The sequence below is a fragment of the Aspergillus thermomutatus genome, assembly GCF_002237265.1.
Source record: "Aspergillus thermomutatus strain HMR AF 39 chromosome Unknown NODE_181, whole genome shotgun sequence".
Lineage (NCBI taxonomy): Eukaryota > Fungi > Ascomycota > Eurotiomycetes > Eurotiales > Aspergillaceae > Aspergillus > Aspergillus thermomutatus.
The window spans coordinates 1-62,442 of NW_020798230.1; the positions used below are offsets into that span (position 1 = coordinate 1).

Below are 62,442 nucleotides of genomic sequence, written 5' to 3' on the forward strand. Positions count from 1 at the left end.
ACCCCCTACTTCACCCCCGCCAACAACGGAGGGGCCGCCCTCCACCCGGACGACCCCAAGACACCCACGCTCTTCCGCCCATTGAAAATCCGCAATGTCACGCTCAAGAACCGCATCATGGTCTCGCCCATGTGCATGTACTCCTGCGAGTCCGACCCCTCCTCGCCCCTCGTCGGCGCCCTGACAAACTACCACCTCGCGCACCTGGGCCACCTCGCCCTGAAAGGCGCGGGACTCGTCATCATCGAAGCCACCGCCGTGCAGCCCAACGGGCGCATCTCCCCCAACGACTCCGGACTCTGGCAGGACGGCACCGACTCGGAACAATTCCTCGGTCTGAAGCGCGTGGTCGGGTTCATGCACGCGCAGGGCGCCAAGGTCGGGATCCAGTTGGCGCATGCCGGCCGGAAGGCGAGCGTCGTTGCCCCCTGGCTAGCCGCGCAGGCTGGGAAGCCGAGCCTCAAGGCAGACGAGAGCGTCGGCGGGTGGCCGGCGGATGTGGTTGGCCCGTCCGGGGGGGAGGAGCATATCTTCAGCCCCGTGGAGGATGCGTACTGGGCGCCGCGGGCGCTGAGCACGGGGGAAGTCCGCGAGGTGGTGGCGGCTTTTGCGAAGAGCGCGCGGCTGGCGGTGCAGGCGGGGGTGGACGTGATCGAGATCCACGGGGCGCACGGCTACCTCATCAATCAGTTCCTGAGTCCGGTGACCAACCAGCGGACGGACGAGTACGGCGGGAGCTTTGAGAACCGGACGCGGATCGTGCGCGAGGTTGCGGCGGCCATCCGCCAAGTCATCCCCGAGGGGATGCCGCTGTTCCTGCGCATCAGTGCCACGGAGTGGTTGGAGGGTCAGCCTGTCGCGGCGGAGTCGGGCAGCTGGGACCTGCAGAGCTCGCTGGAGCTGGTCAAGAAGCTGCCCGAATGGGGCATTGACTTTGTGGATGTCAGCTCGGCGGCGAATCACAAGGACCAGAAGATCAACCTGCACACGGCCTACCAGACCGACTTGGCCGGGCAGATCCGCCAGGCCATCCGAGCGGCGGGAGCGTCGACTCTTGTGGGTTCCGTGGGTCTGATCACCGAAGCGGAACAGGCGAGAGGACTGGTCCAGGGAGCGGACGAGGCGAGTACAGCCGAGGCAATGCTGTCGGGACCTGAGCCCAAGGCGGATGCCATTCTGATGGCTCGTCAGTTCATGCGCGAGCCGGAATGGGTGTTTTCGACGGCGAGAAAGTTGGGCGTGCCGGTCACTGTCCCGATGCAGTTCGGCAGGGCCATTTGATCTTCGATCTATAGAGATAGACATAGTGCATATCACACACAGTATTCCACCATTATAAGCAGAGAACAAATATCCCTCTTGTATATGATGTATAAGCAATCGGCCATCGGAGCCCTCCGGCTGCACAGATGACTCAGCCAGCTTATGCACTGCACCACCAGTGACGCCTTAAAGCCCGATCACCCCGCAATAACCAGCACTGTGGGATCATCCCTCTAGAATCAACTTTGAGCAAGAAATACATTGTTAGCGACAGTAGAAATGGCCCTCAAACCCGGCGACAGCTTCCCTGACAACGTTGTCTTCCAGTACGTCTCCCCTCCACATCCCCAACAAGTCTGACCAGGCGGTTAGGTACATTCCCTACACCGAGGAAAGCAGCGAGATCACCGCCTGCGGCATCCCAATCAACTACAACGCCTCCAAAGAATGGGCCGGCAAGAAAGTCGTCCTCTTCTCCGTTCCTGGTTCGTTCGTTCGTCCCGGGATCGTTAGTTGCGCATCTATCTGACGAGCACAGGCGCTTTCACCCCCACCTGCTCCGTCAACCACGTGCCGGGGTACATCAAGAACCTCCCCCAGCTGAGGGAAAAGGGTGTGCAGGTTGTTGCCGTCGTGGCGTCGAATGATCCGTTTGTCATGAGTGCCTGGGGCAAGGCGAATCAGGTCAAGGGGGATGACATCGTATGTGGTGCAACTACTTGGAGGTGAGGAGGCTAACGGATGTAGCTGTTTCTTTCCGATCCCGAGGCGAGGTTCTCGAACAGCATTGGGTGGGCGAATGCGGGTCGGACGGGCCGGTATGCGATTATCATTGACCATGGGAGGGTAACGTATGCGCAGATTGAGACGGAGAAGGGGGTTGTCAAGGTATGTTGTCCTTCTGGTAGAGGATGGAGGGTTCTAACCGGGGCAGGTTTCCGGTGCGGACGCCGTTCTGGCGCATTTGTAATTGACTTGCCACCCGAGTAACGGGGTAATGATATGGACGTTATATAGATATTGAACATGTCACTGCCACTACGCATATACATCGTTGGAACGACACCCACGCTGTCGGCCAGTCTATTGGTCAAGCACAAGTTTAGCGACGACAGCCACCGCCGGGATCCAGACAGCGGGATTCCCCAGAGACAGCTGCCTCGACGCAGCCGCTCCATTCTTCGTAGACCCAGTCGTAGCAGCGCTGGCCGCCCCAGCGCCGGTCGCCCCGGCAGTCCCCGCACTACCGGTCCCAGTCGCCTTGACCTGGTTATTCTTCCACGGCGACGCCGTCACGGTGTACGTGACGCTGGACTGCGACCAGGTGAACACCGTCCCGCTCGGCGGGGCCGTCAACGCATTCGCCGCGCCGGTATTATACAGCGTCTGCGTGCCGTTCGGGGGAAGGCTATCCGGCTTGTAGAACGTGCTCGAGTTGGACGACGGCGGCGCAAAGCCCAGACTCCCGCAGTCGTACGCATCCAGCACGCTCCCGCACGAATCCCAGTGGACAACGGCGCCGTAGACGGTCGAGGCTTGAAGCCAGAGGTCTGCGCCCATGTCGGCGGGGACGGTGTCCGGGCAGGTCTCGTACATCCTGTTCCGTTCGTTAGTATCGATGAGGACGGGGCGAGTGCCACACGTACGCGGACAACCCGGCGCTGACCTCGCAGCATCCACACGCGGTATCCTTATTGCTCAGTTCAATGACGTTCGTGGTGCTCGTGTTCGTCAGGCACGCGCTGAACTCCTTCTGTGCGTTGACGGTCGCCTGCAGCACCTTGCCGAGGTTACACGAGCAGCCGCCGGGGGCGTGATCGGGCGCGGGCCAGAAGGGGATCGGTTCGGAGGCCGTGGGACATTGCGCAAAGTACATTGCTACCAACTTGTCGTATTCGCACGAGTACGCCTGCATCCAGGGATCAGGGGTGAGATATATGCATGAGGGACGGGGAGGCAAGGTACCTGATTCCAGCACGATTCGGCGACGCAGTTCATGTAGCCCTGGTACATGGCGCATCCGCAGCCCAGGACGCAGATCTTGCTTCCACTGCACATATCAATGCATGCCTTGCTGTCCGCGAGGGTCTTCGTTGTGCAGCTGGTGAAGGCGGCGGGGTCTGCGCAGACATCGGCGGTGATGTTGGTTTGCGCGAGTGCCAGAGTAGCAGCCCCTGCTGCCGTAAAGGCTGCGAGCGTCATTCTGGCGAACATTATGGATTGCGAGTTTGAGGTCTGAGTAGCTAGAAAGAGGCATTGAGAATCTCCGGCGGGGATCGATCTAGTATAAATGCCTTCCTGCAGCCTAGACAACAGCCTCAGCCTTCCATCGGTCGTGGCCTTGATTCCGGGACAAGTGCAAGGCGCACTCTTGAGCAGTGAGCTCGATAGCTTGTTCCGATTAAGCCAGTGGGCAAAGAGAGCTGGTTGGGCATTGCTGCAGTAAGCTTCTGCTGTGGATGCCTTTGGTCCCTGTCCCTGAACCCAGATTGGGACAAGCAAGTGACTCCGTATCCAATGGCTTCTATTGTCGGATGCTGTCGGGGCGGCTGAGTGTTTGTGGCGTTGAATACGAGCTACTTCGCTTAAGCTGCATCTATTTGGGAAAGGTTGTCTTACAGGGCAGATAAAGGATAACCAAGATCATATTTATAAACGGCTCAGAACAACAATGATAAATTGGCATGCCATGGCCATGTGGCGAAGTAATTAATGTACCTCAATAGCCTAGAGTAACAAAAGAGCAATGGCACTGGTACTTTATCCTGTACGAGAAACTTGTTTATCTGTTACATAGTCCAGGCCCATGGGAAAGACCAGTGATGGGGTCTACTCTTCGCGAAACAGTTGAGGATAACATGATCCTAGTAAGACTTAGCTGTCAGATCAGGCTATACTAACTATATAAAGTTGCTGCGCTCTACCACCAATGCAGTGCCATATCTTAATCATAGGTCATTCATAAGTATAGTGTCAACTCTAAGAATAATTGAAGGTGTTCTATTTAGCGAATGAATCAGTAAATCAGAAAGGGTCTCAGAACAGGCACAAGTTATCTGACGAGGCCACTTACAGTATATAATAAAGTAGGTCTCCCAGATGCTATAGCAGTTCATTGCACACCCTCTTAGCGGATATTAAAGAAAGTTTGAAAAATGTAAAGCCTTCTTCTGGTGTGTGATGTGTTACCACAGTTTAAGTTGATAAGCCAAGCTGCATCAAGCTATGCATACATAGCTAGGCAAGGAGACATGCAATTCAGGAGCAGTCATCAGGTGTTGGATAGACTGAGAAGCTGGCGAGTTGTTTATGTCAAAGCATGATCGTGTATGATTGTAAGTCAGAAGTCTACTATGCTATCGAGGATGATGTTTAATAGCAATGAGACTCACGTAGGCATTGTTACTCCCTAGATGTCTGGTTAATGATTTTTATCATCAAGTGCCAGTGCGATGAAAGTCATGTTTCATCCGAGGATATGTATGCTCATGAGAGACAATATATACCCTTCATTGCATGTGTTCTTTGCTTAGAACCACGAACTATATCTCAAGCCAGTGAATATGAAGCCGTGTAATAAGACTCTCTAGAAGTCCTGTCCTAATTCTAGTATAATCTTTAATACTACTCAATGGATGTGGTTGCAGTATAAAGACTTGGAGTAAACATCAGGTCGATCCCTGAAAAACAGGGCGAAAATCCCGACATCCCAAGGCATCGAAGGTCACCATTATGGACAGAATTCGAAAGTCTCCCCGAGGTCTACTTCTACAGGGTGTTCTCTGAAGATACTCAGATGGACCAATTTGGACCAGTATATCTGATTAAGACCATTCCAGTAACTATATCTGATTAAGACCATTCCACGTGTTTCCAGAGAATAACCAAGCATCACGGAGACTTTTGTCGGTCTCGGGGCAACCTTGTTGAATCTTGTCCACACGGTGGAGCAGCCGATGCTCAAAACTAATCCGAACGAATGGCCGTTCTCAATCAGACCGCGAGACTACTGTCCATGATTATTGTAGGCATGTAGGATCCAGAGCATTCCAAACCCCGAAGACGCCCCGCAGCAGCTGTCCACCAGTGATGTCATCGATGATCATCACAGACAGACCTGAGCATAAGGTATATAACGTATACAACCCCTCTCCACGCCACTTGTTGAATCACTGAAATCGACGTCCCTCAGAATCAGAAGCAAAGCAAAATGGTTCCGAAAGTCCTCGTTGTCTTGTCATCTCAGGATAAGATCCCTGCCAACGGTCATCCCACCGGCTGGTACCTGGTATGTCTGTCTACACGCCATGAGACAGAGCATGACTCCTAACCTGAATAGCCCGAATTCGCTCACCCATGGGAAGTCCTCCACGAGAAGACCGAGCTGGTCATTGCCTCGCCCAAGGGTGGTGAAGCACCCCTGGATCCCGCCTCCGTCAAAGCCTTCGAGAACGACCCCGTCTCGACAAAGTTCCTCAACGAGCAAAAGGCCCTCTGGATGAACACAGTCAAGCTGTCCGATGTGCTTCCCAAGGTGTCTGAATTCGACGCAATTTTCTATATCGGCGGTCACGGCCGTATGTTCCCTTCTTTTCACACTCACGGAAATGGTGGAAAAGTGCCTGGCTAACGAGTGTAGCAATGTTCGACCTCCACTACGATGAGACCTCCATCGCTCTGATCGAAGCCTTCGCCGCCGCCAAGAAGACCATCGCGGCCGTCTGCCATGGTCCGACCGTCCTGCTCAAGGCCAAGGCGCCGTCCGGGGTGCCGCTGCTCTCTGCTTGCACCGTGACGGGCTTCTCCAATACCGAGGAAGACCAGGCGCAGATGTCGTCTGTTATGCCGTATATGCTGGAGGATGAGCTGCAAAAGGTCACGGGGAACCGGTACGTCAAGGCCGAGGAGCCGTGGGGGGAGAAGGTGGTGGTCTCCAAGGCTGCCAGCACGGGGGCCACGATCATTACGGGACAGAACCCGGCGAGTGCGACGGGAGTTGGTAAGGAGATTCTCAGGGCGGTGGGTGTGGCTTGAGTCTGCGAAGGGTGTACATAATCTGAAGAATTCTCTATTATGAATTAATGCTCATGTTACATCTACTCGAACAAGGTCTGCCGCCGGTCTCCGGAGCGCGTTACCCCTCCCCTCTCTAGATTAAACCTGCAGCTGTCGATCACAGAGCATCCGGCGAATCAGCAGCGGTGCTTACCGGGCGTGGCCGAGATATCGATGCCAAGATCTTGCCGACAAGTCGATGATACGCCGCCCTTGCGTGAAGATGCTTTATCACTGATTCTACGACTGGACGACGAGGAGATGTATCCTGAAGCAGACTGGTAGTATTGTACGAACAGCCAATCATTCTTGGTGATGCGCTCTGAGGGACATTGCCAAGAGGCCGGTATACTGCAGGGGAACCTCGTGAAGAGTTGACTGGAGTCAGGCTGCGAGGGGTTCGAGGACATGAAAGCCTGTCGTAGAGATATAAATCCTTGGATCCCGGGGATAGGCCGGGTCTTGCATTTCTTCACTTCTTGTGTGAGTATCTCGGCCAAATACCATCAACATGACTCGTCTTCTCCTCCCACTCCTGCTGGGCATCCCCCTCGTCGCAGCCATCCCGGCACCAGTTGCTCTCCCAACCCCTCCCGGAATCCCCTCGGCCGCTACCGCGGAGTCCGAGCTGGCCGCCCTGACTGTCGCGGCGCAAGGCTCCAGCGCCGGATACTCGCGCGACCTCTTCCCCCACTGGATTAGCCAAGGGGGGTACGTGCAGCCCTTCTGCCTTGCAAGCCTAGCTAACCGCTCAGCTCCTGCAACACCCGCGAGGTAGTCCTCGCCCGTGACGGCACCAGCATCGTCAAGGATTCCAGCTGCTACCCCACCAGCGGCTCATGGTACTCTCCCTACGACGGTGCCACCTGGACCCAGGCCAGCGACGTCGACATCGACCATGTCGTTCCGCTCGCCAATGCCTGGAGAGTAAGTCGGCCACCCCGACTTCTGGAATCTGCTAAATACTGTCGACAGTCCGGCGCATCTTCATGGACAACCGCGCAGCGCCAGGCGTTTGCGAACGACCTGACGAACCCCCAGCTGATGGCTGTGACGGATAACGTCAACCAGGCCAAGGGCGACGACGGACCGGAGGACTGGAAGCCTCCTCTGAGTAAGTTTCCTTTTCTGGGGTGGATGCGGATGCTAATGGGTTAGCTTCGTATTATTGCACGTATGCGAAGATGTGGGTGAGGGTCAAGTATGCGTACGATTTGACCATCACCTCGGCTGAGAAGAGTGCTCTTGTGAGCATGTTGGATACTTGCTAGACTCTGAATCTGAGAGGACAAGGTTTTCAGCTAGCTCAATAGGAAGACCAGAATATTTGTACAGAGTAGATAGATCCTAAATGCTCAAGATTCTGCGCCCTCGGGATCTCGGCACCAGATAATTTATCCTGATGAGCAGTTGAGCAATATAACCAATGGGAATATGTCCCCACCATGTCACTCCAGCGAGCAAGACTAGAACGAGCTAAGCACCCGTAGGCTGAGGCCAACAGCCGCTAGAGTCCTGAATTCATCCGACTGTTCCACTCTCGACCTTCCAAGTGGTTGTCGATGCAACGCTGCCCGGGATAATGTGAGCTAGTTTCTCATTTATATGGGCTCACTATTTCCGGCCATGCGACTGGTTCTTTTAAGCTTCCTTGTCCACGCTACAAGCACTAGATCCAACACATTGCGCTTGGAAACAGGGGTTGTGTCTGAAATGAGCCTGAAATGAGTTCGAAATCCAGCAGTACAAAAAGCCGCCGGCCCCTCTGCACGGTCAGACTGCCTGATTATCGTCTTTCAAGCCCCTAAAATGAAAGGCTTTTCTTTGGCCCTGGCGCTCACGGCCGGTTCGACTGTCAGCGCTCTATCGCTGCATAGACGCGACGTCCCGGCTGTGGTGGAATTTCCCATAGAACATAGACGAAATGCCGAGTCCCTACAGAAGCGCGACCATACCGTCGAGGTGTCGCTTCACAATACGGTAAATTCGGTTGCCTCGATATCCGGACAATTGCACTGATCATGATAGGTCATGGGTTACTACATGCTGAACCTCACGCTGGGCGACCCCGGACAGGCTTTTTCCCTCGCCTTGGACACCGGCAGCAGTGACACCTGGGTGAATACAGCCAAATCCGAGTTATGCTCGGCGAATGACCATCCATGCAATGCCTATGGCGTGTACAATGCCAGTGGCTCGTCCGGCTACAAGACCGTGGGCACGAGGATGAATGCGACATATGCCGGGGGTTCTAGTATCGAGGGGCCGTATGTGACGGATAAACTCACCATTGGGAACGCGAAAGTGGATGATTTCCAATTTGCGGTTGCAGAAAATACCACAATGGCCAGTAAGTTCTCGGCTTCCCATCATGATCGCACCAGCGGTTGCCGATGCTAACGTGATGCAGTGGGCATTGCAGGGGTGGGCTACCGCATCAACGAGTACCAGGCCTCTCACGACTCAAAGATCTATGCCAATCTCCCTCAAGCCCTGGTCGACAGCGGAGCGATCAAGTCCTCCGCATACAGCCTCTGGCTCAACGACCTGAATGCCAACACGGGCTCCATCCTCTTCGGCGGCGTCAACAAGGCCAAGTACACTGGCGACCTGCAGACCCTCCCCATCGTCCCCGTCAAAGGGCGCTACACATCCCTCGCGCTCGCTCTGACGGGCGTAACCGTCGAGGGCAAGGACACCAACAGCTACACCGATACGCTGCCCCTGGCGGTGTCCCTTGATACCGGCAGCATCTTCACCATGCTTCCCGAGGACCTGGTGGACAAGATCTACAACGACCTCGGCGCGAAATACATGGAAAAGGAACGCGTCGCCTACATCGACTGCGAGATGATGAACAAGGACTACAACGTCACCTACACCTTCTCCGGCGTCAGCATCACCGTCGGAATGAACGAGCTCGTCCTCAACTACGTCTACCCGGACTTCCCCGACGGAACATGCTTGTTCGGCCTCGTCCCCAGCGCAGAGGGCGTGAACCTCATGGGCGATACCTTCCTCCGCAGCGCGTACGTCGTCTACGACCTCGCCAACAACGAGATCTCGCTGGCGGCGACCAATTTCCACCCCGGGAACGACGACATCCATGAGATCGGGACGGGCGATGATTCTGTTCCCGGAGCGACGCGCGTGAAATCCGCTGTTTCTTCCGCCACCGGGAATGGGGTCGAGTCTGCGACGGCGTCGGCGGTTGTGGTGACGGTTACCGGGCACACGGCCGGTGCCACGACGACAGGAGCTACGGAGCCGGCGGCGACGGGCACGGATGCTGGCAAGACTGCTGCTGGGGGTGCTACGAGCACCTCGTCCAAGGGGGCTGGTGCTCTGCCTACGAGTCATTCTGGGTACCTGCTTGCTGGATTGGCGGGTCTTCTTCTTGTGTAGGCATCTATTACTATAGTCATTATCCGTCGAACAATATGGTGATGTTGGCGATACTGTCTAGAATAGTTAGCTGCGTCAGCCCAGACAGCAAGTGGGACGCCTGAAATTAATGCTCTAATTCATTCTGAAACTCCCATCTCATTGGCTTGCTGGCCAGTACTACCTGATGTAGCGAGTGAGGGATGTTTCACCCTCTTATTGGACAACGGACTTACCGCACGGCTAAAGATCACTAATGCTGAATTGCTGACCGACTATCTAAACAGCGAGCGCCATCTCTCCCATCCAACCCATTCATCCTCTACAGCAATATGACCAAAGGCTCCGTCCTCATAACCGGCTGCAGCGACGGCGGCATCGGCTCCGCCCTCGCCCTCGCCTTCCAAGCAAAGAACTACCACGTCTTCGCCACAGCACGCGACACACGCAAGATGAACGCTCTGCGCGATCTCCCCAACGTCACGCTCCTCACCCTCGACGTGACAGACCCAACACACATCCCCACCGCCGTAGACACCGTCCGCAACCACACAGACGGATCACTAACCTACCTCATCAACAACGCCGGCCGAAACCACTTCACGCCGGTGCTGGACGAGGATCTAGACGCCGCGCGCCGAATCTACGAGACGAACGTCTTCGGTCCGCTGGCGCTTACCAAGGCGTTTGCGCCGCTGGTGATCAAGGCGCGGGGGAGCATGGTGTTTATTACTTCGATTGCGGGCTATGTGAATACGCCGTACATGGGTAAGTCTGTCATTCCCGATGGAAGATCTATATTGATGGAGAATAGGAGTGTACAGCGCCTCCAAGCGCTCCCTGGAGATCATCGCCGAGACCCTCCGCCTGGAAATGGCCCCGTTCGGCGTCAGAGTTCTGTCGGTTGTGACCGGGGCGGTGAGAACGAATGGGCAGGCGTATTTTGATGACCTCCAGCTCCCCGAGGACTCGCTGTACAAGCCTATCGAAGAGACTGTGGCTGCTCGAGCGCGCGGCGAGGACGGCGTGGCGCGTATGCCAGCAGAGGAGTATGCGGGGCATGTGGTGAGGGCGATCACGGCTGGCAGACAGGGGAAATTCTGGTGTGGGAATATGGCTGGGAGTGTTTGGTTTGGGTCGACGTATTTGCCGCAGTGGATGATGGTGAGTTTCGTTCTTTTCGTTGAGCGATGCGATGCTGATGGTTGTAGGATACTGGTATGGCGAAGGGGACGGGGTTGGATCAGTTGGGTGACAATGCTGCAAAGAAGGACTAGAAGAGCCCACAGCAGCCTAATAGCCATCGCCATCCGCTGCGTCTTGTTGAATTCGCTTGTTTCTCGTTAATTGGGGTGGGTTCGCAGTCCTCCGGGTCATCTCTGTATGTCTCTGTACGGAACGCAGCGATGGAGGCAATGTCCAGAGAAAAGTCGCCTTCTTGTGTCCCGAAGAAACTGCACCTGTCAATACCGATTTTTTTCTGCGAAATGAACACATACCTGCGAATCATAATACTAATCCGCTTGACATTCTTCAGATCCAGCGGCTCCGCATCCTCAACTTCCCTCCCGCGGTACGTCGCTCGTATATCCCCCCATTTCACTCTCACACTGCCCTTCTCCGCCATCTGGAAGTCGTACTCCCAGCTAATCGTACTCTGTTCACGTCCGTCAGGCCGCTTGGGCAGGATCTCGTCTTTGAGGGTGAGCGTGTACAGTTTCCCGTCGGAACCGGTGATGCTCAGCTCGAGCCCGTCGGCGTCGGATAGATCCCAGGATAACTCGTCCGTTGTCCGCTGCGAGGCAAAACCTGCTCCGCCGAGGGTGGTGATGTCCAAATGTCCGTGGAATTGGGCTGTGTTGTTCGGCAGGATGGTAAGGCTGGACTGTGAGGAGCCGCCCCGGACGCGGTCGTCAGAGGAGGTCCAGTTTGTGGGGGACCATGGTCTACACCATTAGTATGTGTTAGGAACCGTAGAAAGTGACTTACCGATCACCTCCAAAAAGGAATGTCCGGGATAATGGGGCCATTGAGCTTTTGGGTAGGGTATGAAAGGATGTGTAGTGGATTTGGGATGCGGATGGGAATATTTGTTGAAGCACGATCGATCGATCGGAGTACAGGATGGATGACGTAGCAACCGCAATAATATCACTCCTTGCAGAGGATGAGAGGATCAATACTGCATAGATACTAGGTCAGACTATACAATTACCCGCGACATCATCTACAGCTTGACCCTCCTCTCACCACGAACCACCACCTTTTCTCTGCCAGATCTATCCTGATCCCTAAGAACCCGGCGCAGGATCTTCCCACTGGCACTCTTAGGAATCTCATCCACAAACTCCACCTCCACAATCCACTTGTGCCGCACCTTCTTCTCCCTCACGTAGTCGATCAGCCGGTGTCCAAGCTCCACCCACCCCTCTGGACCAGAAACCGTTCCCCGAACACCAGGCTTGACCACCACATACGCCTTGGGCCTCTCCCCGGAGTATTCATCCGGCATGGCAGTAACAGCGGCGTCTTCCACGACCGGATGACCCAGCAACAGATCCTCCAGTTCCGCCGGCGACACCCCAATCCCCTTCACCTTGATCATCTCCTTGATGCGGTCCGTAATGGTGATGAAGCCCTCGCGGTCGATAAAGCCCACGTCACCCGTATGCAGCCAGCCCTCCGCGTCGAAGGTCTCGCGCGTCGCTTTCTCGTTGCCCAGGTACCCCATCACCACCTGCGGCCCGCGCGCCAGGATCTCCCCCGGTTCGTTGTACCCCAGTTCCCGCCCGGACTCGGTGTCGATGATCTTGACCTCGGTGTTGGCGACGATCGTGCCGACGGTGTGCGCGTACCGGTACGTCTGTTTGTCTGGCGGGTGGGTCGTGATGCAGCTGCAGGACTCGGTCATCCCGTATCCCTGCTTGAACCCGGTGCCTGGGAATCGGCGCTCGAGCTCCTGCAGCAGTTCGACTGATATCGGTGCCGCGCCGGAGGAGAAAGTCTGCAGATGCGAGAGGTCGTAGTTACGTACGATCGGGTCGCGGAGGAGGCGGATGATGATGGGTGGAACGAGGAGGGCCTCGGGGATTCGGTATCTGACGATGGTGGCCAGCGTGGATTCCATGGTGAAGGATGGAAGCATGTAGACGTGGGCGTTCCGCAGGATGGGGAGGTGCATCTGGTGCACCAGGCCGGTGACTGTGTTGTCAGTAGCCGCGACGAGTAGAGTTGGAGGATGGAATGCGTACTGTGGAACAGAGGCAGCACGGCCAAGGCCTTCTTGCGGTCCGGGGGAGTGACCTGATCCACCTGCATGCACTGCGCGATGACATTATGGTGTGCGATCATCACCTAACTCTTAGTATACGTCCATATTCTGGCCAGGGAACTCACGGCTTTAGGCAACCCCGTCGTCCCACTGCTGAAGCTCAGAAACCCACAGACGTCCCGGTTTGTCTTGCCGGCTGGGATCGTGAAAGACGGAGTCTGTCCACTGGGTCCGTAGCTTCTGCCAATGTCAATCAGCTGCCGGACAGTTGTATACCCCTCCTTCTCCCCCTCAAGCAGAAAGATACGCTCCGTCGGGATCCCAGCGTTCTCCGCCGCCGGCACAGCAACACCCATCGACGACGGCACCGTCATCAGGAATTTGGCCTGGCCCGTCTTCAACGCGTAGGTCATTTCCTCCACATTGTAAGCGGGCGAAGCGCCGGAGATCACGCCGCCTGATACTGTTGGCATTTTTCAATCGAAATTAGAAGGCATCGTACCTGCGCGGATGGTAGCAAGCATAGCCACCGGATACCAGATGGTATTGGGGCCGAAGAGTGCCACCGTGTCACCCTCTTTCAGACCGTACTTCCTGACCAGCGCGGTCGAGATGAGAGTTGTGTATTCCTTGACCTCATCGTAGCGGACCGTCTCCTCGGTGGCTGCGTTGGTGAATCCGCCCAGTTCGGAGGGGGAGAATCGGTAGAGAGGAGAGTATGGGGAGTCGAAGAGCCAGTCCCAGATGGGGAGGCTGGTTGGTACTTTGTCTGTTAATGAGAGTATATATATGGGAACTCGATACGTACTGTCCAAATGAGGTCTGTCAGACGAGAAGATCATGACTGGATTTCTGCTATGAGAATAGAGTATACACTCCGTCCGTATTCTGCGGAGATTTGGACTCGAGGTTGTTTACGCCTTAAATAGGTATCCTCATAGCCGATTTCCTCGGCCATAGCTGCGTGCTTGTAGAGTACACTCACTGAGACGATCAACTTCCCCGCATTTTCCCCAGTTTCATCAGTTAGCCGGCGCCTAGAGAAAGGGCTTGGAGAGGGGGGGGCTGGTATCTCCGCATGTGTGGCTCCCAGGTCCATGATAGCTGATGAGTGGCATTGCCTACACTTTGCATTATAGCAATAAATCATATTTGACCATGAATCAACATGTCCAAGTCTCAGCCATGTCTTTGTGAGTGATTGACTCACCCAATCAGCATGCGTCTACTTCTACAAATTCCTTGCCGTCAATTAGTCAGGATTCGGCCTCGCGAAGAAGCGCGCCCGAAACTCGTATAAAACAATAAAGCCCCAGAACAAGCGCGCCTTGAATTGGCCAAAGATGCAGCCCGTCTCTCGTAGCTTATTGATTGGAAGGCGGTTCCCTCGGGTTTTAACTTGGCAAACCTGCGTCGTGCGCTGCCGTCGAATACGGCACGGCAGCATTCAGTATCCCAGCCAACTTGCATCATACAGAAGAATTGGCCAATTCTCATCACAGTGTCGAAGAGCATCTTCAAATACAATGGCAAACGAACAAACTGTGCCGCTGGACCATCTAGTCCCCTCCCTTCTCCCGCGCGTCTACGACTTCTGGTTCCAGTACATCCCCTCAGACGAGCGACTCGTCGTCCCCTCCCCCGAAGACTGGAAGAGATGGTTCATGAAATCCGACGAGTTTGACGGCGCATGCACGTACGCGTATCCCAATGATTACTGTGGACTCAGCTGATCATCCCAGGTCCCAATTCTCACCCCTCCTCGCCGCCATTCGCAAGGCCAGCCCCTCCGCAGAGGAGATCCTATCTCGAACTCAGCCCTCCAGCCCGCAAGACTGGCTCGGCCTCATCCTCCTGCTCGACCAACTCCCCCGCAACATCTACCGGGCCGAGTCCTCCCGCACCGTCTTTGAATTCTTCGACCCGCTCGCGCGAACCATCGCCCTCAGGGCCGCGGACGCGGGATACCCATCCCGCGGCCCCTTCCGCTACCGCCAGGCCCAGCGCATATGGTTCTACCTGCCCTTCATCCACTCCGAGGACCTACGTATGCAGGAACTCGCGCGAGCCAAGTACCAGGAGATGGCGGGGGAGATCACCCGTCTCCTTGACGGGGATCCGACGGCGTTATCCGACGACGAGCGGGCGTGCCGTCGCGTTCTTGTGGAGAATCGGGAGCGGGTGGAGGCGCAGCTGACGCTGCATTTCCGGGTGCAGAGGGAGCATTATGACCCCGTTGCGAGGTTCGGGCGGTTTCCGCATCGGAATGCGGCGCTGGGGAGGGTGTCTAGTGAGGAGGAGAAGAGGTTTGTGGAGGAGGGGAATACGTTTGGGCAATGATCAATGCATTTGTACTCCGTAGTTGGAGATAGGAATGTATTTGATAAAAGACATTACTGATTATCGTGAATGAATGTGGTAGGTACAAGATGCCAGACCAGGAGTGGGAATGATCGTATCTACATGCGGACTGTGAATCAACCCTTGATCAACACCCGGACACCCTTGCTGTCCATTCGAGGAAAGGGGATGAAAATGTCGTGCTTCACGGCTACATCTTCCACGGTGGTTTCGTACAGCTCCAGGTTCATTCTGCGGAGGAGAGTCGACACCGACAAGAGGATTTCGGCTTTGGCGAGACTGCTTCGGTTAGTCGCTGTGTGTCCTGAGACGAGACAATACGTACTGCATTCCAATGCACTGACGGGATCCCTTGGAGAAGGCGACCATGTATTTTTCTAGGCGTTTGCGCTCGGCCGGGTCGAGCCAGCGTTCGGGCTTGAAGCGGTGCGAGTCGGGGAAGATGGTTTCGTCGTGATGCATTAGTAGGCAGCTCATGCTGACGGGGGTCTATGCAGGTCAGCAGACGGTCAATCGAGAGATAAGGGGGCATACTCCTGGGGGAATGGTCCAGTCTCTGAACTTGAGGGCGTTGAAGGGGGCGATCCGGGGTAGACGGGCAGTCACGCCGTAGGACAGTCTAGATATGTTAGAATGGCAAGAATTCAGGCGTAGTGACATACCTGATTCCTTCTAACATCACACCAGTCTAAAAAATATTAGCCTAGCCATATTTGCATGATCATTGCTACTCACCAGGTAGGGCAACTGCTCCAATTGAATCAGCGGCGGATCCTCGCCCACCGTCTCCAGCTCAGCCTTGAGCTTCTCCATCGTCTTGGGGTCATTCAGCAGGTAGAACAGGATATAGGTAATCGCCTTGGCCGTGGTCTCGGCCCCCGCAGAAACCATCACCTGCATCTCCTGCGCAAGCCGCGTCTCACTCTTGTGCTGCGCCGGCAGATCACTACTCAGAATATCATCGAAGATATTCGCCCGTCCCGCATTCTGCACAGACTTGTCGGCCTTCTCTTCATGCGCCGCGACAATCCTCTTGATCATCTTCCGGCACCGCCGCTGGAAATCGAAGAACAGCTCCATCCCGGGATTCAGCCACGCGGTCACCCTCTCCGGCAGCGCCAGCAGCAACGGCAGCGCCCACGCCACAGGACGAATAAACACCATCGTCTTGGCGGTGCCGTTCAGCGTCCCGTACCACTGCGGGATGAAGTCCGGCGCGTCGAGGTAGTGGTACCCATCGCCCATGCTGTAGTCGGTGATGACATCGGTGGTGTAGCAGGTGAGCGCGTGCTCGATGTGGAGGGGCTGGCCGGTGTTCTTGAGCTCCTCGAGGCGGCGGCAGAGCTTGTCGACGAGGGCCTTGATGGCGGCTTCCTGCTTGCGGATGCGCGCGTTGGAGAAGAATGGGTTCAGCTGGGCGCGGAGCTGGCGGTGCTGGTGGTGGTCGATCGTGTTGAGGAGGGCGAAGGGGGCGTTGAGGGTGCGCTGGTAGTATTCATATTTGTTGCGGGGGCTGTCGCGCGAGTAGATGACTTCGTAGTATTCCGGGTCACTGACGTGCAGTTCGTTTGGGCCGATGCGGACGATGGGGCCTGTACGATTACATCAGTACAAAACACTTGGCTAGACAGGTCGAGAAGATATTTCGTGTAACGGTGTCAAGCGGACAAGGATGACATGCCAAGAAGTGATCTATCGAATTCGACCGGGCTGATTCAAAAGGCAGCCGAGGGCCAGGGGCTTACCATATTTGTCATGGAGGCGAGCAATCTGGAAAGTGAACTGTCCACAGCAGATGGTGTCCCAGTAGAACTCGTAGAGATGCGTCAACGCGGCCAGTTTGGGCCCAGGGAAACGGGCAATGGGGGACAGATAGAGCCGGTCGAGGACCAACCAGAGCAGATAGACTGCCCCGAGGGCGACTGCAGAGACCAATGGATGCGAAAGCAGGAGACGCAGCAGCTCCATAATTGACAGGGAAGTTTTCATTTGCAATCGCAATTGCAGGAGTATGGTTCATGCAGAATGGGAACTCCAGCACACCAGAACCATGGTGCCGGGTCGGGTTGGTCGTCGACAGGTTTTAAAAAAAAGTTGAGGAGTGCCATTCACTCGGCAGTGGCCAGTGCGAGACCCATCAGACTGGACGACGGAGTACAGAGTGTGTCTCAGTCTGCCTGGGACGGCAACCGACGAGTGGAGACTGGACATTCACTTCCAATGATGAGGAGTGGGAAACTCATCCAAGGTTTTCCAGCCCCGAGAGGACCCAGATGCAGCAGTGAAGAACGCCCGTGCTTTTTCTTCACGGATGGGGCATCCGGATGGAGACACCCTAGCCATGGTGGATGCCTGCATTCTCACGGTCCAGTCAGGAGCCATGTATGCGTTGGCTTGGGCCGGGTGTAGTGAAGAATTGCCCTATTAGGACGACAATGGCTTTATCCCCGGCCGCTAAGAGACGCTATCGAGTTTAGACTTCCTTGATTTCATGTCGCTGTGGCTCTAGCCTTTCGTCAGGTTGTGATAGGTGATGATGGTTGCACTGAATCCATAGTCGACAATGTTATAACCATTCTGTCGGGTCAAACAAGAGGATAATATTGACATGGTTGGAAATATGTACATTCGCATAGAGAACAGAATCAACAAACGCACTTACAATCCTTCCTCTCCTCTAGTTACGACCATTATCAATTATGATACCATCCGGATGATCCGTGTCACGACCCCACTGATCCGTCGTGTTTCTTCCCGTTCTAGGCTGGGCTGAACCTTTCTGGACTGGCGACTGGCCTCGTACTTCTGACTCTCTGGTTTTTCCTGGGTTTGATTGGCCGTCCGGCTCATGGCATGATAGTGGTGCAAAATTGTCTCCGGGTTCCAGCCATGCTGCCATGGTCTCCGACAGATGTCTCCGGACAGAGGAGGCCAACAGTCGTACTATTATCAGTCCATGGTAACTTGACAGTTGACCATCAATGATAAACTTTCGCTTCTTCGGAATGAGATGATACTGACACCGACAGCTGGTCTCTTTGACTTATAATTCTGGCAACTTGTTCCCGGCAGGAGGCCCACTGTATATTCCCACTATCGAGTAGGAGTGGTGATATCGGGAGATGCAGGCGGCAAAGCAGCTGTTATATCAGAAATATCTCATAGTTATCATATCCTATGAATAATAATACAAACTCATAAAGTGACAATATCAACCTCTGAACCAGAGGCAGGAGAGTTTTGCGGCATAATTTACCTCCCGCACAGTGGAGTATCACTATCCATGGTACGACTCTGGGGTTTCCGGCGACGCCAACCTTGACGTGGACATGGTGAATGGCGTTGCTATCATGGGTAATCGGCTTGAATTCCTGGCAAGTAGTGCTTCCACTTCATAGCCGTCTATCATGCGAGGTGGCATCATCTAATATATCCTTTGCCGCTTGTTGCGCGGATGGCAAAACATAATGACTGTAACTGACACCAACTCGATATACATATCTGTCGAGATATATACCCCAATTCTTAATTCTACCACTCCTACAGTATTATTTACCACTAAAGTGCTCACTTGTTTGTGATTATAATTTACTTGATATGCAGTCCTTGGACTGGTTAGTGTCCGAAATGCATTCATTCAGGAAACGAGTCACTTCTATATAAGACCATCATGATTATTTGACACCTGGTTCGATTAGGAAACCCCCATTGAGCGTGAAATGGACGTTGGATTACTGGTGTTGGCGCATCGCGATCCGACGACTGGAGTTCAGCTATCTTGTGTCATTGCACAGGATTTGTGACATTGGTGACTGAACTAGACTGTCGATGTGACCGAATACGCTGACGACCGCGACAACGACTCTACCGTCTGGTACAAGCGCCTCGTCCCTAGATTTCACTGTCGACCGGCACAAGACCTCCCTGCTAATGCGACCCTCGATTTCTAGTATCAGTCATGTTCGTCAATCCGCTATTCTTCCTCCTCCGCCGAAGAAAGACTTCGAGGCGAGAAGTGTTGGATGTTTTCGGGCAGATGCCAAGTTGGTCGACGAAGCACGGTCTCTTAAGGGGCGTCGGCCCATAGTCAATGTTTCAGGACTAGGAGCCCAGAGCTCGCTAGAGACAAAGCCGTTGTTCCTCTACAACTATCGGATTCACGGATGTATACCGGAAGTATAATCGTTGGTGGAACTAGCCAAGGAGGGAGCCTCAAAGGGCCGTCAATCCGGATACCTGGTACGATATACTGGAACGCCCGCGGGCCCATTCGACTCTGACCTAGCAGGAAAGGGGAATACCGGCTCGAGAGGAGGGCGATGAGATTTACGCCTACAGGTTCAACACTCTAGCTATACGTACTGCTATTGAGCCGCTTTGAAGGTACTTGGCTAGCTGGAGACAGAATACAAGACAAAGTCGCATCGGAATACATTCTAGTACATTACAACCATATAATCTTACCTAACGCTCCAATCCAAACATCCGAACACTATTCTCCCATGCAGCCCGAGCCACCTCCTCCACCGAAGTTCCCTTCAAACCCGCCACAACCAACGCCACCCTCTCCATCGACAGCTCTCATTCCTACCCTTGACCATCTGCCCCCTGATAAACTTCCCATGCTTCCGCGTCGGCGGCAACGGCCTCGCGCGAGCCAGAAACGGCGCAATCCGCTCATCCTCCACAATCTCGCACCACGGTGCACCAGTCTCAAGCTGTAATCTATCCAGCGGAATACGCTTCACCATCTCCAACTGCTCCTCCGTCCGAAACGAGACTCCATTACCGCTGATCCCGAGGCCCAGCGCCACAAGCTGCAGCATCTCGTCTTTCGTCCCGGCGAATGAATGCACGAGCCCACCGCGCGGCAGTCGCGACAGGTACGACGTGATGATCTCGACAACGTCGGCGCACGAGTCCCGCACATGCAGGAAGAGAGGGAGCTGCATCCCAACGGCAATATCAAGCTGGTCCCTGAACGCGCGCTGCTGCGTCTCCTTGTCCGAGCGCTGGAGATACGCATAGTCTAGCCTGATCTCGCCGAAGGCGACTAGCGGCGAGGGGGAGTGAGCCAGCAGCTCGTTGCAGAGGGCGCGCAGGGCATCGAGGTATGTCTTGCCGTCTGTCTGGTAGATTTCAGCTGCGTGGTACGGATGCACTCCGAGCGTCATGGTGCAGATGTCGGGATACTGCTGGACTATTTTGAGGTTCTCGTGCGCCCTGGCTAATGTCGTCGTGGTGAGGATGATCTTCTGGCAGCCGTATTCTTGGGCGCGCTGGAGGACCTCGGCGAAATCGGGCTCATGGTATTGTTTTCCCCTGTAGATGCCTTGGAATTGGTCTGCGGTGAAGGTTACTGTCACCTGTGCGTGTTAGTATAAACTGTATGAACTGTATGAGCTGTATGATTCTGTGGTGAAGAGAGGAGGCCATATATCTGCGTAATGAAGCCGGGATAAGTCTGTGGCTGTGGACATTCTGCCGTCTGGGAATCTATCATGACATGGTGTTTGTATATGAATATCAGGATATTACTCTTATCATTATTATGATCCGAAGTCTTCGTGGCTCATGTGGGTCTTCCCTAGAAATTTAAGGGGATAAAGGATCTCGAAAGAAGTAGATATTCTCATTTACAAAGACAGTCACGCGTGCTTTCTGCCTAAAAGCAAGACCGACATACGGACAAGCTGCCGGCATTGTGGAGTTCTTCCCTGCTACAAACATGCAAGTCTTGGTGTCCAAGATTCTTTTTCCATCCACAATAGTCTATGCAAGACAAGACACGGCGGAGAATCCCCTGCCTTATACCGTACGCCAACCAGATTCCCGGCATCGAGAACGCGGCATATCGGCAGGTTCTGATATTTATTATTCTCGGGATATTTCCAAGAAAATATCTGGAATGATACTCCGTAGCGTCGTGAAGCGCAAGTCCTGAATGATAACGGATACTCTCGGCCAGATTCGGGCAGGCGCGGCTATCCTCGCTCACGTGCCTCAGAGGGAAAATTTTCACCTTGATGAGACTGTTCACCAGCCACAGTGCCGTCCATAGCCGATTTCTTTATCAACTGTGCCTGGCGCACTGGCAAAAGGCCATTGGACAATGCTGCACATCGGGACTTCCCTTGTGGCTGCTGCAGGGCTGGTGTCCCTGCGCTCTGACCAGTTCTATAAATGTTATATAAAACCTCGGAAAAGTATGGATCTCCTACATCACAATGAGCTCCATCTGGCAGCCATCGATGGCGACTGACACCCGACCAAGAAAAAATTGTGTGATCCACCGCTGGCCTGGACGTGGGATGATGGAGTTATATACTGGAGACAAGCTCTGTAGAGCCGTAGAACGCAGAAGGACCAGAGCAGATAGTGTATCCTCTCCAAGCGGGAGAAATGGAAAACTCAGACACTCTTACTCTGGATTCGCCCAAGACTTTCAATGATGACCACCATGGCAGCCATCCCACCGTCTCCTCTCATCCCCTCGACAGCGCCAGCGACTGCCTCTCCGACGAAACGGTAGACCATCTCGAACCCCTCGAACTCACCCGCATCAACACCTACCGACTCCAGCAAAAGACCACCGTGGGCTCAACACGCGGCCCTGCACCCCGAGATGCATGGCTACCCATGGGCGCAGGCAAGGAATACCCTCCCTTACTTCCCGATCCGGAAACATACGTCGTCGAATTCGATGGAGCGGAGGATCCCCTACACCCGTACAACTGGTCCATGACACGAAGGTAGCATTCGCTCGTACATAGATGCCCCACGAAGATGCTAACGCTGGAGCGACAGAATCTTCCTGGTCTGCATTCTCTGCTACGGCACCTTCGCCGGCTCATTCGCCAGCGCCGTCTTCTCTGCCGCCATTGGGTCCGCCAGCAAGGAATTCCACGTCAGCGAAGAGGTCGGCTCGCTCGGCGTCACTCTGTACGTGCTCGGCTTCGCCGCGGGCCCAACCATCTGGGCGCCCTCCTCGGAGCTCATCGGACGGCGCTGGCCGCTGTCCCTGGGTCTCCTGGGGTGCGGAATCTTCACCGTCGGCTGCGCAACGGCAAAGGACTTCCAGACTCTGATGATCTGCCGGTTCTTTGCGGGATTGTTCGCCGCGAGTCCCATCTCAGTTGTGCCTGCTGTCTTTGCGGACCTCTTCAACAATGCACAGCGCGGGATCATCATGTCCGTCTTCTGCATGGCGGTGTTTATCGGTCCGTTTGCGGCGCCGTTTGTCGGCGGTTTCATCACGATGAGTGCGCTCGGTTGGCGCTGGACGATGTATATCTCGGCCATAATGGTGTTTGTGGGATTTGGGCTCGTCGCGCTGTTCCTGGATGAGACGTACGCGCCTGTTATTCTGGTGCGGAAGGCGGCGACGCTGCGTCGGCAGACGCATAATTGGGGCATCCATGCGAAGCAGGATGAGGTCGAGGTCGATTTCCATGAGCTCGTGCGGAATAACTTCACCCGGCCGTTGAAGATGCTCGTCACGGAGCCGATTCTGCTGCTTATCTCGCTGTATATCTCCTTCATCTACGGGCTTATCTATGCCCTGCTTGGTGCATACCCTGTCGTCTTCCAGGGGGTGTACGGGATGAATATGGGTGATGGGGGACTGGCGTTCGTCGGCTTGATCATTGGGGAATTACTAGGTGGCGTGTTCATCCTGTTGCTCCAAGGCTCGTATATCAAGAAGCTGGCTGCGAATGGAGACGTCCCCGTGCCTGAGTGGCGTCTCCCTCCAGCTATCGTTGGAGGTGTCACCTTTGCTGCGGGCATGTTTTGGTATGTTTCTACCTGCTGATGGAAGGCCTTTTACTGACTGCCGCAGGTTTGGCTGGACTGGCTATACTTCGTCTATTCACTGGATGGCGCCTATTTCTTCTGGCATTCTTACTGGCTTCGGCATCTTTTGCATCTTCCTGCAGTGCTTCAACTATATTGTTGACTGCTACCCTACTTTGTAAGTCTACCACCTTCACGATATCTATCTCTCCACTAATGGTGCCAGGGCTGCCTCCACGATCGCAGCAAACACTATCCTCCGGTCCGCAGTAGGATGCGCATTTCCTCTCTTTTCTCGACAGATGATGGAGAACCTCGGCGTGCAATGGGCTGGGACCATGCTGGGGTGCATTGCCGCAGTAATGGTGCCCATCCCAATTGCATTCATGGTGTATGGCCCCTGGCTGAGGAGCAAGAGTCGGTCAGCTGGTGCTCCTGTATACCCGGAGACGAAAAAGCATTATGATGTTTGATGATTGCATAGCGCATAGACTAGATACCACGACATGATTAATGACATGAGACATGCAAAGTCTATCTCCACATTGACACCACCCTGTACTGGACTGGTCCAGTATTCGAGAGCATGCAACAGAGGCGGCGCTGGGTCCGCTCCATAGGATAGTCCCGAGGCTGGAACCAACCGAGGGCTTCAAGCGCAACACTTCTGGATTATTTTAGCGGCTACACAACAAAGACATCCTGGATTTTTTCCTGCTCGACTTGGATCCGGTAGCTAAGGCTATTAGAAGGGCATCCAACTGTGATGAGTTATGAGTATGCATTGCAAAGTTCTTAGCATATTCAATTAGTCATTTAACAGAACGAATGCCTAATCCAGGTGTTGAAGGCAAGGGAAGATACTCTTTCAGTCTATTGATAACCTTCAAGTGAATATGCTGCAAGCCCTCCCTCAAGAGCAGTGAGATAGCTGCAGGGCAGCTGACCAGTGCGCTCAATGCCAACCCAGATATAGCATTAGATGGAGTAAGCAACAGCATGATTGAGCAAGACAAATCAGGTGCTCCATAATAATGATGATAGGCCTTTGACACATGCAGTGTCTACTATAGCTAGGCTACCTCGACCTTGGTCCACCAGCGCTGGACTCGAGAAGAAGGGGACTATTTACTAGACTGGCTTAATATAACTCACACAGTCAGAGATTGAGCAGAGTATCTCCATGACTTCAGGGTATCCCATAAGGCATTATCTGTATGCCACAAAGCATTCAGGTACAGGGCCAGTTATTACCAGGAAGAAAACCCTTATAAGATAAAATCAGTACACATTACATAAGTAGAGTTGCATCCAGTCCGGTTTCAAGCAAGTTCCTAGGTACTTGGGACCGCTCTGCAGTTTCGACTTTTGAGTCCACATTCGAGAACTCAGAACCCATGTAAAGCCAGAAACTATCGCACAGCGTAGAACAAAACGATTCCAACAATCAGAACATGGCGATTGGATTTGTGGAATTCTCCGGGCGAGTCTGGAGAACGTCCCAATGCTCGACAATGCAGGTCCCATCCATGCGATATATGTCCGCAAGAGCAACTGGCTCCGCGTCTTCATCCCCCAGTCTGAGGTGGACCAACCCAGTGTCGCTCTCAAAACTTGAGTGTACAACCGTAAAAGTGGAGTCGGGGATGATCTGAGACAGCCTTGCCACAACATCGTCACGGCTTTGATCAAAGGGATCATGCTCAATCAGATCAGGGTCAACATAGGTGCTGAAGGCCTCTGACACGTTCCGCTCGCCGTACAACGTCTGGACGAATCGGGCAAATATTTCGCGTTGGTATTCCACATTGGCGTCACGGCTAGGGCAATATGAATCAGGTCGTATTCCTTCAACCTCCGAACGATTTGGGGAGTTTGTAGAGTCGAAAGGATCTCTGGCAACGCCCAATGAGACAATGGAAAAGAGCAGGATAGGATTGATATGCATCTTAAGTGTCTGCAAAGCTAAGAGACTAAAGCTGGAAGTATTCCCTTAGAGTGGTTTATGATTGCACATTCTAAAGATGAGAGAGTCCGTTCCTACTTATATAGTCTTCCCAGGTCATATGTCAACTTTACTAATGATAAAAATAGCTTATAGCATGACTGCATTCCCATCCCTACATTTGTATATCTGCCTGAGCTACATTTACACCGTTTATTGACACTAGAAGAATGTGCTTTGACAGAATTGAAATAACGCGTTGTCTAAATGTACAGTGGGATGCTATAATTGCACCTCTTAATCTGAGGCCAACAGCCAGACCAGGTAATTTTAGGAAAGCTGTGCATTCTATTCAGTGCTGAATAGGTTGGTCTTAGAGTAAAAAACTAGTGAATAATATGATAGATACTCGTTTGTACATGTGAAGAAATTAGTTCGATTGATAGGAATTCTAGCTACTTATAAAGTATCCAAAGATACATGTGGACTAATTGCCCTTTAAAAGTTATTGAGAGCATGCTTGACATATGATACTCTAGCCTATTCCTATGACTGTCTGGGAGCAAAGAATGTGAGATGGAATGAAATGTAATTAGAAAAGGCTGCTGGCGGACTACTGGGCAGACCAATGCACTGATGCTCTTTCTGTTTTAGGAACACAAATACCTGTTGTGTAACTAGCCAGCATGTCACTGTTTGAGGATTATGCTTGGGCTGGTTGAAAGACATGCTCCCTAAAATCTTTGTTACAGAGACAAAGAATAATATAGACAGGTTCTTTTTCAGGATAATCCTGGGTTTATTACTTTGCAATCACTTACTTCTGCACTCTTTTCTAAAGTCATATACATTGAATGACTATATCATGATTTCACATGATTCCATAGAAGTTGACATTGTTGTACTATATTTCAAAATTCTATGTAGTATGCTGTCATCACCAGCTAGTTACTAGTTAGTTAGTTAATTATATAGTTAATGACTAATAGGCTTAATGAGCCATGGCACGCCCTGATCTCAAATGTCAAATTTATGTCACCACTGGACATTTCCGGTCATGTTCATCAAAGAATGTAGATCTACCTAAATGAAGGTTCTGAAAGCTAACTACATTGTATTAGGAATTGCCACGCCTCATGGAAAGGAGATCATACCACTTAACTACCTCAAACAGCTTAAATTTGATGAACTTACGTATAAATAGTTATTATACGCAAAGTCTTAGCTCAAGGTCTAGGTACATATCTTGAAGGGTTTTCAGACCTGAATGAAAGTTTAGATTCTTTGTTACTACAGATCTTTTTAATTTGCATATAATCCATTCATTCAGTCACAATGTACAAGTCTTACATGAAGTTGCTCAGTATTACCCTACTTTATCAAGCTTTGCTCATAGTTCAACTATTCTCCCAATGTAAGGAATTTCCTGCTGGTCTTTTGGAAAAAAAGAAATTTTAGGCAGTATATGTGCTAAAAGAACACTATCCTTTCAGCCCTTGCCAAAGGAGTTTCAAGAGCCACTGCTCCTATCAAGCGGGCGTTGCCGAATGCACCCAATGGATACACCCCTGAAGGCGAGGTCTGCCCTTCGAATCGGCCATCAGTCCGCAATGCCACCTCCTTATCGAGCGCCGAGGCGTCATGGCTGAAAGTACGAAGAAATAACACTAGAGACGCCCTGAAAGAGTTTCTGAGCAGAGTTGATCTCGGTTCTTTCAATGGATCTGTCTATGTTGATAATCATTCGGCTAATGCGTCTGCCCTACCCAATATTGGCATTGCAGCATCTGGCGGTGGATATCGAGCCTTGATGAATGGCGGAGGTGCACTGCAAGCTTTTGATAACCGTACCATTAACTCAACCCTCAATGGCCAACTGGGAGGCATTCTACAGTCGGCTACTTATCTCTCAGGACTTAGTGGTGGAAGTTGGCTGGTTGGCTCGATCTATATGAATAATTTCTCCGACGTATCATCGCTACGAGACAACGGTTCTGTGTGGCAGTTTCAGGATTCTATCTTTACTGGTCCATCTCAGAGCACTGAATGGAGCATCAGCACGGCTCAGTATTATTCACAGTTGGTGAGTGCAGTGAGCGGGAAATCGGACGCCGGGTATGAGGTCTCCATCACAGATTACTGGTATGCTTTTCCTGCCTTTGTGAGCTTGGAGAGAAGAAATCAAAGCTCACTTATCGAATATCAGGGGTCGTTCTCTCTCTTATCAACTCATCAATGCGACTGAAGGTGGCGTTAGCTATACCTGGTCGTCGATTGCTCTGAGCCAGGATTTCCAGGCCGGAACAATGCCTATGCCTTTGGTCATCGCGGATGGTCGAGCTCCGGGACAGATACTAATCCCCGCGAACACTACTGTGTTTGAGTTTAACCCTTGGGAGTTTGGGAGCTGGGACGAATCTCTGTCCGCCTTCGTTTCCCTAGAATTTCTGGGGTCGAATTTCTCGGGAGGGACACTGATGACAGGGGAAAAGTGTGTTCGAGGATTCGATAACGCTGGGTTCATCATGGGCACGTCATCATCTCTGTTCAATCAAGCATTCCTGCTCATAAACGATACCAAAGCGCCTTCAGCCCTGACGAACTCCATAAGTAAGATTCTGGGAAGAATCGGGTCCGAAAACAATGATATTGCCGTCTATGAACCTAACCCTTTCTATCGCTATGCAAGCCCATCCCAATATACAAACTCTACCTCATTGACCTTGGTTGATGGAGGAGAAGACCTACAGAACATCCCGCTAGATCCCCTTCTGCAGCCCCAACGCCAAGTGGATGTGATTTTGGCTCTCGACTCGTCAGCCGACACCGTCTCGAGGTGGCCCAATGGAACATCCATGGTAGCCACTTATGAGCGAAACGTACGCTCTTCAGGAATGAATGGTGGCCCAGCTTTCCCCTACGTGCCTGATCAGAACACCTTTGTCAACCTTGGGTTGAACAATCGCCCAACATTTTTTGGCTGCAACAGTTCTAACGTCACTGGCTCAGCCCCTGTTGTTGTCTATATTCCTAATGCGCCTTATATATACCCGTCGAATGTGCCTACTTTCGACCTTCAATACAATATCAGTGAACGGAACGCCATCATTGAGAATGGCTACGATGTGGCAACACTGGGGAATGCAACACTGGACTCCAACTGGCCATCTTGTCTTGCTTGCGCCATATTAAGTCGAAGCTTTGAAAGGACAAATACAACCGTCCCAGAGATATGCTCAACCTGTTTCCAGAACTACTGTTGGAATGGTACCGTAAATGCAACTACTCCTCAAGATTATTATCCGACATTCAAACTTGGTAAGTAGAACACAGGAGGACAAGTGAACTTGGGGAGACAGGGAAGCGCTGTACCTACTATTTATGAATGTGTCTCTTTTATCATGATCTATTATGTTCTTGTATTTTCCACTTTCATTATTTTTGACATGTGCCCCCTTCTGAGACTTGATGCTTCATCACCTTGCAAAAGTGCTTTATGGTGAGGAATTATGTGTAGCTCAAGATCTTCTAATATGTTTAGCACGTCAAATGTGAGCACCATTTCTTGGAAATGCCAGAGACTGGCTGGAGGGATCTAATATACTATGGCGAAAAGCACTGTGCTTACTATATTTATCCTTCGAATTATATCCTTCGAAATATCTATACTTGTTCTGAACCTCTCTGAATTACCTACTGATCTAGCCTGAGCTTGACACTGCTTAAAAGTTAGTTACAGCTTACAACTATGAATGAGGAAGGTTCTCAATGGAAGATAGCTAACCATTTGCCAAATGTCCCCTGTTTCTGTAATAACTGATGATGAGTACCTTGTCCTTGATGAGTCATTATAAGACAACTATGCACTACCAGCATCCAACAGAGACTTCGTCTTCTCAAGCATACTTGACCTTCCAAGCACCGTCTTCACTGATTGCTATTTATATTTCTGGGAAGAAAGAATGAGAAACGAGACACTGATAGAATTACAAGAAAGGAACGAATGTAGTTCCAGCAGCAGAGGCGGCGGGTTCGATCCAGGCCGCCCTTCCCAGCGTCGCAGTTAACTCCTGCTGATTAACGACGACCACCGTATCATCCCCTCATTTCGTGGGAAATTGATCGTGCTGGGAGAGAAAGAATGGCATCTGAGAGGAAGACAACGTCTTTTCGCAACCTGCTTATCATACTTCCTTGATCTCTGGATAAATTAGATATTATCGGAGAACTTATACCACTGTACTAAAATAACATCATGACAGTCACTCTTTCAGGGTAATAGTATTTCAGTAACTCCTACACTTTGACAGATATAAACATTCTCCACCTTATTTGAGCAAGAATTCATGATTAGGGGCTGTTCTTGTCTTCATCCTTTAACTCTTGCATTTTCATGAAAGCAGCCTAATGCCCTGAGGCGTTCAGTCTGGAATTAGAATGATTCTGGAAAGCAAGGAAGTTGGTCTGCATGCAATCATAAGCTTTGCTGCAAAGAGCACGGAGAGCCGACTCAACACACTCGCACGAGAGCTATCCTACCTTTTTAGGCAGGTACTTAGCTACCTACCTGTACAGTGATGACCCACTCGCCCAATAGACTTGCAAGAATTGCGCACGCCGATGCGGAATACCCACTACCTTCCCTCCTATTGGTGGTTCGGATTTCGCCGAGTTGTTCTTGATTCCTTCGGCAAGCTAATTACGGGCCGTGTTTTCCACCGCTTGCAGCCAATGAAATTTGAGATACTTTAATTTTCTTGGACTTATCGCTCGGTAGTTAACTAGGTAGTTTCATGATTACCTAAGTGTCTCTCTCAAATCTTACCTAGGTAAGGCAGGCGTCGTAATCTCTTATCGCCTGCATCTAATTGGGTATTGCTCGCTTATCGCGGTGCCGCATGGCTGGTCTAGCCCTTTGCAATTTCTGGTCGGTCAACGGTTATCAAGTCGGGGAGTTTCCATGTCACTAGAGAAACGTTCCTCTGGGTAAGATCCCCTAAGTATTGTGGCTGATGCAGTTGGTTCACGGTTTGTGTGGGGGATCTAAAGCCATGAAGCAACTCTCTGACATTACATAGCTGCACAGGTTGTAGTACAAGTAATGATTATTCCATCATGTTCTAAAGTAGAAGCAATGTAATGCTTTCTCAGTGTGTAGGAAGTATAAGACACTAATTAAATAGCTACTAAGGGTAAACAACTATATACATCACCCCTTCTCCATTGCTCTTGAGGTTCACACCCAGTGACTGCTTATCGTGTTTCTAGGAGGGCATCATAGGAGAGGTGGTCATAGTATCAACTAGCTGACTATGCTTCAGAGGTACTCAGATTTGAAGCTCATCCAACCGACCAAAGTCAAGCGGCCACGCATCTGCTCTGACCTCAGGAAGACCATTCTTTCTTTTCCGAACTTAGAGATGGCCAGAACAAATCTAGGCCCGCGGAGTTGTTCATTTGAATCTGCCTTTAATCTACAGCCATGCACGGCGACTACGACCAATATCTAGGTACCACCATTGTGGAGCAAAAGTGGCCGTAAAATGACCACACCTGTCAGGTTCCAATGGACAGTCTCAGTAGATCTCGCTTAATATCAGGTCCATCAGAGCAGGGAATTGGGTCCCGTCCACGGTTCAGCAACTCAGCAAGTCCTCGGGTAATAAATTACAACGCTCAGAGGCAGAAGCACTGCCACTCAACCTTCAAAGCAGCCTGTATGAAGTCTAAGAGCCTCCTTAGGTATACTTGCCCGATGACTTACTGATGTCTTCCTCACTATTTGAAATGTCCTTCTCTTGCGCGATGGGACTTTATGATATCATGAGTGAACTTTCAAGTGTCGCTGTTGATAGTGGCTCATTTTATAAGTCTAACTTCCGCCAACATCACACCTTTTCATATCCATTTGCTCTGCCTCTAGTTAAGTATTTCCTACACGACCTATTAGAATATTGCATTGTTATCTGGGAATACCTATATCATGTAGCTTAAATATCAAGCAAAGTGGAGGCTCCCAAGACCAGCCATATTGAATATGAAGCATTTGCTACTGATTTGATGAAGGATTGTGTACTCTCAGTCTCTCACTGAGCTTTGTGGGGACAGAATAGCATTATTCAAAGCAGTGACACTAACATTATTCCAGGGGGTTCAAAAGCTTTTAAACTTCCACCCTAATCCAGTATGGGAAAATGGCTCATCATTGAGATGCCACGCGGGGTCGCGCATTAGACTTGATATGGTGAGTTGAAGGGGTCCATTAAACAGGACCACTTTGTCGTCCTACTGAAGCCTTCCATTTCTGAATCTAGGCACGCCACTGGCTTTCTCTGACCACTGAGGAACAAACAAGCCAATACAACATAAGTAGGGTTAATTTCCATTGTGAGCCAAGTAGTCAGGTAACTCAGGTTTGGTCCCATGTCTGATAAGACTCATTTGCGCACACTAGCAGAAATGTTCCTACTTATTGGCGGCCACAAAACTCTATTCAGAGTATCTAAATCCTAGGTAGATAATGCCTCCCATTCTTTTTTTATTGGGCTTGAGTGGACAGGCGTTATTTGTAATTGTGAGTCGTGACTGGCAAGTGCCAGAGAGCCTCTTGATCTAGACATAGTCTAGAAGATTTTGACAGGTCTGCTTCTCAGTTTGTCATCCCGCAAGATTTTCCATTGACATGACAGGTCTGCTTTCGCCACCTCAGCCCGACAGAGTCCTTGGCCTCTCCCAGAAGCAAAGTTAAGTTTATTTGACGAAGTGTATTTTGATTATGTTGGCCACGGGGCTGGCTAACAAATTACTCGCATAGCCAAGGATGAGAGAACCCCTATTTGGTATAAAGTTAATCGATTCAATGGTTGTGATTTCTCTTTAAAGTTAGTGGCTATAAGTGAACCATAGATCAGCAGACCCTGGGGATTCGAATAGATTGAGTTCACAAAGATCCCTGTCTTGCAAGCCTAACGACGTTGCCTGTTATATCCCAGACCATCGCCAGCCTGAGCTCAGTCGCATTGAGCCTCTTCACCCTGAATACATGTACATCGAATATTAGGGTGCTTTTCATCACGCTAGATGCTGTCAGCCTCTAATGCTCATATTCCACTCCGTGCTTCCTGCGAATCTTGCAGGAAAGCAAAGGTATGAACTTGCAAGAGTTCAGTTATGTCAGGCCAATGTGCTAACCATGATATTCTTTCACCAGGTCCGATGTAAAAGGGACGGTGGAAACTGTAGTCGCTGCTCAAAGCTGGGACAACAGTGTGCTTTTTCTCCTACGAGCCGGAAGCGAAGCGCCAAAACACCATCAAGTTCGCAGCAGTAAGAGCCAACATCCCTCTTTGGCTTGCTTATCAACACACTGACGTCGAGATAAACATTCGCAGGGATGCACTCACTGAGATGAAAAACCGGCTCGAGCTGGTAGAGTCCCTTTTGTCTGCATCGAGGCATAAATCAGCGGATCAAACCCATGTCCATCCATTGTCGCCCATAGCCGATGATGACGAATTATCCTTTTGTTTGATCGATAGAGTGGGATTCTCGAGTTTTATCGGTAACTCTCCGGTCATTGTATCGGCTAGAGCCTGTGGTTTGCTTACAACTGCCGTTCTATGTAGGATCCGCGTCTGGTTTCTCACTTCTATCACCGCGCGGTTTACGGTCGATTTTCAGATCTCACTGGCTCGACCGAACTGTCCGACTTCTTCTTGAATCGAGCTCGAACATATATGCTCGGCTGGTCTGAGGAGATGATTAGCACATGGCAACATCTCACACCGGATGATCGAACACCCCTTCCCCCACGAGGGTCTGCGATTCTCACAGTCAACTGTCAGATCCCCCTGTTGCTCATCTAATACCTATAGCTCTTCACAAGTGGCTCATTGCTGTGCAGATTTCTTCACTTATATTAACCCTACTATGCCTCTCTATGATCGAGGAAAGTTTATGGAGCTTTTTGAACGGCAGTACTCAGATAATCCACCAACAAGCGTGTCCTGGTATGCCTCACTCAACGCCGTACTCGCCATCGGCGGACTTGTCTTTGAGGACGAGACCGGTTTGCACTCAACCATGGCTCCTTGCGGAGAAAAAAAGGGCACCCTGCATGTACTAAGCTGTCTCCGGAATTGTTATTCTGTTTTCACCCAACTTGCATACAGCTGCAGAGAGGTTATGGGTGTCCAGGCCCTCGTTGGAATGGTTGGTTCTCTCTTTCTGTCAGGTGCACGGTGGTTAAGCTTATGATAATCTCATGTCGCAGGCGTTGATCCTTGACATTCTTCTTGACGTCGAAGCAAGCTATATGGCCATCGGAGCGGCGGCGCGCCTTGCTCTTGGTTTGGGGCTGCACCGGGCGCCTGCAGATTCATATCAAACCACAAGGGAAACCGAGGAGCGGCGCAACGTTTTCTGGGTTCTGTACGTGCTGGACAGATGTATAAGTCTCCGGCTTGGACGTCCGCCTACGATTTGCGAGGACGATATCGAAGTCAGCGAGCCCCGAACGTGGCGGTTACTGCAGCCGCCTCATGTCAAGGGCGGCCTATCCTATTTTGCGCACTTTGTGAAGCTCGCCAGGATCAAGAGCGAGATCTATTCAAAGCTCTATTCCGTTTCTTCTCCGAAAGGTAATCGCGGGGCAGAAAGTCTCGCAACACTGAATAATCTTGATGAGAAACTTGGCATCTGGCGGGAAAACTTGCCTGAGTTGCCACCGCTGGAGAAGGCACTGCATTTCCCCAATGCTGAATTCTTTCCTTTCACTGTGTTGTTGCACGCAGAATACTACAACTGCCAATTAATGCTCCATCGGAGAAGCAGCTACGGAGAAGCTTTTCGTTCCAATGATCTTTCAATCCTTCAGACCACTTCAACCGAGTCTCAGAGCATTTCCGGCCGAACGAAATGTCTCACGGCCGCAAGGCATACAGCCCAGCTTCTCAACAGCTTGCGGGAGAGCGGGAATTTGTTTCGGAACAACCTGGCCCGGTATGATCTTTTGTCAAACTGTTGGTTTCTATCCACTCAGAGCCTGCTGACGTATCTGACGCCGAATATCCTATTACCCGCTCTCTGCCTTTTTCGATATCTTCATCAACTTAATCCTACATCCTGGGGATCTGAGTGCTTCGTCCGATTTCCATTTGCTGCAGATCATCGCGGATTCGATGTTTAATGCTCTGACCACCAGCAGCTCACCGCTTGCTTTGTTACTGTCCGAGATGCTTCAGAAAATGACCGCAATGGCCAAGAATATCCTGAGGGAATCAAATAATGCCAATCAAGGAATTTTGCGACATACTGCCACAACCATTAGTACCGTGGGGTACGCCGTCGATGCCACTGGAGGCTTACCACCCTCTACCGTCTCCTCAGACAAACAGCCGGGATATCCCAATTGCTTCCCGCAGCTTTTGGCTTCTGACATTGACCTACATCTTGATTCAATACCTCCGCAAGGGCTGGAATCATCCGGCGCAGCAAGTGATATATTTTTTTGGGATCTCAACCAGGTCTTCAGTGAATCGGCCTTCTTGGCATAATCACACCCTGAGTGAGAATCTGTCTGATCGTCGGAAGGGAGAGACCCTGTGAGTCTTCCAGATAAGCCTACCATGTCTTGGATGTTCGGCTGGAACAAGACTAATCGCCTGGGACGCGAATCATACCGCAGAGCAAACGACTACTGTTCAACAATCTTGGTGACCCGGCTGCAGATGGACTTACACCAAGGATAGCATCATGAGGCGCAACTACGCAAATAGCCCTTCTTCTTGGGCTTTTCAGTCTCGTTCTGTATTTGATTGTTTGACCGACGAGTCGGATAGGACTACGAATCTTGACTGCAGAAGAATGGGTAGGTCTCAACCGCCGGTCCTCTGGGGGTGGAGGACTTTCGTGTAATCTTCTCCGTTACTTCCAGGGCATTGACCAGTCGATATCTGAGTTATCTGAGTCTTGACATCAACGTTATGTGTGACCTACTAGGTCTGGTACTCACCGTTGCGGTTTTGTTTCTTACCTCCTATGAGTGCTTCACCAAGCGTCCGACCATATACCAAAGATCAGTGCTTTTGACGACGTCTTCCTGAAGAATATATTTCTCTGTCCATATTCAGATCCTGTTTGTCCTCCATAAATTGTAAAGAGAGGGGTCACCTGACTCACATGGATAAACTAGAATCGTTAGAGTGTCCCAATTGGTCGAGACAGACACTGTTATTTGCTGTCAGCTCGCGGACTTTTGAACAGATGGAGCGAAATTTAGTCCCAATCTCATTTCGTACTCTGTAGAGTTGATAAGGATATTGCCTTCCATCCCTGTTGTTTGCACATTATACGGACTCTCTAAGACTTCTAGCTTGCATCTGAATGTGCTAAGCCAGGGGAATATGGTTCCCATAGACTCCATAAAACCGTGCGACAATGGCAATTAATGACAGTCTCAGTAGATAAACCTAGGACAGGAGGTCAATCATCCGAGTTACCAGTCATATATGCTCTAAAGAATCACAATCTTTCGTCATAATCCCGCTCTCCTCACTCGACCCCTGAATATTCCGCCTATCTCCTACATGGGCGCTGATTCTAGCTCCGGTATGCTAGGATACTTGAGGAGGGCGTGCGGGGAGCGAATGGAATATGACAGCCGTGATGCCACCCCTAACAATAATTATCAACGGCTGCGCCTCGAAGGAATGATTGCTTGTGAGATATTCCTTTATGGGCTAGATTATTGCTGCGACGGCCACTGATTGGTTTTGTGTAAGCCCATGCTGCAACCAGAGACAGTAAGCTAATCACCATCATGAACGCTCGTAGTGGTATGGAATTGAAGCTCATGGAATCATGGCATTGAAATCATTTGTAGATCAGTTAAATGCTACCCATTGTGATTGGATTACCTAGTTACGTACAACAAACATGCATAATTGAAATTGAATATTTGTCAAGAGCATTGATATTCCCCACTGGCGTTCAGGACACCGCAACCCTCTGTCAGAATAGAGAAGATTTTTATTACCCACGAAGCAGCTCATGTTCCAGACGTTGATGGGGATTATGAAGTTCGCCAACAACGGACACTTGTTGAGGAGTGGGCAAAAGCGACACGGGAATTTCGTGATGTAAGCCGATTCACTACTTGGAAACAAAAAGGAAAAATGGGGGGGGGGGTAGGGGGGAGAGAGAGATGAAGAGCAAGAAGCGTTAACAATATACAAAGTCGTACCATAATAGGGTACCCCGAGGTGGCCCTGAGCAAGGTTTACGACTCATTCCTGACAACAGCCAACTTTGTGTGCTTGGCCCCTCTATCAGAATGCCATAGATCCAATCGATCCAGGTGGATTAAACTCTACATTTTGTCCTGCCGCTTGGACGGCGACATGGGCCATTGCGTTGATGTATATGGATCATGCCATCAGGGCTGGCGGAGTCCGACCAGAAATGATTGCTAAGTATGGGTTATCCTGCGCCATCTGAAAGACGAAGGAGAAGGAAAATGGGATACATTTGACTGACTGAGATTGTAAAGATTGGATATGACACTGCCAGTGATTGATATCTGTGTGCCAAGGCCCGAGAAGAATTCTTGCCTCACTTTGACGGAGCGAGGGATACTTGGGCTAAGGACATTGAGCTTTATGCCCCTGGTTACTTGCAGATGGAAGCCAAGGGTAACGAGGCGGACTATGATCACGCACATTTGATCGATCCGGAAGATGCATATGATATCCAGTCTAGCATGTAAGAGTTAGGAACACCAGCATAGTGGATGATGCAGCGTAGCCTGGCAGCCCTGGCTTGATGAACAGGCCTTCCCATGAGTAAGGCGTTTAGAAATCACAATAACCGTGGCTATGTATCTAATTAAGCCTTAATAACTCAGCAACCACTAGATATGTCAATTAGATCTTTGAATATTGATGAACTGGACACTAGGCTATCTAGCCATTTTGAAAAATGTAGGAATATCCTTATTTTAGGGTGCTTACGAGTCTTCACAGGCAGTATACACGAAGAGCATCTCGTGATTGTTACATAGATCAAGGCATAGGATAAGCTTCTGCAAGCACATAATCAGTGGTAGATAAATTATCTTATACATATGCAAAGGCAGCTATTAAGCTAGAAGGTGATCAAATATAGGAAGGTTGAACAGGCAAAGATAATGATGAGAGTATAATTAGAAAGGCTATCAGCTGAAAGGTTGGCTCTCTAGAAGACAAGACATCACTCACTCCAGTAAGCTCTAGCCACTTGAACTTCTGTCCAAACTCCAAAACTATATTTCCATATGTTAGATTTAATATTATATTCCTATAGAGTTGAATCCATCAAAGCGACCTATCATGTGAATTACTACAGAATGCTACTTAATAGTATCACACTTCTAAGCTTAGAAGCAGCCAAATGACTTTGGCACACAGACCACCTGGTCCGCGCCTCCCTAGATATTGATGTTTCTAGTCTTCACATTAGCTATACACTTGTGCTAAAACATGCCATGAGGTACATACACACGCTGCTTAATTATATACAACTCCTGCTGCTCATACTCCTTCCGACTAGCACCTAATTTCCCTTGCCGTGGGTCTTCTCCTTACGCAAGGTCAAATAATCGCCAATAGACCCATCATCACCGCGGATGAAATCCCACTTAACCTCCTTCTCACTCAGCACGGTAAGCCTACTGAAGCCATAGTGCGTGGTGTCCAGCAAGGCAGTGATGTTCTGGAGACTTTGGCCCGCGCTGAGCTCACTGTGGCTCTCGATGTTGCCAGCCATTCCGTTGACGATGTGGGTGATGGATTTGCCGGGGTTAGTGCGGTAGGTGTGGTTGTTGATAATCGACGCCGAATCAATGGTCCCGTTGGCGCCGAGGGGGTACATGCGCTCGTACCAGTGGATGTGTCTGCATCGGTCAGTATCTGTATTGACGATGGGCGAAGATGCAACATACCCAGACAGATAAGCATCAACACCGTACTGCAGGAATAATTCCTCGAACGCATCACGGAGATGCTTCTGGTAGCTCGAGTACGCGGAGCTGTACATGGGTCGGTGGCTCATGACAAACACCCAGGGGGTCTTCTTGCGGTCGACGTTGGCGAGATCGTTCTTCAGCCACTTGTATTGCGCGTAGGACTTAGTGTCCTTGAAGCTGCCGTCGACGGCGCCAAAGGGGCCGCTGTCGGTTACGTAGGTCTCGGAAGCCTTGGGAAGGGTCTCGTTTCCCTTGACATCCTCCTGGAACGGCCACTCAGGGCTGTTGGCGAAGTCGGTCTCGCCGTCCATGGAGACGAAGTGGGCCAGGCCGTAGTCGAACGAGTACCAGAAGTTGCCGACGCCGCCGGTTTCGGGGCCAGGCATGCGGAAGCGGTGCTGGTACGAGGTGAAGTTCCTGTGCGGGTTAGGTTGTGCTAGGGATTGCGGGGGATGGATCTTACCGTTGGGATGGAGGGCAGGAATAGTAGGTCAAGTTTGCCTTGGGGGCAGTGCCGTTGGAGATCCCGTTGTTTAGATATGCAGTCAACGCGTTGCCGGGACCATCGAACTCGGCGCACGCAGCCTCGTGGTTCCCGGGCAAAACCATGTAGGGTATCTTGAGCGTGACATTTCCCAGCCACTGCTGCCACAGGTCCCAATTGGACTCATACAGTACACTCATATCGCCGCCCTGGGGACCACCCTGGTTGGCAATCTCACCCGCCGGCAGAGGCTGTTTGTACTCGTCCGGGATGGGACCTCCACCAGGCAACTCGGTGCTAGTGCCATTGTAGCAGACAGGCCAGTCATCAGCACAGGGAAGGATACCACTATACCAATCGTCGGCATATGAGATATCACCGCCGTGCCAGGCAAACGCAGTGCCCTCGTTGGCGGCCTTGACGAGCTGTTTGAACGTGCCCCCTGCATTCGTGTAACCCATGTCGTTTAAGACGGCCACACTGAAGGGGCGACGATCTCCCGCGCGACGAGCAGTCTTGAAGCTCAAAATGTCGGACTCGGTGGTGCCGTTGGCAGCAGGAATCTGGTAGTAGTACGTTGTTCCGGATTCGAGGTTGTCGAGGCTGACCTCGTGGAAGAACTGGCTGCACTGAGTGACAGCCTTGACTTCGGCGCACGACGGCGTGCGGTCATACCTATTGCAGTTAGCTTCTGCTCTCTTTTTTTCTTTTTGTTCAATGGCAAGAAACATACGTGTGAGTATATCCATGAGCGACTTGATCCAGATGCTGGGGATGCTTGCCCCATTTCACGGAAGGCGTCACACCCAGTCCAAACGGGGTCTGGTAGTGGATGTGCATACCATCCGGCAAATACGACAGCGAAATCACATTGACATTGTTCTTGGGGTTCGCAGTCGCAGGCTTCACAGCAGGAGGTTCCACCAGACGGGGGAAGCCTTTTCCATTGCCATTGACGGTTGGATCAACCCAATCGCCGACGGGAACAGCGGGACCAGTGTACGGATAGCGCTCGTCGACCACGGGACGGGCCTGAGCGGCCGTCGCAGTGAGGGCGACCAGCAAAGCCGATGCGGTGGTTGTCTTCATTTTGCTACCTCAGGGAAGCGCGTTGATCGATTGAGAAAATTCCGATCCATCAAAGCGATGAGCTGATTTAAATCAGTCTGGTTGCTTATCTGTCGGAGGCGGAAATCTCCGACGAACGACCGTTGTAAACAAGTTTATCACTATCACACGTGGAGATGCCCAGATTAGCAATTGGCCAAGACCTGCAAAGCTTCGGTTAAGCTTGGGCTACTAACTACCGTAGCATGTGCTGGTTCCTAGACATTATCATTGGCTGGTACGAGTCAGGCCTCCCGACTACCTAGTTAAGTCACAATGATGATAAGTGCCTGAATATGATGTTGGAAACCCCTGTATAGTTATCTAGCTTACAGACAATTCTGGAAGGCTTTGATGCCGATTGTTGAATCATTTGTATTCTGCTACAGGATTGTATTGAGATTTTGTCAATATTATCAGGTCATGATACGTATTTACTAGATTTTGAAGTGAGATAGAAAGTATTATCGACCATTCTGATGATTTGTAAGATGTTTGAAGGGGTACTTGCAGATAGATTGTCATGTTTCCGAAAGCGGAAAGCCTTCACACCAGCAGAACATGAGGCCTGAATAAGGGATCGGAAATCTGCATGAAGAAAGACAACTTATCTTGGAGTATCATCTAATCGTAACAAATGAGCTAAATCAAATTGAAATTGATTCCTTGATGGCGTTCAACTCCTGCAGGCGTTGTTGGGCCGCCTCAACATTGTCCGCCTCCTCTCGCAACACCCTCTTCAACTCACAAATTGCCATCTCTGTCTTCTTAATCTCCTCCTTCTCACCTATAGTCCCATTTGGCATCAAACCAACCTTTTTCTCCGTCAATGTAATGGTCTCCCTCGCCGTTCGAAGCCTCGTCCGGAATGCCGTCGTCTGGTTAAAATACTCGGCTTCCTCCAATGGAACCTCCAACTTTTTCGGCGTCGTTTCGACAATGTCCAGCCACTTAGACATATGCGACCATCGATGTTCTTCCAGACCAGGGAAATGTACGAGCAGATTCCCCCTTTCGCCTTCATAAGCGTGCATCCATTCGTAAGTGTTGATCCATGTGCGCGGTACATAGGTCATGCCATCTTTGTATCCATAACCGTCGGGCCCACCAGTTGCTTTACTGAGGACCCGTGCCATGCTTTCCTGGTCTACAGAGCGGCGCAGAGTCTCATTAGGGAAGTAGTGAGGGTACGCGAGACTCTCGACGAGCATGTTGATGGTCCATGGGTGGATGTGCAGGAAGATAATTCCCGTGTTGAGGCCGTTGTGATCTTTCGTCGCAACGAAGTGGATATTATCAAGATCAGAAGGGGGAGAAAGATCTCAGCGGGCACCGCACTATTGAGAATAATCGAGTCTGCGTCAACCCAGCTGTCGCAGTCAGTATGTTCCCCATCTCTCCAGCCTCTGGTATGGGCAGGCATACATGAACCAGTCCACCCTCTCCCCCAGAGGTTTGGCTAGTTCATTAATCACCAACGACAATAAATAGCTCGGTTTATTCCAGAACCCAACAGAGATGTCCTGCCGCAGAACATGCATAGGATATCTTCATCTTCGTGCGTGTCGGATATGACTCTGGAGTGCTCTTTTGTATAGCCGGTTGGGCTTCCCGTACAGCATCGACACCTTGGCTATTCGATTTGTAGAGGAGCTTGGAAACTCCTCCCGCTAGGAGAACGAGCCATACGACTGACCTAAAAGCCGGACGAAGCATAACAGGGAGAGGACAATGAGTGTAATGATAAGAGGTCAGCGATGGCGGCTTTGACGCATAGCGTGGACGATCATTATTATCACATAATTAAACTACTCCGCGGGGTACAGTAATGGAGATCAAGAGGAAAAGGTGGTCTGTCTTCTTGTTGAAAGTGGTGGATGTTGGAGTATAAGAGAGAGGTCAACCGCATCCGGTGTTGCCGCATTCGGTCATCCTCGACCACGGTTTTCGACCTCATTTTCTCACATATTCAAGCAGCTAAATCCTCCCAAAGTGAGACTGGGCTTCTTAGACCTTTTCTTTGTATCTCAAATGCACGGAATATAAATACCTGGGGATTTGTTCGGGGAGCCCATTTAATACCGAGTCTCGCGGACTCCAAATTGTCGTAATCATTGGCAGATACATACGCCGAGGGAAAAGCAGAGGTATTCTAGCTATGATCGCCTCATAAATAACTTATCAGCTGCAGAGATTCCTAGCATGCTAAAATCATATGGGTTGACAACTGGAGAGGAAAGTTCTGATGTCGGTCGGCCTAAGACAGCTTTCAATACTCGTGCGGATTTTTGTAGAATAAGATTAGGTACTAAAGCAAGCAATTTTAAAAAAAGGAGTAATTAGAGGCCGTTATAATTGGCCTTATCTGGACGGCCAGATTATGTTTCGCCAGCTTCGAATATCTAAATGTCGAATGCGCGCTCAGAAATTGTCCTATATAATGCGACCTCTGGAGTCTTCAGAGGGGAAATGGTTCTCAAATTCTGCGTAAGACACTCAATAATTACCCGAGATACATCCTGTCTTCATATGTGAACGTCATTATCCTTCTGCGTGAGTGAATGGCCATGATTTCTTCTTCGAACGGAGCGTGGTCACGAGCAATTGGGAAACCCTATCTCGGATACCTGGGAGCCTGAAACTAGCCCAAAGACGCACATGAATAATGCAATCTACATCGATTCAACTCCAGGGACACATCATATTTGTCATTGAGGGTTGAAGTTCTATATGTTAGCAGACCACGAGCCAGAGAAGGGCTTCATAGACGACGGTGGCCCAAAATCCATCCACCGGGGTACTAGTGGAGTGCTACTGGTGCCTTGGTTACTGCATATTGCTTGTGCATCGCTCGAATGTGTAAGGAATTGACGTCGTACAACCTCGGTTCGATTCGATGCTCGATGGGGAAATTTGCCTCTCAGTAAAACATTATCCAATGAATTCGGTTGCGCAAACACCGGTCGTTGTTGTACCGCTCAAATAAGCTGTTGGAAACTTTGTAGACCGGCATGTTATGTTGTCAAAAACTGCAGTCCTATATCAATATCACATTGCGATTCTGCGTCTTGTTGTGATACAGTGTGCGGGGACATGATGATTCCCGAGAGTCGCACAGTCCTTGAGAGCGTAGTAGGCCGAGTCAAGGTTACCAATATGCTCATGATTGGGACGTTCTACTCTTCGATTCTCTTCCCTCCCAGGGTGGTAATGATTGAGTAGTGGCATAAATCTAGCCGGGGGGCAGCAAACATCCAATCATTACTCCAGCATAGGCATGGTTCGGAATGGTTATCAAATTACTCCGGATCGGAGCAGACGAGGCCTTCACAGAGAATAGAGCCGGACACCATGTTCCTCGGCAGTTGGCTCTGAGATATTGAATGTTGCAATAACATGTTTCGGGGGAAGCCAGTTACACAACATCGGTAACACGGCCGACCACAGTAGCCTTGGCCAGGCATAACCAAGGCATGTCCATCAAAGATCGTTGCGTTGATATCAGGTAGAGAGATAGTCATCCCAGCATGACTGACAGTCACAGGGAGCAAAACTGGATATTGGCAGTAGGTTTTCACATGGATTCAATGTATGAGACCTTGAGAGTTGCGAAGCTTGCATGGTTCATATAGCTAGAATATTGGAATACACTAATTATTATACATGGCTCTGGTGATTCCAATAGACTCTCACACAGAGGATTTATGGACTATATGGCGTGATGACTACTTTTATGGTAAGTATGTAAAGGATATATAAATTTCCTTTGTAATGTATGATATAGTCATTAAATTAGCATCCTACTATGCCATTCAGCTTTACAGCATATCCATGGATTCACTTCTGCAAACCTATTCACATATGTTATAATCACAACATGGATGAATACATGTGTTACTAGATTTAACCTGTGATATGTCTACCACATGGGCTTATTGAGGTAGACTAAGCATGTGTTATGCAGTGGAAGGCTCCCTCAACCAGGGCCCTCCTCTATGAGAAGATGCCAGTGTGACACCAGGGAATGAAACGGTAGTAGCTAGCAGTATCTCGAATTCTGAATTCTGAACATCCAAAATTGCCTCATGCGCGCAGACTTGCCGTTGTCAACCGAGGTCTGCTTGAGTTGTATGCGGGATCCAACCTATATAAGTCTGCTCATCTCTCAACAATGCCATTGACCCGCCGATTCAAAAGTTCAAGGATATTATATTTCAGCTATCTGCAGCAGAAGTCTCGATCATCACTGGAATCGCCGTTTGGAATCCACCATGAGGCTTTCTACAGTTCTCAGTGTCCCTCTTCTCTCTGCTGCTGTCCTTGCAGGACCAGTGGCAGATCCAACCAAGTCCGTCCCGGCCAAAACCCTCGATCCTGGTAACGGCGGCCTTCCAAATCCGGTTACTATTTTCTTTGGGCTCTTCGGGGCACCGCCTTGTTCTGTACGTTATCCCCAGCCCACCTGCATGACTAAGGATGGACTAATGCTGGTCTACCAGTTCGGATGCATCGACACCGCCATTGCAGGAACACCAGCCTGTACCGGCGTCTTGAACGTTGCGTGCTTTTGCAACCCAAACGGAGCTTTTGTGACTTCAGTTACCAATTGCGCTGCTGGTGTCTGCAGTCCGGCAGATGCTAGCACACTGACGGGAGCCCTTCAACGAGGGTGCGGTTTTGTCGGTGTTCCCATTTGAGGTGTGGGTATGTAAGGTCGGTGAGACGTTGGGTGTTCTAAGATGCCTCAAGTATAATCTCTTAGTACTACACTACTAGGAAAGCATCAGCATCAATGGTTCTTTTAGCATCCAGTGTCCATATGGCACGATGATTTGTTATCATGCAGTTTATACCAGAGTGAAATCAGTTGATCACATGACCTTGCCTTTCCATCAAAATAGGTACATTGTGAAAGTATTAAGCAAACAGAAGAAGAACATTCTTCATTGGCCCCTTTCACAACCTTGAAAATGGTTCAGTGTTGATCATTCTCTTCGTGGATAGAGTCAAGGCCTTGGAAAAACCGCACCGGTTGGGATTCAAAATTGGTTAGCAGGGATCTAAGAACATGGATAAAAAACAGCATCAAGTCGTATCTCTGGTTTCTAGGTAAAATTAGAGACATACTCCACATCTAGGGCAAAGCAAGCTACACTTGTAATGCTTATCTGGTGACTTGTTAGCCATTCTCATTACCACTTCTAGAGGTTTTCCAAACATCCTGCACCCTGCCAGAGGATAAATATGCATCAGACCTGCAGAATCATGGCGGAGATGCCATATTAGGGTTACGATACTATGCCTAAAGACAATACAGATGAGATGTCTGCTCGTGTACCTCCCCGCAAACAAGGTGCTGTTTAATCTACGTAGGCAAACGATATGATAATAAAATAGATTGACTATCCCTTGGTGCCAGTGAGGTTGAAATCGCTGGTTCCACGCAATAAAAGCCATGAATAACAAAATCGCCATTAGACCAGAAATACCCGGCGTTTCCTATCGAAAAGTTCAGGATTCCTGGTCCAATCCCAAGCCATAAATCTGAGAAATAAGCTCATGCCTTGCAAACAACTGCATAATCGGAAACCCTGATCGCATCTGGGGTTGAGCTCAGAAGTGCGACGAAACGCGCGGGCGAAAGAGACACTGAATGTCCCCATTTCAGGAAGGCTAACTCTAGGCCGTACAGACACCAGCAACACAGTTGGGTGTTCCTCCGGTACACTGGATAGGTTATAGACAGTCAGACACTCTAGGAGTACTCCGAAGGCATTGGTGCAGATACTCACCGCATTACCACAGCTTCCGCAATTGGCAGGGTCCGTTAAGGTATTAGTGCAAGTGTCCGCGCAGCAAGCGAGGCTTCCATCGGTGCACTATAGAGATATGAGATCTGTCTTATCATGAGGATGTACAATGACTTACGCAGGTTGCGCCGCATGGCGGAAGGCTTGTATCAGGACATACACAACTTCCAGAAGTGCAGGTCGAGCCACCAGCGCACTAGGGGTGGTTGGGGATTAGAATCAGGTTTCTATCATAGGGAATGTCTTGAAGGATGCCTTACAGCATTACCACATGTTCCACAGTCAGTGGCAGTTGTTAGATCGGTACAGACTCCGGTACAGCATCCCTGATTAGCTCCACACTGTAGTAGGTTTATAACGGTAAGTTTGGTTCCTGATGCAGTCCTTAGGTGGGATGACTTACAACTGTGGTGCAATCACCACAGGCAGCAGGAGTGTCAACCGCAGTACAGATGCCACTGCAGCAGTCTTGACCTACAGGACACTAGAGGAACTGTGAGCTATTGTACCTTGGGCTGAAGATTTATGGTTAACTCACAGCATTGCCACAAACTCCACAATTAGTAGTGGTATCAATGGCAGTGCATGTTCCAGCACAGCAACCAGAATTAGGTCCTGTGCACTTTAAGAGATATCACTCAGCATTTTACTAGCAGAAATAATATTAGGGGTAGGAATGACTTACAGCAGTACTACACGATCCACAGCTCGAAAGGGTGCTTTGGATGCTGGTGCATTGTCCATTACAGCAAGCGAGATTGTCTGAAGTACACTATGTAGATAATGTCAGATCTGAGAAAGGTAGTTAAAAGGGCTTGAGCAACATACACAAACACCATTGCAAGGTGGTAGACCAGTAGCTGAACAACGGCAAGCACCATTAACACAAGCCGAACCCGTAGGACACTGCCATGAGTGAACATGTTAGTTATGAACTTATCTTGCTGGGATGGTTTGACATACAGCGGTACCACATGCTCCACAGTTGGTACTTGAAGTCAAGGACGTGCATACTCCATTGCAGCAACCTTGGCCAGCCGTACACTAATAAGAGGTTAATAGCTAGTTTATATCAACATAGAATTCAGAGTAACTTACAGCAGTCCCACATGCTCCACAATTAGTTGTCGTGGTTAGAGTAGTGCAGACGCCATTGCAGCAAGACTGCCCAGCTGCACACTGTTATAAGGGTTAATAAGTGCCCAGAAGCTTATTGAGTCCTAAAAGTATGGTAAGAAAAGTAATGACTCACACATTTATTGTTACAGGTTGGCTGATTATTATTTAGAATACAGATACAGTTGCCATTGCTGCAGATCGAGCCAGTTGGACACTATGGTAATCAAGTTATATTAGCACAACACTTTTCTGGCATCATAAGGGTAGCTCTACTCACAGCGCGACCACAAGATCCGCAATTCGTCGGGTCAATGGATAGTAGGCGACAGACTCCGCTGCAGCAGGAGAAACCACCAGCACACTTAATGTTCTGTGATGAGAACTTGATCGTTTCAGCACCAAGCTTGGAGTGGTACTTACTGCAGGGGAGCATGCCTGAGCATATACTGTGCTAATGAGGCTTGCTAATAGATTCGAAAATCAGAACTGCATGAGGTATTCGACAAGCTTGGATAACTTAAGCTTACCACATAAAATGAGAACAAACATAATTGCCTTCGCCATAATGAGAGGTGTTTAGTTTCTTGATGAATAAAGTCTGGTATAATCTGATCAAAGTAGTGTTCATTTGATCTGGGGATCTGAGCCTTATATATCTGATTCTTGGTAGAGTCCAACAGCCTATGTTCATTGCTTCAACAGAGCATTGAACGGGATCATCTATAATATTTTTCTGAGTCTGTCATACACCCGTTTAGAGTAAACATGAGTGTCTGCACAACCTCTACAATGCTCACAAGACAAGAAAACAGACCTGATCATTGCGATTGAGATAGCTTTAGTCAATAAGCTGATGTTAATTTTCAGATTTGAGAGCCGGTAATGAGAGGGTTCATGCTCATTAGGGCCTCTGGGGGAATACTGTACAACCACACTCGGGAAGGCTGTTTGATCAGGCCACTTTCAGTATACACCAAGCTTACAAAAGTGCAAAAGTCATCTTGTGTAGTTTGACCAGGATTGCTGTTAAATTAGTTTGTCTTCTCATAGATCTTTGGTCTGCGGCAGATCATCTGTCATCTGACAATAATTTTGAGTTACTTTCACAGAGTCAAAGCTCCAAAGGCATCATATGATAGCTAATTGATGCCATGATTGTGGCTTTGGCTCCTCGAGTACTTATCCCTAAGCAATTAACCAGGTCCCTCCGACCCTGAGCCAAAAAACTGTATTAGCTGCAAGCTTTACCAGACACATCATTTGAATATAAACCTGGTACCCAAAGCAATTTATGGCTGTTGTCTCTTCAGTTAAGCTATATTAATTTGGCATTCTTAGTATAAGAGCTGACTGCATGTCGTCGCACTTGGAGGGGTACATTATAGCTCTATTGACAGGTTGCACAGATTCACTTAAGGTTATTTGATTATTATTCTCTTCTGTGTCAGTCATCATTCAAGAAGGCCTGTGGTCCAATGCCATTTTGTTCAGAAGTTTACTCATTATGTCTGCTGCTGCAGAAAAGAATGTAAAGTAACATATGCCTGCAAATCATGACACAAATAAGTTGATCACTGTTAGGACAAGTGCTTTATGGTGTACTGCAACCACTGCTTTATGTTCAAACCTAACTAAAGCCGACACCAAATCTAGATTACCTTTAATACCAAGGGAACTAATTTCCGGCTATGCTTATTCTTTGTTCCTGACGGTTTGCTATAATAAAACCCACTTTCCTCTTTGCCCCTGCATCAGAGCATTGCTTCACTGGTTACAGTTACATGACACAGCCTGTTTGTCTCCTTCCCGAGGCGTACAGTCACATATTTAGGGGACAAGGTTCTAATCACCCTCCGTTTATTCGGGAGGACATGGTTACACCCATAGGATCGTCCTGTGGCAAACACAATGTCAGCATTGGGCTGATTCCCAAGCTTGAGGAACCTGGCAGCAATAACAATAGGCATTTCTAATATGAAAAGGGTTGATTCCTCGCGAAACAGTCTATAGTCACCTGCCTGATCAATGCTATTCATCCCTACCATGCTTGTCTAGCAACCTGCTCATCAGACTGTGTTCATCATGCAGATGATTCTTCTCCGTTGCACATTTGTTCTTTGTGAGCATGGAATATGCCCCGGCAATTTGCCCTACAGGAAATCGCAAGCTGACCATGTCTAGCGGGTCTGATTAGTATTGGGCATAGCAAAGAACCACCAAGCAATGTAGGTCTCCTCATATCATCAAAGGCTTTTCATGGCATACTCACCCGACTAGCAGACCTTGAGTGGTCCAACTTCACCATATGCATCAGGCAAACATGTCAGCTACAGCAGTGCTGCTGAAAGGCATGAAGACATTATTGTACGGAGACATTCTGCCTACGAAGCCATCTACTAAAGCTTCAAACAGTGCCCTATTGGATCGGTACTCGTTGGAGGAATTTGCATTTGCATACTTACAGGCCAACGAGTGTGCGGCACCACATGTGTACGTCCACCCTCAGTTAGACCCAGGTGTCTATAGCTAAAAGGAGGTACTTTGCAGTGCCCATCTGGCATAGGATGTTGCAATGGTTTTTGTACTTCGCTAAATACCAATACCGACTGTGGGGCATGCGGTAACGTTGTAAGTCTTTTGTTGACGCACTCATATTAAGTTTCGCATGATTCTGACTCGAGAAACTCTTAGTGTCCCTCTGATGCGAGCTGCATTAATGGCGCGTGTCGATGCACCAGTGGACAACAAACGTGTAATGGTGCTTGTGTACGTTCTAGCCTCGATATTCTAACAGGATAAGACTGATGTGATTAAACCTTCAGTGTACCACCGGTCAGACATGCTGTGGGGGAACATGCACAGATTTAAACGGAGACAGGAATAACTGCGGTCAGTGTGGAAGAGTGGTATATCATTTGAGACTATCCTATAAGTCGTCAAAATGCTGGAAGCTGATTATGACATAGTGTCCGCCGAATACCAACTGCGTCCAGGGCACCTGCACATGTACAAGTCCTTGTGGTGGAGGCTGTGTAGGTCGGAGCCTATCCCTTGATGTCTGAAACTGAAGCCTACTGATCCTAACATTTGGGAAGTGTGATATCGGTCAAGGCTGTTGCGACGGGGCCTGTACTAATCTAGACACGGTTGATAACTGTGGCGCTTGTGGTCGTGCTGTAAGTATCATCCATTCTAGACCATGGAAACTGAAAGTTGGCCTGACCGGATCTAATAGTGCCTGTTTGGCGAAGGGTGCTGTGATCAGCTCTGTAGACCCCTTACTGTGAATGATAATTGTGGACAATGTGGGAATATAGTGAGTTCTAATCTACGATATCTTCTTTGTCCTTGATATGTCTAACCTACTCTCTGCTATTTCATAGTGCCCCAGTGGCTCAGTCTGTACAGGAGGTGCATGCCTCTGCACCAGCAGTGGATTGGCTCCTTGCAATGGACAATGTGTAAGTCACCTTTTAGATCCGGTATAAAGCCACCAATATAGCTGAGAGGTCCTACAGTGCCCACTAGGTGCTCAGTGCATTGGCAACTCCTGTGTCTGTACTGTAAATGGTCAAACCCCCTGCAGTGGGCAATGTGTATGTACTACAAGTGTCTGCCGTCTCCGAGTGTTCAACTGACCTAGAACCTCGACGCAGTGCCAAGCTGGTCAACTTTGCTGTGGTGGAATCTGCAAAGACGTACTCCGTGATAATAGCAACTGTGGGGGTTGCGGTCTTATGGTAAGTTTTGCTATCTTTCTCTGGCAATGCCAGTTTCTGGGGGAAGCTAATTCTTCTATCTACAGTGCCCGACAGGTTCAAATTGCGTCAACGGTGTCTGCGTGTGCGATATTTCAGGCACGCCCCCCTGTAATGGACAATGTGTAAGTCGATGAAACCTCAAATCTTCAGACAGTCTATTGACTAATTTGATTGTCCTAGTGTCCGGCTGGCTTGCTGGGTTGCTGCAGTAACTCGTGTACCGACCTTCAAAACGATGGAAACAATTGTGGAAGATGTGGCAATACTGTAAGCCAACTAAGTGCCTTATGCTCCTTGTCAGGTTAGCTAAGAACCCTGCCTCTAGTGTCCTGGTCCCATGGTCTGTGTTGAAGGGGGTTGCACGCAATGAAGGCAGAATGAAGGCTTTGGTGTCCAAATTGCTTCGCGAGTCTTATGGGTGCAGATGATCAGACGTCCAGTCCTCCTTCATAGCCAAAGGACAGCGGTGTTGCTGTACTGGTCGAATATTCTTGTCCATTGTAGTATTGAAATTATTAGCAATTATTCGCGGACAGATACATGTTCACTATTTTAAAGCTTTGTTTCCAAGTAGCAGAGGCGATCATCGGATCCCATTCATTATGACCGAAGACTGTTTCGGAATGCTTCACAATCTGTCGAATGTCAACATAATCCCCATAACAAACTTGGATAAAAAGCGGCATACCTCTCTCATCATAGAACACAATCTCCAGCTGTCGTATGTGGCGACCTGAACTCGACATTGACAGGTTTGAGTGCCGTGAATCGTTCGACATCACACTGGCAATGCTCCCCATCGAATTCCGCCTGGTTATGGCCTCTCCCTGCAGTTGAAGCCTGGTTGATAACTTCGAGGACTTGAGTTCAATGAATCCGTCCACTGGCATATTCAGTAACTGCATTGCGAGGTTTGATGAGCTGTTATAGAAACGGTACATACAAGGCCATTCCAAAAAGCCCATCTTTGCACTCGAGCCTTGCTTGAGTTTGCCAAAGTAGAGTAAGCTCCGCGCTGATGTGAGCGGGTCCTGGAGAATACGGATGGTCTCGAGCGAGCAGTGTTCCTCGACGCCATCGGCGTTGATATATTTGACATCTCCGCAGTAGAGCATGTTTCGCCCTAGGAGTATGCTCTGGAAAGTGACGAAATCTGGATCCGATTAGGGGTTGTAGTCCTGAATGAAATAGTAGTACTCACCAGCCTGCTTCCGGCAGATATATACCGGCGAGATGGCATATCTTTCGACAACACCGTTTGACTCGATCTTAACACGGTGAGACCCCTGAAAGCATATCCTGAACGGACAGGTCGGATCGTGGACCACATGAGCACTCTCGACATATGGAATCATGGAGCTCTGGACTCCTCTGAATGTCGATTCGTGGATCCTGTGTGTTATTTTCACGGTGCCGCTCAAATCCGTCGCCTCGATCAAGCCAAGTTCGCGGGTACGATGATGGAGGTAGACGCTTATCGTGCATTTAACCGCTTTGTGCAATTCGTGGTTCTTTTGATTCGGATCCGGAAACTGTCTGTGACAATGTAAGCAAGCCGCAAATATAACTGTGCTTCTTGGCATGAGAGCATACATCAGTACAGGAGATTGCGTCTCTACTCTCGTGCACCGGTAGCGAGTACTGATGGGCTCAGTCAGTGGAGGCGTGGGCGGCGGTTCCGCGGGAGGGTCATTCTCGCGGGGCGAGTCTTCCCTTCGCGCTGGGGTGATCGCTCGCTCCTGGTGCAGGAGCTGGAATTTAACCCAGTCGCTGAATTTCTCCCACTCATCAATCTCCTTGTTCAAGATCCGAGCTGGCTCCTTGGGTTTAGTCGGTGCGTTCAACGCCAGTTGACCAGGAACCGTGACATGCTTGAACCCAGCCTGATTCAAAGCGCCACGAATGTCCGCTCGGATCTGGTCTAGGAAGCCGACGACGGGCATGTCACGGCGCATAATGAGATGATCTAGCTTTTGGGAGACGTTTTGGATGCGAAGAAGGGGTTTCGACTCCCGCTTGTCGGACCTTGCACTAGGTAAGATATCCAGCAAGGATGGCAATTGCTCCGTGTCTCGTAACCGTGGCAAGGCTCGCTGGCCAAGCTCCGATAAGAGCCGACTTTCCAGTGTATTGTCTCCGCTGTTAGAAGTATGTCCTGGCATGCATTGGCGGAGGATGAATGATATCTGTAAGCTCATGATTCTGCAAGGTCAGTCAGTCACGGTTCGGGACTTATGGCGGAGTTGTCTTCAGTATACTTAATTGCACGCAGAATTTCCAGATTCTCCTGTCTCGCCTGTTTTGTTATATCGATCACTGTATTGGTAGCCATCAAGTTGGCGAGCTGGACATTCCGCTCAAGCGCACGGCGAAGTCGCTCCGCCTCTTTGCGTTCTATCGGCCACGAAACTTGATGGAAAACGGTCTTGACTTTGCCGGAGACTTTGTGCCATTGCAAAGCTTCTTTCGGTCCGCCGGGATGTATATCGCTCGCGAGTCTTTCGTGCTTCTTGACGAATTCGGTGCAATCGGTGATCGTCTGCTGATACGACTGGCCAAGGGCAATCCTCTTGGAGGCGGGGACATCTTTCTCTGCCTCTTGTAACTCTTCGATGGTTGCTCTCATCAACTCGAACTCAGCTTTGAACTGTGTAAAATCGACTTTTGCATTTTGAGCCCCGTCAGCGATACACTTGTAGACATCCCAGGCAATCTGGGCGGCTTGTAACACATCCCCGGCGCTCCAGCCGAAGCTCATCACGTATAACGTCGACAGTCAAACAATACCTCAGGATTTGGCAATGGTGGTAAGGCCGAAGAGGATGAGGTTTCATCCATGGATCAGCAAAAGTGGAACTCAAACGAAGAGCATGAGCCATGGGGGAGAAACGACATGCGAACGGTCCCCACCCTTTCTGATAGCATGGCTCGGGCGTTGCCAGGCTAGCGGCTCCAAATGCGCCTGCCTCCCACGCGCGGTGGAAGAATAGAATACATGCCTCATCAGCAGCATCTCAATGGGCGCTTTGTGGCAGTGAAGGGCATTCATCGTATAAAAGGTCATCCATCACACATGGCGGCGCCAAGGGGACTAGCACCGATGACTGCTCTCGGTCCAATAGCGCCCGTCGTCTACACAACGTGCATCATTCTAACGGCATCTTTGGTGAAAACTTGCGCAAAGTCGGATTCAGTCATTAATTCCCTGCCTATCGTCTCGCGTTGCAGTTTGCCGGAGGTCTCGGGTCTGTGCAGGCCTGCAGGCCTCGTGGTCGACTGGGCACGTCCAAATCCGACTCCGCCCCTGGATTTCGACATGGGAGATTATGTGGCTGTTGCCCGTCCTTCGTGATATTTGCCTGGGCAAACTTTTTTCGAATCCTCTGAGGCTCTGGCTTTGGCCAAGGCTCTTCAGCCTCGTTTTGATAATGATTTAGGGGTGGGGGATGGCTGCCAGTAGGCAGCGGGAGAAGGCACTTGCGACTTTTCCTCGACTTACTTCTTGGATCCTGATTCATATTCTAGGTTGAATCAATACACTTAACGCGAAATATGCGTTTAGCCGCTCTGGGTCAGCAATTCTACCCATGGAAGGAATATCTGGACTTCCGGCACCATACAGTGAGGATCCGTGGATACAAAAGCTTAGGCGAGCAACAGTGGTTAACCGTAAGAAACAGCCCGCTCAAAGACATGCCTACATTATCGGTCGACTTGAAAGCGCTCGACGACGCGAATGGATGTGGATCGTCGTCGTAGCAGGTGTCGGCTTCTTCACCGATGCATACAGTGTACGTCTCGGCGCGCGTACTAGACAGTATTCATCAACTGATTTTCCAGATCTTCTCCGCCAACATGGTTCTACCCATGATAAACATTGTTTATTGGAACCATTCGAACTGGGCCGAGTCGAATGCAGTCCCACACAACTACGAGGTGGCTCTCAGTATAGTCACTCTAGGCGGTGCTCTTCTTGGCCAGATCGCCTTTGGCGTCGCCGCCGATGTCTGGGGACGAAGCAAGATGTACGGCATGGAGTTGGTTATTCTGATCTTTGCCACGCTGGGACTGGCGTTGGCGTCTTCAGGAGCAGAGAACTCCATGTCTGCTATCACCCTGTTCTTATTTTGGCGCTTCCTGCTCGGTTTTGGCTTGGGTGGAGATTATCCCCTTTCGGCGGTCATTTGTTCAGAGTATGATCCTCTTCGGCTTTTCGTAAGCGTAGCTGATAATCTCTAGGTTCGCACCGACTCGACTACGCGGCCGACTGCTTGCAACGGTCTTTTTTTGTCAGTCTCTCGGACAGCTCGCTGCGCAACTGGTTGCTCTCATCGCGGTGGCGGGCTTCCAAAACCATCTACCCACCGACCCTGATACGACCACATGTGCAGGAAGCTGTATTCGAAGTCTCGACACCATCTGGCGTCTGCTCGTTGGATTAGGAGCAGTGCCTGCCTTCGTCGCATTGTGGTTCCGACTGACGATCATCGAGTCCCCTCGCTACACAGCAGAAGTCAAAGACAGCGTTCAGGCCGCCAACGACGTATCACAATTCTACCAACGCGTTAGCCTTGATAGTGCATCAATAAACAGTATAGAAGCACCCTCTCTGCAGCCGTCAGGTTCATTCCGCCTCTCACCGACCCAATCAGCCAACCAACCGCAAGACCGCCCTGCTTCCGCTGCCTCGTTTGCAGAACAAGACGGCACCTCCCCATTGACAATCTGGAAAGACTTCAAACTCTTCCTCGGGCAGAAGAACAACCTCAAGAAACTGGCCGCAACATCCTTGTGCTGGTTCTGCCTCGATCTCCCCTTCTACGGGCTAGGTCTCATGAGTCCGCGAATCACGCGAACCATCTGGTTCGGAAGCCAGCTGCCCCAGACTAGTTTGTATCAGCTACTCTTCCAGACCGCGTATCAGAGTATTGTTGTCGTTTCTTCTGGTGCTATCGTGGGTAATCTGCTCTCAATCCTGGCGATCGATAAACTCGGACGGCGCAATATCCAGCTGAATGGATTCTTCTGGCTATTTTTGCTCAATGTGGTTATCGGCGCTGCGTTCCAGCATCTGGTGGGACATGATGACCCATCGGCGTTGGTGGTGTTGTATATTCTCTGCCAGATATTCTTCAACTTTGGTCAGTATATCCTCACACTATGTCCATTGACTATGCTAATATGCCGCCTAGGACCCAACACGACAACATATATGGTAGGTCTCCTGGTGCTCACATTCAGGAAAAAGGAAGCTGACCGCCAGCTCCCCGCTGAACTCTTTCCAACTCGATTCCGGTGTACCTGCCACGGCATCGCGGCCGCCTGCGGTAAACTCGGCTCGGTCATTGCGCAATGCTTCCTGGCGTATGTGAATTTCGGGAACGGGACGGACTATACCAATGTACCGGATTGGTTGGGATATGCTCTTCTCTGGTAGACTCCTTTCGGAGAACTTTCCTGGTGAATTGTACTGACTGGTGGCTAGTTTATCTTTCTTCATGCTCATGGGGCTACTGATCACATACTTCTTCATTCCTGACGTCCGAGACAAGGATGGACGCATCAAATCCTTGGAGGAACTTACAGATGGCATGATGCCAGATGCTGGATTTTCACGGGCTGTGACGAATGGATATGCTGCACGTGGATCAAGCCCTGAGATGACTCAAGTGGATGGGGATAGTGTGGCAGTATAATGTTGAAGGACTCCTGATTTATTGTTCGGATAGTAAATAGACCCGCTCACAAACAAAGAATGGCTTTCCGTTTACGCCAGTCCCGATGAATTATAGGAATATGCTGTCGGTGGAGATGGCCAATATTGAAGAGAAGCCCGAAAAGAAAAGATCACCATGAATGATGTCCCCAACAGCTTCCTCCTAGTGGGGCTTCCTTCCATAGGCAACCACACTAGAAATATTAGCTTCTCAACCGATCAAAGAGCGGCATCGGACATACATCTTTGTATACGAGTGCATCTGCGGATCCTTAAGCTGCTGCCTCACCAGCGCCTGCAAGATCTTCGTCTGATCGGAACTCCACCCCAAAATCTGCGTACACAGGCGGAGACCATACGCCTCCACGGCATTGTGAACCATATGCGCCTGGAACCGTCCGATTTCCCTCTGCCGGGGATCCTTCGGCCACGGCGAGAAAGGCAGGATGTACGTCCGCTCATGCACGTCTTCAAAGCCGGTATCGATCAGCAGCCGCTTCAGATCCTTATACACGTTGAGTTCGCGTCCGATCTTCTTGCCTGCATCGTCAAGAGCTTGCAGGTATCGCGCAAGGGGTGAGTCCATCTTCAGCGAGCCATCGTCGCTCCAGGCCCAGACGGCGCTTTCTTGGACCTCGAAGTAGCCGCCTGGTTTGAGGTGCTCGTAGGCTTGGCGGTAGAGGCGGGGCCAGTCGGCGACGCATCTGGGACGGTCAAATCGTGTTCATCAAAAGCAGTGCGGGACGTACCCGGCGAGGTTGCGCGAGTGGATGAGGTCGTATGTATTCGGCGGCTCCAGCCAGTCGGCCTCGATATCGTCGATGAAGAATTCGCAGTTCTGGGGCAGCCAGGAAGGCTGGATGGGGCTGAGGTCGTTTCCAATGACGATTGCCTCGGGGTATTCGCTACTTGGATCAGTCCATCTTCGGGTAGCAAGGCGGATCATCGTACTCTGCGAAATCAATTGCCCAGATTCCGGTGCCGGTGCCGAGATCAAGGACTTTTTGCGGGTTGGTAATGGGAGCATTGAAGAGTTTACCACCCATGAGCATGAGGTATCTATCCTTCCGGTTATCATCAAGTTTAAGACAGGGTGCTTATGGTTCAACTCGCATGTGGTGTGACTACAACATGTTAGTGAGTTCATATTGGCTGGGAGGACTAACTTGCCAGATCAAGCCGTTCCTGCTCAGTCTCATCGTTTGGCATCCTGTATGGTCAGTATGGTGAATCTTGGATAAACTATGAATGATTTACATATAGTGTCCCTGGCCAAGTTCGTCAGCAACCCCTATTATCACTTTCCATGGCATGATCTTACCGCACGACCACTTGGGTACCGCCGCCCGTTCTCATACTGGAACTCCAGAATACTCGATGTGATAGAAGCGGTGTCAAGGAAATCTTCCCCGAAGTCACTAGCCCCTGTCTGAGCAGGGATAAGACACTCCGTTCTTGTGTCTGATATGTTCAGGGTACATACACTGTTATCAATATCATGGCCTGGTACAGGTGATGGCGCGTCATCAGTATTGTTAGTGGCGATAGAATTATCACTCGAGTCGTCCGCATTGGGTGTTTCTAATGACACGTTATTGGTAGCAGTACTCAAAGAGATACCATGATCTTCCACAATTCCAGATGGTGCTGCTGGAGGGGGTGACCTTGCCGATTCTACCATGGTGATTTCTGTTCTAATATTGGGAACGTTCAAAGCACAAGGGGAGAAGAGTTAAAGATCTTAGTGTAGAGTTGCTTCTCTATGGTATGGAACAAGAAGAGGAAATGCTAATGTGATGATTGGCGATGATAATACTAGCTATCTAGGCTAGATATATGTGCTTGTAGGAGAGTCCGTACATCACGTGGCCAACATGTGACAGCTGGAGTACTGAATTCAAGCCCACAAGGACCTGGGAGCTTGGGCCTCTAGTTTAGATCACCGCTAAGCTTTTCTGGGCCTAGAATGTGTTGATATCACGTAGTCACTTCTACGCAGAATTAATCTACCATGTTTAGCCAGTTCTTCATGTTTGCAGATTACAAGGAGAGAATGATTGCAAGGCTATCCTGCCTATCAGGGGAGCTTGACATGTGATGTGTGATTTTGCAAAGCAAGTCCCATGAGACTGATACCTCTACCTTAATACCTTGTCTCTCTTAAAGATCTATATATATCCGCAGTAGAGTCTGAACTATTTATGTTAAAATATTATACCATCAAGTAGAAAGTGTATCATCCAGACACCTTTTCAAACTAGCAGTCTTTACTTTTGATAATTTATCTGTTAAAACTATATGTCCCACCTTCCTGGGTCAATTTATTGGGCACATAAGATTATGAAAATTTAGTAAGAATGACAGTCTCTGTAAGATTAGAGGATAAAGAATACTCATGGTCCTCAATTCAAGCCTATCCAGTCCCCAAGATTTATTCGCCTCTACAAGCCCCTTAGCTGGCCACCTATGGATAATGGTCGAGGAGTACAGCAATGTGGACTAGAAAAAAGGTTGAATGGCCTTATATATTATTAGAAACATCGTCATAGGTCCGCCCGTTCTTCTCGATAGTAGATTCATCTGGTCAGTGCTCCGGCATCTGTCATCGCCCAACAGAGGCTCTGTTTCCTCACTGTCCCGTTTTACCTGGCGTCCATCGGTTCTTCTGCAACACACAGCAACACAGAGAAGAATGAATTGCACAGCCGCAAAAGCGCCATTGTCTACGACAGGCCACCCATAATTCCAATTCCATTCAACGAACTCAGAGCTGGAAAGCTTGGGATTCAAATCCAGAGCATAAACAACGCGCCATATCCATGATACCGCGACGAGAGCAAAAACAACAGCTTGGGCAGCTAGACCAAGTACGCTGAGCGCGGACGGCCCTACATGTCGTCGGATTTGAGGCGCCTGGAACACCACCGACAAAATGCCGAGAAATGTGACTATAGGGCTGACAAGGACGACATGGAAGAAGGCGAACATCTGTTGATAGTCTTGTCGTAGCAAGTCATCGCCGTCCTGGATTCCCCCCATAAGATCATACAGCTCGGGGATAACCGAGATGAGAAGGAAAAGTGCGTAGACGACGGGAAACCCGGTGACTGAGCGACCGCTGGGGCGATAGTAGAGACAAAGAGCAAAGCTAGAGAACAGACGTTTGGTCATCAACAGGAGTTGACGCTTATGGATGTATCTTAACCCTTACAGAACTTGAAAAAGAACCCATACTGTTGAGACTTGGGCGAAATTAAGCCAATCGCCGGTACTCAGTGGATGATGGGTGAAGATTCCACCCGCGGATTCGGGAGCGTTAACCATCATGTAAACTTCAAGACAAAACTGCTCTGTCGCGACAATGAGGTTGAATAATACATATCTGAGGGATATGCCGTCGCTGTTCTTTTTCGACCAAAGGCGTTGGAGCTGGGGGAGAAATGAGAGAATTGTCAGGAGGATTAAGACGCTTGAGAAAGGTCAGCCTTTAACCAGGGGTTTGTACGTGAAGAGACGGCGTACAATCTCAGGGAGCTGAGAGCTTCCGTATAGGTCATCGTGGAGAGACTAAAGACGAGAATTTGGAGATGATGAGAGAGATGTTTCTCTCATGTTGTTTTACCTCCCGGAGGTTGTGTTTGACGGTTTGACCATGGGATTAGCGGGGGGCTGACTAATGGCAACCGCCTAGCAGCCTGGGCTTCGTTTGTCCAGAAGGAGCCCTAGGGATATAAATAGCGCTTTAGATGGTAATTGGTAGTCCTTACTAACTTTAATAAGAAAAAACCTCTTAGCCAATTTGGCTTTTGAGATAAACAGCATCAAGACCTCTTTAGTTACTCAGAATTAAGATCACCTGCCTTCTATTTAGAGTTGAACGACCCACACCGGAAAGGGGGAGTACAGGGCTGGATTCTTTGGATCGCCAGTGGAATAGTGGATTCAGGGGCCTCATTAGGGTTGTGGGGGTGTGGATTTACCCGAAGTCCCTGATCTACAGCCCCAAGAGTTAGGGAGCCGACGTCTTACAATATGGAAACCCCTTTCTTATCAACCTGTCAATCTACGACTCAATCCACACGACAAGTTGACTCGTCTTGGAGGTTCTGCCCGAGGTCAGACGGCCCTATGTTGATCCGTAGGGCTGGATGCTAGGGCTAGCCTCGCACCACCTTCTTTCTCTCTCTTGCGATGGCTTTAGGTAGCAATATCACGATATCATTCTCCTGTTCCCTTAATGAACTCGCAACTTATCGACGACCTCACCCCGACTCTACAACTACGATACTACCTGATCCTCTACCGACTTACCTCCCCTAATCATCAACATGACCCAGCCCGCCCCCGTCAGCTTCGACGAGATGTTCGGCCAGACCCCCGGCATTGTTGATTACTCCTACCCTTTCGGTGATGCCTCCACCATCCTACCCGTGCCCGAGGTCACCGATACACTAGGAGAGACCGCCAAGAAGTACACCGCCCTTGCGGAGGTTATTGAGAACGGCAAGAGCGTCGCCGTAGCTACGCGACCCCGAAACCATTGCCATGAAGGCAATGGGCCCCACTGAGGAGATGCAGTACAAGGCGTGGCGCGATGGGGCGGCTATTGCTCAACCCGATTGGGAGACTGCACGCAAAGACGTCCCCACTGGCAATAAGGCCTTGGCTCGTGCAAAACGCCGCAAGGTCGCCATTAATCGCATCTTCAGCCGTGACGACCTGACTGAAGAGAACGTTATGTGGCTTCACACAGAGCGAAAATATATCATCCCCTTGATCACAGCAGTGGAGAAGGTGGTGTCCGCTGAGCGGGATTTGGTTGGTGGCCAGACCGAACTCAGCGAAATGGAGCTTGCCGAAGTTCAGACCCTCCGCCGAATCACTAGCGTGGCCATGGGCAACCTGCAACGCGTATATGAGCGACGCAACATCCTTGCGCGGAAGATTCATTCGGCTCGTGAGGTCTTCCAGGCCCGTGAGCACGCAATCAAATCAAAGATGACTGGCTATAAACGTCGTCAAGACCCTATCAATGAGTATAGGGCTGGCCGTGGACTCCCACGTATCGGGGCTGAATTCGATTATGGCACTGCGACTACCGGAGGTCGCGTTACGCGATCTACCTTGCTTGCGGGCTCCGGAATCACTGGTGGCGCCCGCCCCTCCAAGCGCCTAAGACAGGATGACGACGCCGGCCCCTCCCAGTAGGGGGGCGGCAACACTTCCAGCGATGCGGCCCGCGATGGAAGTGGGAGCCATATTGCATATGCAGGGTCCGACTATCCCGCCTCCTCCCCGAGTCCTCTACGTAACCCCTCCACCCCTCGCCATTCTACCACCCGGAGAATTAGGGGGGGAACAGTTGAGCGCTCCAAGGATGCGAGAATTGTCGCCACCACACAGGAAGAGTTTACCATACACTCTTGATGAATGGCGTGTGCTACCTATGAATGACGCCATCGCCGCCTTTCGCAACCGTGTAGATGAGCCCCTTTGTACGATTATCGGCAATCTGCTACGCAATGGCACCTGTCACCAGGCTTACAACCGTATCATTCAATGGATAGAGGATGTTGGCTGGGAAGAAGCTGGTCGCGTGAACTTGGCGGGCGACGATGAAGATGATGATGGGGATATCTGAGAGGCGTTCTGATTGTTTTAGTTATTAGTTCAGTTACTGGCATGTTTAGTTAGTTATTAGTTATAATTCCACGCGTGCAAAACCACCAAACTCAAAGCCAACACTAGGTATAACTTATGGCAGGGGAGTGCTGTTTGGATCTTATGGGATACGCTGGAGACTCCGAGACCATTGGTTTCAACGACTGCGAACTCAGGTAATGGCCTACTGCCGATTGTAGACATGCTACCTGCAGCCGTGGTTTGGTTTGAGTTATGTGGCCACAAGATTGAAAGTCTTTGCCTCATGAAGTATGATTTTGATAATTCAACCGTTGGTGACCTTGCAAGAGACAATGGTGTTCACCCAACAACTGGATTCAGCAGCTCGCAATGGCTCTTCTGGAAAAGACACTTAGATGAGAGCAGTTGCGACCATGAAGAAACAGCAGCTTTGGCTCTTTGGGGTACCAAGGTAGTGAACCAGCTGAATGATTCCCTGATTAAGTGGTTAAAACTGGCTTGTTGGATTTCTTGGTACTAGAGCCCAGACTGGGCGTCCTATATGTCACGTGAGAGACACGTGTCATGGGCCTGTTCCGTGCCATGACCCCCCAGCAAAAGCAACACCGAGCCTTCTCACCCAGGAAGGCCATACTCTATTGAATCTTCAGAACAGGCTCTCAATCCAGGCGCCCTGCCTAGGATAAGGGACAGCTCCCCCTCCGCGCGCTGCCTGACACCCGCCCGGCA

The 62,442-nt window shown here is 50.2% G+C and overlaps 21 protein-coding genes across 21 annotated transcripts; 12 read left to right on the forward strand and 9 right to left on the reverse strand.

The window, feature by feature from the left end:
* Positions 1–1,542: 1,542 nt before the first annotated feature.
* Positions 1,543–2,233, forward strand: ASPF3_1 (peroxiredoxin family protein; the record flags this gene model as incomplete). The annotated part of the gene is made up of 5 exons (XM_026754056.1): positions 1,543–1,589; positions 1,636–1,748; positions 1,802–1,965; positions 2,011–2,151; positions 2,198–2,233. 5 exons carry the CDS (start codon positions 1,543–1,545, stop codon positions 2,231–2,233), a joined length of 501 nt encoding a protein of 166 aa, XP_026612243.1.
* A 113-nt stretch (positions 2,234–2,346) lies between these two features.
* On the reverse strand, positions 2,347–3,477 carry CDV56_100536 (uncharacterized protein; the record flags this gene model as incomplete). Its single annotated transcript, XM_026754155.1, has 3 exons — positions 2,347–2,860; positions 2,910–3,172; positions 3,229–3,477. 3 exons carry the CDS (start codon positions 3,475–3,477, stop codon positions 2,347–2,349), a joined length of 1,026 nt encoding a protein of 341 aa, XP_026612244.1.
* Positions 3,478–5,473: 1,996 nt separating this feature from the next.
* Positions 5,474–6,603, forward strand: CDV56_101038 (type 1 glutamine amidotransferase domain-containing protein; the record flags this gene model as incomplete). Its single annotated transcript, XM_026754657.1, has 4 exons — positions 5,474–5,551; positions 5,603–5,840; positions 5,903–6,282; positions 6,373–6,603. 4 exons carry the CDS (start codon positions 5,474–5,476, stop codon positions 6,601–6,603), a joined length of 927 nt encoding a protein of 308 aa, XP_026612245.1.
* Positions 6,604–6,829: 226 nt separating this feature from the next.
* On the forward strand, positions 6,830–7,589 carry CDV56_101241 (HNH endonuclease family protein; the record flags this gene model as incomplete). The annotated part of the gene is made up of 4 exons (XM_026754860.1): positions 6,830–7,029; positions 7,074–7,245; positions 7,294–7,432; positions 7,477–7,589. The coding sequence occupies 4 exons, from the start codon at positions 6,830–6,832 to the stop codon at positions 7,587–7,589; spliced, it is 624 nt and encodes a 207-aa protein (XP_026612246.1).
* Positions 7,590–8,127: 538 nt separating this feature from the next.
* Positions 8,128–9,723, forward strand: CDV56_101438 (pepsin-like aspartic protease; the record flags this gene model as incomplete). The annotated part of the gene is made up of 3 exons (XM_026755057.1): positions 8,128–8,298; positions 8,347–8,668; positions 8,729–9,723. 3 exons carry the CDS (start codon positions 8,128–8,130, stop codon positions 9,721–9,723), a joined length of 1,488 nt encoding a protein of 495 aa, XP_026612247.1.
* Positions 9,724–10,034: 311 nt separating this feature from the next.
* On the forward strand, positions 10,035–10,979 carry CDV56_101710 (SDR family oxidoreductase; the record flags this gene model as incomplete). Its single annotated transcript, XM_026755329.1, has 3 exons — positions 10,035–10,470; positions 10,517–10,866; positions 10,914–10,979. The coding sequence occupies 3 exons, from the start codon at positions 10,035–10,037 to the stop codon at positions 10,977–10,979; spliced, it is 852 nt and encodes a 283-aa protein (XP_026612248.1).
* Positions 10,980–10,995: 16 nt separating this feature from the next.
* CDV56_101830 (uncharacterized protein) lies at positions 10,996–13,815 on the reverse strand (the record flags this gene model as incomplete). Its single annotated transcript, XM_026755449.1, has 8 exons — positions 10,996–11,156; positions 11,218–11,648; positions 11,692–11,884; positions 11,953–12,903; positions 12,954–13,023; positions 13,099–13,430; positions 13,476–13,736; positions 13,782–13,815. 8 exons carry the CDS (start codon positions 13,813–13,815, stop codon positions 10,996–10,998), a joined length of 2,433 nt encoding a protein of 810 aa, XP_026612249.1.
* Positions 13,816–14,499: 684 nt separating this feature from the next.
* CDV56_102317 (DUF924 family protein) lies at positions 14,500–15,313 on the forward strand (the record flags this gene model as incomplete). The annotated part of the gene is made up of 2 exons (XM_026755936.1): positions 14,500–14,669; positions 14,716–15,313. The coding sequence occupies 2 exons, from the start codon at positions 14,500–14,502 to the stop codon at positions 15,311–15,313; spliced, it is 768 nt and encodes a 255-aa protein (XP_026612250.1).
* A 137-nt stretch (positions 15,314–15,450) lies between these two features.
* On the reverse strand, positions 15,451–17,323 carry CDV56_102446 (cytochrome P450; the record flags this gene model as incomplete). Its single annotated transcript, XM_026756065.1, has 6 exons — positions 15,451–15,613; positions 15,660–15,823; positions 15,869–15,953; positions 15,997–16,022; positions 16,070–16,926; positions 17,080–17,323. The coding sequence occupies 6 exons, from the start codon at positions 17,321–17,323 to the stop codon at positions 15,451–15,453; spliced, it is 1,539 nt and encodes a 512-aa protein (XP_026612251.1).
* A 2,549-nt stretch (positions 17,324–19,872) lies between these two features.
* On the reverse strand, positions 19,873–20,814 carry CDV56_102997 (TatD family hydrolase; the record flags this gene model as incomplete). The annotated part of the gene is made up of 2 exons (XM_026756616.1): positions 19,873–20,678; positions 20,730–20,814. The coding sequence occupies 2 exons, from the start codon at positions 20,812–20,814 to the stop codon at positions 19,873–19,875; spliced, it is 891 nt and encodes a 296-aa protein (XP_026612252.1).
* Positions 20,815–21,736: 922 nt separating this feature from the next.
* CDV56_103217 (MFS transporter) lies at positions 21,737–23,601 on the forward strand (the record flags this gene model as incomplete). Its single annotated transcript, XM_026756836.1, has 4 exons — positions 21,737–22,086; positions 22,142–23,128; positions 23,175–23,306; positions 23,355–23,601. 4 exons carry the CDS (start codon positions 21,737–21,739, stop codon positions 23,599–23,601), a joined length of 1,716 nt encoding a protein of 571 aa, XP_026612253.1.
* A 974-nt stretch (positions 23,602–24,575) lies between these two features.
* Positions 24,576–25,076, reverse strand: CDV56_103520 (nuclear transport factor 2 family protein; the record flags this gene model as incomplete). The annotated part of the gene is made up of 1 exon (XM_026757139.1): positions 24,576–25,076. The coding sequence occupies one exon, from the start codon at positions 25,074–25,076 to the stop codon at positions 24,576–24,578; it is 501 nt and encodes a 166-aa protein (XP_026612254.1).
* Positions 25,077–26,408: 1,332 nt separating this feature from the next.
* plb2 (lysophospholipase Plb2) lies at positions 26,409–34,627 on the forward strand (the record flags this gene model as incomplete). Its single annotated transcript, XM_026757327.1, has 8 exons — positions 26,409–26,487; positions 26,567–27,215; positions 27,280–28,391; positions 32,341–32,645; positions 32,699–32,912; positions 32,977–33,284; positions 33,346–34,073; positions 34,279–34,627. 8 exons carry the CDS (start codon positions 26,409–26,411, stop codon positions 34,625–34,627), a joined length of 3,744 nt encoding a protein of 1,247 aa, XP_026612255.1.
* A 3,034-nt stretch (positions 34,628–37,661) lies between these two features.
* On the reverse strand, positions 37,662–39,646 carry CDV56_104777 (purple acid phosphatase family protein; the record flags this gene model as incomplete). The annotated part of the gene is made up of 4 exons (XM_026758396.1): positions 37,662–38,001; positions 38,050–38,490; positions 38,537–39,232; positions 39,291–39,646. 4 exons carry the CDS (start codon positions 39,644–39,646, stop codon positions 37,662–37,664), a joined length of 1,833 nt encoding a protein of 610 aa, XP_026612256.1.
* Positions 39,647–40,311: 665 nt separating this feature from the next.
* On the reverse strand, positions 40,312–40,875 carry CDV56_105006 (uncharacterized protein; the record flags this gene model as incomplete). The annotated part of the gene is made up of 1 exon (XM_026758625.1): positions 40,312–40,875. One exon carries the CDS (start codon positions 40,873–40,875, stop codon positions 40,312–40,314), a length of 564 nt encoding a protein of 187 aa, XP_026612257.1.
* A 3,060-nt stretch (positions 40,876–43,935) lies between these two features.
* On the forward strand, positions 43,936–44,361 carry CDV56_105281 (uncharacterized protein; the record flags this gene model as incomplete). The annotated part of the gene is made up of 2 exons (XM_026758900.1): positions 43,936–44,106; positions 44,164–44,361. 2 exons carry the CDS (start codon positions 43,936–43,938, stop codon positions 44,359–44,361), a joined length of 369 nt encoding a protein of 122 aa, XP_026612258.1.
* A 5,799-nt stretch (positions 44,362–50,160) lies between these two features.
* On the forward strand, positions 50,161–50,782 carry CDV56_105761 (uncharacterized protein; the record flags this gene model as incomplete). The annotated part of the gene is made up of 5 exons (XM_026759380.1): positions 50,161–50,189; positions 50,250–50,333; positions 50,399–50,476; positions 50,535–50,621; positions 50,680–50,782. 5 exons carry the CDS (start codon positions 50,161–50,163, stop codon positions 50,780–50,782), a joined length of 381 nt encoding a protein of 126 aa, XP_026612259.1.
* Positions 50,783–50,954: 172 nt separating this feature from the next.
* Positions 50,955–53,112, reverse strand: CDV56_105824 (uncharacterized protein; the record flags this gene model as incomplete). The annotated part of the gene is made up of 6 exons (XM_026759443.1): positions 50,955–50,989; positions 51,043–51,237; positions 51,298–51,507; positions 51,556–51,890; positions 51,948–52,556; positions 52,613–53,112. The coding sequence occupies 6 exons, from the start codon at positions 53,110–53,112 to the stop codon at positions 50,955–50,957; spliced, it is 1,884 nt and encodes a 627-aa protein (XP_026612260.1).
* Positions 53,113–53,941: 829 nt separating this feature from the next.
* CDV56_106030 (phosphate permease) lies at positions 53,942–56,050 on the forward strand (the record flags this gene model as incomplete). Its single annotated transcript, XM_026759649.1, has 5 exons — positions 53,942–54,145; positions 54,195–54,547; positions 54,594–55,495; positions 55,547–55,787; positions 55,840–56,050. The coding sequence occupies 5 exons, from the start codon at positions 53,942–53,944 to the stop codon at positions 56,048–56,050; spliced, it is 1,911 nt and encodes a 636-aa protein (XP_026612261.1).
* A 183-nt stretch (positions 56,051–56,233) lies between these two features.
* On the reverse strand, positions 56,234–59,241 carry CDV56_106179 (class I SAM-dependent methyltransferase; the record flags this gene model as incomplete). Its single annotated transcript, XM_026759798.1, has 5 exons — positions 56,234–56,264; positions 56,313–56,774; positions 56,820–56,975; positions 57,022–57,129; positions 58,835–59,241. 5 exons carry the CDS (start codon positions 59,239–59,241, stop codon positions 56,234–56,236), a joined length of 1,164 nt encoding a protein of 387 aa, XP_026612262.1.
* A 1,157-nt stretch (positions 59,242–60,398) lies between these two features.
* On the forward strand, positions 60,399–61,278 carry CDV56_106441 (uncharacterized protein; the record flags this gene model as incomplete). The annotated part of the gene is made up of 2 exons (XM_026760060.1): positions 60,399–60,560; positions 60,622–61,278. The coding sequence occupies 2 exons, from the start codon at positions 60,399–60,401 to the stop codon at positions 61,276–61,278; spliced, it is 819 nt and encodes a 272-aa protein (XP_026612263.1).
* Between the last annotated feature and the right edge of the window lie 1,164 nt (positions 61,279–62,442).